The 72,089-nt window shown below is 43.9% G+C and overlaps 1 protein-coding gene across 1 annotated transcript; it reads left to right on the top strand.

The window, feature by feature from the left end:
- The first annotated feature begins 29,105 nt into the window (after window positions 1-29,105).
- Window positions 29,106-64,042, top strand: LOC120929545 (proteinase-activated receptor 1-like). Its single transcript, XM_040341124.1, has 2 exons — window positions 29,106-29,285; window positions 62,455-64,042. The coding sequence occupies exons 1-2, from the start codon at window positions 29,201-29,203 to the stop codon at window positions 63,657-63,659; spliced, it is 1,290 nt and encodes a 429-aa protein (XP_040197058.1). The 5' UTR covers window positions 29,106-29,200; the 3' UTR covers window positions 63,660-64,042.
- Window positions 64,043-72,089: the final 8,047 nt, after the last annotated feature.

Raw genomic sequence — 72,089 nt, 5'->3', positions numbered from 1 at the left:
GCCAAGTGGCCCACATGTGATCAGAGGGTACGGAAGCTGAGGGCAGGTTGATATTTCCCCCTGTCAGAAGCGTGACCACGATGTCTTTTGCATTCCAGGTCAATACACGGTGGTGAATGAGGAATGTTGGGAAGGTATTTCACTCTGTGTTCTGGATGGGGAGATCATTGCGGGGGAGGAAACACCTAAGTATTATTAAGGACATAGGCAAGTTTTGTTTCTTTGTCCTAGAGGATACCGATGGGGCGTTAGTCATGGAACTAGGGTGTTTCTTGAATCTACCAGGGGGTAGAGGGGCATGGTCACTGAAATCAAGTCACAAGGATGGAGTTTTTGTGGGTTTTGTCATTGTTTCAATGGTATATGTGCTGTTGGACTCAATACCGAATGCCGGGGTACTGGTGCTGGTATCACATGTCTAATGATGCACTGTTGTCGGCACTAGGTTGAATTGTACTCAGCTGTGTACACTACCTCGGGGAGTCTATTGTACCTATTCTCTTGTCCTTGGGATGGATATAGACGGAACCCCGGGTTATACCCCGAGTTGCCCTGAAGAAAGGTTTTATAGCAAACCTGACATCCCTTTTACACTTACTGAAACTTCCGTTGGGATTTGGGGAGGAGTTAAAAGTTAGGTAGTTAAACTTTGGGCAACAGGATTTAAATGGTGCCAACAGTTTGTGCAAGGCGTAAATAGGGAGGCCCGTCTCAAGGGGTTTATAATCTCAGGGGAGGGGGTGGAACAAAAATATTAACTGCTGGGAATTATTGGACATGGAGCTGGCTGAGAGAACATTTTAGGTGGAGGTGGGGTAGGCTTCCCAGATAAAATTGTTTTTTGGACACCTAGGTGTGGAAAGGGTAGCGGCCTGGCTGGACATATGGGTGTGGGGAGAATATTCCCCCATTAGAGCAAAGAGAGACCTAATAGATACTGCCTTAGGAGCTGGAGGTGTTGTCCTGAGTAGCCTAAACACAATGGATTTAGAGGTACTCAGAAACAAGCTAGGAAGGTTGGCACAGCAGGTTGGGGAAGGGGTTGAGGTGCAACTAGATGTGAATCATATCCTTGAAAATCTACAACATGCTCATATTGATGCTACTGCCTCATTGTCTGAGATAATGAAACAGAAGTTCACCGGACTGATAGCGCGATTATCCAAGGTACAGGAAGACATCCAACTTGCTTTATCTTGCACCCAGGTACAATCAGAACTGTCCCAGGACCTCAGAGTAATGATTGATTCAGCAGGACAATTTCCACTAAATTTGAGAAAACAAGCAGGTAGGGTAGTATCCAAATTTGCTATGAGTCATATGGATTGGTGGATGACTCAATTCCATGGCTGTCAAAACCTGACTTGCATAGTCTCATCCCTGATTCCGGTCGCCGGTATTGAACATCGTGCTTATACCACAGTTAATTTGGGTACTATCCTATCGGGCACTACCGTGGCACACCCCTGAGTCCATCATGATTCGATGATTTCTGAGTCTGAACAACCTCAAATGATTGATACTGATGGGTGCTGGAGAAAGGAAGGGGTGGTGTTATGTCAAGGGAAACAGGAGAGGATCATGAGACAACAATGCTGGCACAAGGAAGGGTCGTGTCTCCTGGATGCCGAGGAATTGTCCCAACCTTATGTAAAATTCTTGGGGCAAGGGTATTGGTGCTGGTATCAATTGTTCAATGATGCTCTATATTCTGCCAGGGGTTGAACTGTACTCAGCGGGGTACATTACTTCAGGGAGTCTACTGTACATCTTCCCCGGTCCTGGGAATAGATATAGCTGAGACAAAAGGACGTACCCCTGTTACCTCAGAGAAAAGGCTTGATGTCAAAACCCGACACCCCCATACATCTTCAGAAATTATATATGTGTGTGTATGTATATGTATATATATATATATATATATATATATATATATATATATATATATATATATATATATATATATGTATCCAATTTTACATTTTTATTTTTTTTAGTAATTTTTTATTTCTATTTTTTTATTATTCATTTTTTATCCATTACGATTTTTTTTACTTTTAATTTTTATACATTTTTAAAATTTTTGTAAAAGTTATTTTTATTCATTTGGTTTTTTTCTCTCTGTTTTATTTCAATTTTTTATAATTTTTTTTAATCAATTTTCTCATTTAAAAAAAATATTTTTCATTTTTCTTATTCAGTTTTTATTTTTATTTTTGTCAGTTAATTTTTTTTTTTCATTTTTCTCCCTGAAGTGTTATGGTTATAAATTTTTTTTAGAGTTTTTTTCATTATTATTTTTTTTCTCTCTCATTTCCTTCAGGTGAGAACATTTCCAAAAGGTTTGAACTTTGTCCACCTGAAGGGGGGAGTAGTGCATAGACCTGAAAAAAAAAAATACAAATAATGCATTGTTTTATTGCCCTTTTGTTAAAGAACTATATATTATTTTTTATTATTCTTGGGTTTGGGGAAAAGCCTCTAAAACATTTTTTGAGGAATAAGTACAGTCGGGTTTGACTAAATTCTAAAAGTTTTTTTGGCAACCATGGTTTAGTCTCTCTTTTTTTAATATTTTTTTTATGTTTTCAACCCGACTTGTAAATTGTTAAGTGACCATGATCATGTTCACCTGTTGATCACTAATAGGGGAGAGGAGTCTATTTTTATTTTTTGTTCTTTTTTTTAAGAGAGGACCCTAGAACTATATTTTTTCTTGTTGATCTAGGAATAAGCCTCTTCAATTTGTAATAATAAAGTGCGGTCAGGTTTACCTAAATTCTACAAATTTAAATCATCATCTCTCTCTCTCTCTCTCTCTCTCTCTCTCGATATTATCTAGGTGTACCTGACTGGCAAAAATACCGCCAATGACTAGTATGAGAGAGGAGTTGTTTTTTTAACGGAACAATAAATTATTTATTTATTTTTTTCTCTCTGTCAGCTAAAGTTGGCAGGGCAACTAGGTATTATTTTTTTTTTAATACCGATTCAAGGCTCTTTAACAATCTAAAGTGGAATGTAAACTGGAGAGCTTGGTTGGAGCAGCATTGAATCTGTAGTTTTTATTTTTTTTATGTTTTTTTTCTATTCTCCTTATTCTGTTTTTCATTACTCACCTCTCTTCCTTTCCTCCTTTAATATTATGTGCTCTGAGTTTTTATTTTGGCTTCTATCATACATCTTCTCAGGATAATGTAACTAGGACATCAGTCATATCATTTTGTTTTTTAAGACGCGTGAGCATTCCTGCCCGCCAGTGCCATATTGTACACCCAGTGAAACCAAAGTATCCCTAGACATCCAGTTTTTATGTCTTGAAGTGATTCTACCTCCCCTAGTCTACCTATGGCTTTATAGTTATAAAAGCCACCCCACTGCTCCTATCTGACATTCCTCCAAAAACTGTACACTGACGTTCTCCTTTTGTATTCATACATGACTGTCCGGAGGCCCACCCAACACCACCTGAAGAAGCAACAACAACCAAGTCATTCTTTTTGAGACAAACATGCCACGAAGAAGACTCTCCTGAAATTTCCTTCATCATGCTGAAAAAGTGACAATCATAACACCATATTTCCAAGATACAGGACTAAATATGTAAGGATCCCGCCATCAATGTTGGAGTTCAACTTCTCCAATGCAGAGGGGCGATGAAACATTGCAGTACTCATGGTTCGGATCTGAAGTCTCAAAGGCACCAGGACTGTCTCAAGTCTACCTTGATGAGTTACGGCAAGTTCAAGAAAGGAAGAGGCCGCAGTGGTGGTGGGGGAAGGGTCAGGGCTTCTGGGCTGTTGTGAGTGGGTACCGGATCATTGAAGGAGGACATAAGTTCAATCATGAACTTCAGGGGGAACTGTAATGGATATGTTGAACATCTTCATATTCATATCCTGAATTCAACCACCATGCCCCTGATGAATGTGTGTAAATGTGTAAATTTGTAATATATGTGGTCGGAGATAACTGCATATGATTTTATAGTTACAATATATTTTCTGATAGGAAATGGCCCCCTGTATATTAAAAGAGGTTCCTGTCTGAAAGTGTCCAATCATACCGTGTGTGTGTGTATAGAGCTCGGCTAGACAGGAAATATCCATTTAGCCAGGTGTCTTGTGATATGCTAAGTGTGGGAGTTAAGTGAGTTAGAGATCACAAAGGAAGTTTGTTGGTGTTAATTATACAAACTCCAAGACATTTCCCTTGTCAAAGGGAATGTGACACATTGGGTTACTGGGTGGGGGGTCCTTATCTATATGTCATACTCAAAAGACACATGAGCAACCAATCATATCAAAGTTTTTGGAGGGAGAAAGTGTAGACTGAGGGGTATAAAAACTAGTCAAGTTAGATTGACTGGTTATCAGTGTATGATGTCCTGATCAAGAAGACTGAATTATGATTACTGACCTGAGCTAGACATGGTGAATATCTCTCTCTCTCTCTCTCTCTCTCTCTCTCTCTCTCTCTCTCTCTCCTTCCCCCTATCTTAAGATTGGGCCTAAGATTAATCTCACTTCACCTTTGCTTTCCTCATAGATTCATTTAACTACAACTTGTCATTACTTACTGCTGTGTCCATTGTAACCATATCTGAGTTAGGCCTTAGTTATCCTTGTAACATGGCAACACTATACCTGTAACATCACCTAGTGATATTTGGTAATTTTGAATCATTAATTTTCTTCATCTCTGTCTTTTTCCCTTCCTTACTGCTTTTCTTAACATATTGTTGAATCCTCTATAGCTGTATTCTTATTTTTACCATGTATGTTGTATCAGTATTCAGCAGTATGCTCTCTGCTTTAGCAAGTGATATAATTTATGTTATGGTTGTAAATATTGGATTAATACAAGTTTCTTCTCTGTATCAATAAATGTAATCCTTTTTTTCTTTTTCGCACCCCTATCGTTTGCTTTAATTTTTATATAGACAAAAGGGTTTTTATAGCTTTTTTTAATTATTTACGTGCGTTATAAATATTTCTATGACAGTCCCCATAATCTTCTTTTGCCCGGGGGCCCCATGAGTTGTCAGTCCACCCCTGGTACCTGACGGGCAGACATATACAACAAAATCTTGTGAAATATCTTCCCAGACTAGTGGAGGATATTACCTGCAAAGGGGGACCAACTCTGCATTAACTACTTGCCGACCAGCCTCTGTCATTCTACGGCGGCAGGTCGGCTCTCCTGGGCGAGAGCCCGTAGTATAACGTCGGCTCTTTGAGCGGCCACTAGGGGCGCGTGCGCGCCGCCGGAGGCGCGCGCGCGCCCCCCCCGCTCGCTCCCGACTCCCGTGCATGTGCCCGGCGGACTCGATCGCCGCCGGGCACCCGCGATTGCACGTTACAGAGCGGGGACCGAGAGCTGTGTGTGTAAACACACAGCTCTCGGTCCTGTCAGCGGGGGAAATGCTGATCTTCTGTTCATACAATGTATGAACAGAGGATCAGTGTTTCCCCTAGTGAGGCCACCCCCCCCCCACAGTAAGAACACATCCAGGGACATACTTAACCCCTTCCCCACCCCCTAGTGTTAACCCCTTCACTGCCAGTGCCATTTTTATAGTAATCCAATGCATTTTTATAGCACTGATCGCTATAAAAATGCCAATGGTCCCAAAAATGTGTCAAAAGTGTCCGAAGTGTCCGCCATAATGTCGCAGTAACGAAAAAAAATCGCTGATCGCCGCCATTACTAGTAAAAAAAATATATTAATAAAAATGCCATAAAAATACCCCCTATTTTGTAAACGCTATAACTTTTGTGCAAACCAATCAATAAACGCTTATTGCGATTTTTTTTTAACGAAAAATATGTAGAAGAATACGTATCGCCCTAAACTGAGGAAATTTTTTTTTTTTTTATATATTTTTGGGGGATATTTATTATAGCAAAAAGTAAAAAATATTATTTTTTTTTAAAATTGTCGCTCTATTTTTGTTTATAGCGCAAAAAATAAAAACCGCAGAGGTGATCAAATACCACCAAAAGAAAGCTCTATTTGTGGGGAAAAAACAACGCCAATTTTGTTTGGGAGCCATGTCGCACGACCACGCAATTGTCAGTTAAAGCGGCGCAGTCCCGAATCGCAAAAAGTGCTCTGGTCTTTGGGCAGCAATATGGTCCGGGGGTTAAGTGGTTAATGGCCTGTAATTAATGTTTTAAATTGAGTTGCAGTTCAGTGAGTAAAATAAGTACAGTTGAACCTCACATTATGAGCATAATCCGTTCTAGGAGTATGCTCGTAATCCACAGTACTCGCATATCAAAGCGAGTTTTCCCATTGAAGTCAATGGAGAGGAAAATAATATGTTCCGCATTGACTTCAATGGGATGCAATACCAAATGCGGCCAGAGGTGGGGGGCGCCAGAGAGCACGAAAAACGGGCGAAAAGGCCCGAGGACACTTCGGCTCATTTCATGTGCCCCCGTACCTCAGGCCAAATGAGGTACTGCAGGCCAATGTTCGGCTTTTCTCGGCTCATGCGCGCCCATACCTCAGGCCAAATAAGGTACTGCAGGCCTATTTTAGCTCTGCTCAGCTTCTGCGTCCCCTACCTCAGGCCAAATGTGGTACTTGCCTTCCTATTTAGCTTGAATTCTGCTCGTCTTGCGAGTCTACACTCGCAAACCGAGTGAGAATAATAAAAAAAAAAAGTTGCTCGCAAATCAAAACGCTCTTAAACCAAATTACTCTTACACTGTATTTGATCTCCTACCAACCAACAATATATATTTTTTTTACCACAGACCTCCTACAGTATGTAATCATGTGGTACACAGATTAGTCCTGTCAGTTTAAGAAGATGCCCCTAACAACAACTCGTTATGTGTTATATTAAATACACTTGTCCACAGAATCTCTTTTTTCTATTCAAACCCACCCTCGTGGGTAAGACCAAAGAGCTGTCAAAGGACGTCAGGGACAAGATTGTAGAACTGCACAAGGCTGGAATGAGCTATAAGACCATCAGCAAGAAGCTTGGTGAGAAGGAGACAACTGTCGCAGCGTGTGAGGGATCAGCCCAGAACTACATAGGAGGAGCTTGTGAATGATCTCAAGGCATTTGGGACCACAATCACCAAATAAACCACTGGAAACACAATACACCACCATGGATTGAAATCCTGCAGCACCCGCAATGTCCCCCTCCTCCAGAAGGCACGTATACAGGCCCATCTGAAGTTTGCCAAGGAACAACTAAATTATTCAGAGAAGGATTGGAAGAAAGTGCTGTGGTGAGATGAGACCAAAATTAACCACCTCAATACCGCACTCCATCATATGACGTCCTGGTATTGAGGGGGGATATCTGAATGATGGGTACAGCTACAGGCATCATTCAGATATCCTTCTTTTCAGCCGGCGATTCCGCGCACCATAAGAATGGTCATAGCTGCAGTTCCACTGCTTGATTGTTCTTAAAGGCGACGGGAGGGGACAACCCCCTCCCGCCGCCATCCGGTGCTTCTCTGGGCTCTCCCGTGCCATCGGGGGCCCCGGAGAACGAATCGGCCGGCGCCGGATGATGACGATAGAGATTTCCATCTCTATGACCGTCGGAGGCCCGGGCGCGATGTTGTGACGTCACGCCCAGGTACCCGGAAGTAAACAAAGCCGCAATCGCGACTGTCGGCATTAGATCAGTGAATCTTTTTCACGATCTCATGCTTTCAAGCCTGGAGGAGAGATGTGGGGTCTTATTGACCCCGCATCTCTCCATAAAGAGGACCTGTCACAATAGATTCCTATTACAAGGGATTCTTACATTCCTTGTAATAGGAATAAAAGTGATAAAAAAAAAATGTAAAAAAAGGTGTAAAAAAAATACTAAAATAAAAAAATAATTAAAAATTAAAAACGCCCCTGTCCCCGGTAGCTCGCGCTTAGAAGCGAACACGCACACATAAGTCCCGCCCACATATGTAAACGCCTTTCAAACCACACATGTTAGGTATCGCCGTGTTCGCTAGAGCGTGTGCAACAATTCTACCACTAGACCTCCTCTGTAATTCTAAACTGGTAACCTGTAAAAAAAATTAAAGTGTCACCTATGGAGATTTTTAAGTACCAAAGTTTGACGCCATTCCATGAGTGTGTGCAATTTTAAAGCGTGACAAGTTTGGTATCTATTTACTCAGCGTAACATCATCTTTCACATTATACAAAAAATTGGGCTAACTCTACTGTTTTGTTATTTTTTAATTCATGAAACCGTTTTTTTCCCCCAAAAAAGGGCATTTGAAAAGTTATTGCACAAATACTGTGTGAGATAAAAGTTGCAATGACCGCCAGTTTATTCCCTACGGTGTCTGCTAAAAAAATATATATATATTGTTTGGGGGTTCTGAGTAATTTTCTAGCAAAAGAATGATGATTGAATGAAGGAGAGAAGTGCCAGAATAGGCAGTTAAGCTCTTTGGCATTAAGATTCCTACAGTCAAGCACGGAGGTGGAAACATTATGCTTTGGGGCTGTTTCTCTGCCAAAGGTACAGGCTGACTTTTCCTCATTGATGGGGCCAATGGACGGAGCCATGTATTGTAAAATCTTGAATGAGAACCTTCTTCGCTCAGCCAGAACACTGAAGATGGGTCTTCCAGCATGACAATGACCCAAAATATACCGCCGAGGCAACAAAGGAGTGGCTAAATGAGCCGCATAGATGGCCATGTGTTGTAAAATCTTAGATGAGAACCTTCTTCCCTCAGGCAGAACACTGAAGATGGGTTGTGGATTGGTCTTCCAACATGACCCAAAACATACTGCCAAAGCAACAAAGGCTTCTGGCTTCCCGCCCAGGCCAATCAGGACAGGAGGCAGAAGACCCAGAACCTGGAAAGCAGACTGGGTCAACACAGAAGTTGCAACTGGTAAACACTAGTGTTGCTCAAGAATATTCGTATTGCGAATATTCGTTACGAATATTGAATATTCGAGTATTCGCAAATAACTCGAATATCGCGGTCAAAATTCGCTATTACGAATATTCGTATTTTTTCAAATTTATTTTTAAAACAGATCACATCCTAGTGATCTCCATCGACGTCTAAAAGCATTGCTGGTATGATTAGATACCCTGGGCCGAGTAGCTGAGGCGATCCTTTTATGTTGACGAATAATCGCTTTCGCGAATATTCGTATTACGAATATTCGCGAATACTTTCTCCGCCCTTCTTTTGCATCAGAGCCAATCAGAGTTCTCCTACCACAGTTGTCAGAGGTTAGCAACCTCCATAGCAACCAATAGGAACCTGCCTGCACGACCAGTATATAAGATCACTCCCAGCAATATTTCAGTGCAGATTCACAAGGTGGCTAGAGAGAGTGGAGTGTTTCTGTGCGTTTTTCCAGTGTATTGCGATCTTACAGCTTAGAGCATTGTGCTTCCTATAGTGCTTTCAGTTCTGAGTTTCCTGCTTCTATAACCAACTGCTTTTTTCAAAGCAAAAGACCCAACAGCTTTTCTAAAAGCTCAGATTTGTGTTGTTTTGTCCAGGTTAGTGTAGCTTAGTGTTAGATAGATTTCTGTGTAGTTAGTGTAAGTGTACATTTCTTTAAGGTAGCTTAGTTTAGTGTGTGTTTAGTCTCTGGCAAAGATCCAGGAAATGATCTCCGTTCTCGCGTGTTCTTAGCGCGCATATTCGAATATTCGATTTTAACGAATATTTCACGAATATTCGTCTATATATTCGTGATATATCGCGAAATCGAATATGGCGTATTCCGCTCAACACTAGTAAACACCATTTCACTCATGAGAGGATTTCTTCTTGAGTCTTCATTTATAGTTTAACTCTGAACTGGTAAGCAGTAAAAAATTTCCAGACATCCCTATAGACAATCTTGAGTACAGTGGTTTGCTACCATTTTGAGGAAGCTTTTCTGAGGGCTTGACCTATTTGGTATCGATTTACTCAACACGGTCTTATCTTTTATTTTTTACAGAACATTTGATGATTACACTATGTTTATGTGCACTAAAATTTACTTTAGAAAAAGATTTATTAAACAATTGAACAAATACCACGAGATATACAAATTTGCAACTAACCACTTTTTATTTTACAGTCCCTCTGCTTTCAGAAAATCTATATTCTTTAAAGGGGTTCCTGGTGTGCAGAAAGCCTCTTGAGGGGGGAGGGGGTGAGCAGGAGTGTCAGGGCGCCCACTAACACACAGCTCCTTTCTCTATCTGACACCAAAGACATGCTGGTAGGTAAATTGGATCTCGTCCAAATTGGCCCAGTATATATGTATATATGTGTGTATGACTGTGTGTCCCTAGCGTGTCATGATCCTACGGGGTAAAAATGACCGCACCAGCCAAGCAGATACTGGCTGGAAAAAGCGCCCAAAAGGCGATTCAGTTCGCATGCGTTGCCCTATACAAGTCATTCATTCATTCATTCATCTGCACAGTAGAGAGTGTCCTGACTTGCCTGCTCGCCCCCTCCCCCCTCAAGAGGCTTTCTCCACACCAGGAAGAAAGCCTCACATTACAGTGGTGAGTTACAGACAGAAGAACAGGAAGTGAGGATTTATTTGAAGAAATAAGGACATTTAAAAGCAAAATGGAAGGATGAGGTAAGTGAAGGAGGACTGCACTAAGGTAGAGGAAGCTATTTAGTGGGGAAAAAAATCATTTACAACCCCTTTAAGATCTAATTTATGTAAACACTTCAGAAAAAGCTCAAAGTACACTGTGCTCATTGAAAATACATTATTCTTTGCCTCTATTTGACTTTGTTCCTAGCTGTTGTCCTGACTGTTCACTGATGTTATCAAACCTTTTTTTTTCCTCTTAAAAAGTCAGTGCTGATCATTAACATTCCAATTGTACAACTCAGCTTTGTCATCACACCATCACGTCACCTCTACCAGTAGAGTCATGCAATGTGCTGAAAAAGCATTTATAGGGGTGGAGGGAATCTATGGGGAAAATATATCTAGAGAAGGTCAGAGGCTGTAAGCAGACAGGATAGTCTTTTCTATGTGTCTTGTTATGGCTGCAGTTATTTTATTGCTATTCAACTGTACCTAAATGTCATTGGAAATGAATAATATATTTATATTGTCTATTTCTCATTCTTTGTGTCATGGCTACAGGAGCAAGAGAGGTCAGATGATGCACATGGTTATCTTTTTCTGCTGACATCCTCAGAGATTGACTAGCACATGGCAAAAAAACCTTGAGAAACCAAATTCCCCAATCCAGAGACAGGAACCCACTAAAAACAACACACTGCCACCACCTATGAAATACGGGTATGTGAGAAACCTTGCTTTGGACATATTTAGGGCTTGTTGACGCTTGCGCTCTAAAAAATGGTCCATGGTGTATCACTTTTCAGAGGGCATTTGACAGGCAATATGCTGCTTCCTCATTGCCTGTTTTGTGCTGCAACTGTGAGCATTGCAGGCGGTTGCAGCATGGTTGTGATGGTACTGCCTGTTGAATGCAACAGGAGTATAATTTTTGCTGTGGCCACAAAGAAAAACATCACAGCATGTGTATAACCCCCTCTGGTCATGGGCGTCCGCTGAATTTTTTTCGGGGGGCGCTTTGGCAGCAGCTATACACAGTCGCATTTAACCCTTTCTTCAAACGCTAGCGGGGGTTAAAAGCGCCCTGCTAGCGGCCAAATAGTGCACCTAAAACGATGGTAAAACGCCGATTTTTAGCGGTGCTTTACCGATAACGCGGCCAGCTGGCAGTGTGAAATAGCTCTTGAGATAATTCAGCTTCACTCCATGCCCATATAAATATAGCCTAGATAATGTACATACCCCCCTTCGGCACATGTGGACCCTCCTTCAGCACAGATGGACCTCCCCATTCTGCACAGACCCCTCCATTTAGCACAGATGGATCCCCCTTCAGCACAGACCCCTCCATTCAGCACAAATGGACCCCCCCTTCAGCACAGACCCTCCCATTCCGCACAGAGCCCTCCATTCAGCACAGACCCCCTTCAGCACAGATGGACCCCCTTTAAGCACAGACCCCCCTTCAGCACAGGTGGACCCCCATTCAGCACAAACCCACCCTTCAGCACAGACGGACCCCCCTCCCCCATCCCATTCAGTACCTCAGATCAGCACAGCACAGCAGGTTCCCTCCCCCTGTGTACACAAACAATGGAGGGGGAGGCGGCTTTACTCTGCTCTCTGTGCCTGTGTGACATCCGGCCTGGGACTGCTCAGACAGCCCGCGGCCACGAGAGAAGGGGATGGTTGGTCACTCCGCACCAAACCACCCCCGCCCCCACTTGCAACGCCACGGCCAGCAGCTCGCCTCTCTCTCCCTGTTCTAACCTGCCTGTCACCGCTGCGCTGTTACTGCTTCAGTTGCAGAGGGGTGTTTTTACTCTTCAACACCTTCTTGATTCAAGGGGGGGCAATTGCCCCCCCCCTGCCCTATGGAGCGGAAGCCCATGCCTCTGGTTACTGTGTTGGGAAAGGGGGGTTTGTGGCAATAAAACCGCGGTGAAACCACCTTAACTCTGCATTCCAGCATGTTGGCAGGCTTTCGCAGACCATACACTACTCTAACTAGCAGTCACAGGTTAGCTAAACCAAGTAATGTAATTTATAGAGTTAGTGCAACAGCCTCGTCTGATTTGTGTGTTCTGTACAGCTTTAAAAAACAGCTTAATCATTTTTGTATATAATATTCCTAGGAGGGCATTGCATAGAAAAGGTTACAAAAAGTTACAAAATAAGTCATACATACTTATGTACACAGTATTAGAAATGAAAGACATGAACAGACTTTAACCATTTGCCATCCAGCGACGTACCTGTATATTGCTGGATTGGAAATGTGATATAATTTTTTTCAGGCGAAGATTCCGAAGCTGGTAAAAGTAATCCAAATGGCTAAAGAGCCGCTGGATTACTTTTACCGGTGGGTTACCCCATTCCTGGATTTTTTATATTTTTTTGCAGATTTGTCAGATTTGATTGAGATCAACAAATTTTTTTAAATTCACAAAGATAACCCAAATAAATATAGAATGCAACACACTTACCAACCAGCCTGCAAAAAAACTAAAGAACAAATTGACCCTCACAATTCATGTTAAAAGCAGAGGGTTTTGTTTGCTGTGGAAAAAGGAATAAATAGCCTGGCCTACCTGGCCCGAATGGTTAGCAGGTAAAATCGGCGTCAGCCCGATTCATCCAAGCCATGCCTCGAACATGTTTCGGCCCATCCCTGGGACTTAATCATGGGGTGTGGATAAACATGCTGAGGACATGGGTTGGATGAATTGAGCAGCTTTTAGCTGTTAACCATTCAGGCAGGGTAAGGTGTGTGAGGGCTGGGCTAGTTCTTCCTATATCTACCGTGTGCTTTGGGTCTAGATGAACCTTTCCCCAGCCTGCACCCTCACTAGTCAGCCACATCTAATTAATCGCACCTTGTTAGCCTCAGTGGGGGCCACCAAGCATTTATCATGGGTCACAATGGGGTTTTTGTTTGCACACATTTGCAAATATATGTTTAAGCTTCAGTGCCCACAGCACCTCTGTGATTGTGGTCCTAACTATATTTTTCAGAATCTCCCAAGTTGGAGCATATATAGCAGTGAATATAATAAGGGCAAGTTTGCCTGGAGGGAGCCCCCCTTTCTTAAAGTCACAGGGATGCATGGGACGTCCAACAATAGCACAATGGTAGCTGAAGGCATTACCCCCCACACCCAATTCAACTAATTGTACAAAAAAGTGGCAACCACCCCAACCTATAACTAGCCTTTGCAGTAAGGTGCACATGGAAGGGTAGTACATATCCCAAACAAAGATTTCCCAGTACACTTACCAGCTAGCCTGCAGACCCTACTAATTCACATTAAAATCAGAGGGTTTTGTTTGCACACATTTCCAAATTTATGCTTAAGTTGTAAGTTTGCAGTGAGAAGAATGCCCCATTACATTGGAGGTTAGTGGGGAAAATTCTTCATTACATTAGCAATCAGTCTCCATTACATTAGTGATCAGTGGGAAGACTTCTCCATTACATTGGTGGCTAGTGGGAAGAATTCTCCATTAAATTGGTGGCTAATGGAAAGAATTCTCCATTACATTGGTGGTCAGTGGGAAGAATTCTCCATTACATTGGTGGTAAGTGGGAAGAATTCTCCATTACATTGTTGGTCAGTGGGAAGAATTCTCCATTACATTGGTGGTCAGTGGGAAGAATTCTCCATTACATTGGTGATCAATGGGAAGAATTCTCCATTACATTGGTGGTCAATGGGAAGAATTCTCCATTACATTGGTGGTCAGTGGGAAGAATTCTCCATTACATTGGTGGTCAGTGGGAAGAATTCTCCATTACATTGGTGGTCAGTGGGAAGAATTCTCCATTACATTGGTGATCAGTGGGAAGAATTCTCCATTACATTGGTGGTCAGTGCGAAGTATTCTCCATTGCATTGGTGGTCAGTGCGAAGAATTCTCCATTGCATTGGTGGCTAGTGGGAAGAATTCTCCATTACATTGGTGGCTAGTGGGAAGAATTCTCCATTACATTGGTGGCTAGTGGGAAGAATTCTTCATTACATTGGTGGCTAGTTGGAAGAATTCTCCATCACATTGGTGGTCAGTGGGCTTCCTTGTATTAGTGGTTAGCTGTAAGAATGCTCCCCTTACAGACCGCTAAGTGGATCATTGACATCAGTGAGTACTTACTTGGATAGGAAAGGGGAGGCTCTGCTAGTCATTTAGTGATGTGGTGCTGGAACTATGCAATCCATATAGAAAATCAATCTGCCGCTGTTAGAGGAAACCAACCCAGGTCAAAGGGCTGAGACGGGCTTCAAGTTACTGACACTTTTAAATAAATGTTATTCATATCATACTGTATAGTAAAGTATATTTGTAGGAATCTTTATTTTTCTGACTTCTTTACAAAACAAAGTCTAAATTCTGCAGGATACTGGTGTAGTTTCATCTTCCTGTATTTCACGAATGTACTATAATGTAATACAACACTAACGCAAATTTGTGCAGCACAGCAGTGTGAACCTGGGGTACGGCCTGTTACAGGCATGGTCATTGTGACACTCAATGGCTGATCAATCTTGGGGTAAGATTTTGTTATTATACAGTAAGTGGATTTTACCGGTTATTATATCCTCTTCCTGATATATTACCGGTGGTGAAGTGACTGTGTGCTCAATTGAACAAATATAAACAGGTACTGAATAGGAATCATGCATTTTACAAACATTAGTGCTGGTCATCCAAAGCTAACGGATAAGGATAGCCTAAATGATATAAAAAAAATTAGAATAAAACCTGATAGAACTGTAATGGTTTGAAACCCAACCACGATACGATCTTCATGGATTTTACATGTTCTCCCTGTATCTGCAAGGGTTTCCTCTGGTTACTCCGGTTTCCTTCCACACTGCAAAGACATTCTGGGAGGGGTAATTGGCTCCTATCTAAAGTGGCCCTTGTATGTGTATATGTGAGATAAGTGCCTTAAATTGTATGTTCTTTGAGGTCATGGATGTACTGATGTGAATGTACAATATGTGAAGTGCTGCAAAGATTATATAAATATCTGCAATAAATAAAAACATTATATTACAAATGGATGTCAAAGTGTGAGTATAGGTATAAGCGGTAAAGGTGTGTAACAGTGGTGGCCCGCAGAGCCCTCTGATGTGGCCCGCGACCTTATGCTCTGGGATTTGGGTTGGCAAGCCCAGATCGCAGGTTGCCATCCCAGAGCATCAGAGTGGATAGAGCCGGCTCTGGAGTAAGCAAGCGGCTGCAGAGGGAGAAGAATCTGCATATCCCGATGCTTCCTCTGTAGTGCAGGTTCCTGTCCCAGGCAAAGTGCATTTGTTATCACTTCACCTGGGACAGGAACCTTTCTAAAAGCCTTAGCAATGCCAGCGGAAGCTGAAAGACAAAAAGGTCAGTTTAATAAACATCACATCGTTTTTCAATAGGCATATTAGCACCTAGGTTATTATCCTACTTTCACACTGATCCACGGGTATAGCGCAGTCCTGCGGGTTAGCTGTACTGAGCCATAGACTTCTATTATAGTATATCCTCAATGCAGGAGTTTTGGTACACTTTCAGAAAGTACACCACACCTGCAAGATTTAATAGAAGTCTATGGCAAATTGCAGCCAACCTACAGGAAAGCCACAAGTGCGCTGCACCCACGTCCCTTTTACACAAGTGTACCAATCGGGTTCACCTGTTAGTTTTACAGGCAGGCCCTCCATTCCCCTCCATGGAGCAGTGGGAGTAAACAGACATGCCCATTTAGACATGCCTTCATCTGACCCACTCCACAAAGACAGGTGGGGTGCAGTCAGATGTAAACATATAGGTGATCCGATTACATCTAGCCGCCCATTGAGGAGAGCGGGCTGTGTCTGTGTTCAGACTGCACAATACAGACATATCAACAGACAAATTCCCTCCTGGGCAAGCGGACTCTTGGTGGCGTGTGCCCTGCGTGGAAGGGGCCTTAATCACAGTGCATCACAGTGTGAAAGCAGCAGCTCAGGACAGTAAAGGCTTATTTACATTTGTGGTTTGAGGGGGGCAGGGGGAGGTAAAACGCCAGAGACTGATTTATTCAATACTAATAAGGACAAGTTATTAAAAAGTATCAAGTATTTATAATTATAATTTATTTAGTACAATATTTCTAGATACAACGTTAGAACATTGATTTTATATTGTTACACATATTACTGACTTTATAACCTTGTTTTCACTGTTGTGCACTTTATGATTGTGTTTGCATATTAGCAGCGCGGGACCATTTTTTCTGAATGTTTGTGTTATGAAATAACTTACCATCATTTTTCCAATATCTGTGTTTCTCAACTCTACTCTACACCAGCCTGTATCACCATAAGTCACTCATGGGCTTATGACTAGAGTAGCAAACATAGATGGGGTAGCATCAAATATAGTGCTATATATGTCATTATTATTATTATGATTGTGAAGAACCGCCTTGCACCCACTCTGGGTGCCTCCATTAAGATACAGCTTCCTCCACTCTGGAACCAAATATTATAGCTGAGAATTTCACCCAAGAACTAGACGACACTAGCTTAGGTGCAAACTGGAACACACTTTATTGTAAACTCATACAGCATATATACCACACAAAATCAAATAAGAGCTTGATCACATTATCCTAAACAATACAAACAGTAAATAGTACTATCTTCAGTACATCTAATAAACAGCTAACATAAACATATAAACATCTCACAATGATTTGGTAATAAGGTAAAATTGACACAATTCTAGTCACGTCTCCAAGAGGATTAGCAGACAGACAGAAACAATAGGTGACTCACACCTAGGCACACAATGGGGAAATTAGACCATGAGAGAAAGACACCTTAGTAAACAAAGTATAGCAAAATACATCAGCATAAGGTTGTTTTGAGCTGATTATGTTAACATCTGCTCTGAATCTGGTGTGGGGGGATTGGGTTTGAAGCAGTCAAGGCCGGTTTGGGCATACAGGCCCCAAATCTCAATTTGGGTGTTCCAGTTCCCAGGGTCTGTGTGTTTCAGGGAGGCATGGACCCAAATTTGAATCTAAACCACTCCAAAGGCCCCCCAGGCACACCCCTCCCAAAGAATAGAGTCCCCTCAAAAGCCAGGGCCCATAGTCAGTAGCCAAGAGGCTACCCTGCAGTCCCCTCCAAAAGCCACAAATATTAAAACACCAAAACAGAAATAAAATTCACAAAGGAGCTGTTTTAGCTAAGAACAACGACGTAATCAGCAGTTCTGAGCAGTAGTAGCACTATACAGTTTAGTTTTTGGAATGTTTGCTTTGAAAACCATACAGTAGAAGTCAGAACTGTACTGGGGAGACACACAGATAGATCTGTAGATGATGGCATCATCCATCAATATCAGCTTCAGAGTTACGGGCTCTCCTGCGATCTGAGTGTGTTTGACAGATGGTGATGAGGCATTATGTTGCCTCCTCACCACCTGATTTAAACCCATGATTGATGTGCAATGCTCAGGATTGCAACACAGTAGTACAGCAATTAGAGGTTTAAATCAGGTGTGAGGAGGTGACACGTGATCTCCACATCTTTATGGTTGCCTACCCCTGATCTAGACACTGCTGTTAACCACTTCCCGCCAGCCATATAACAGAACGATTTCTGGGAAGTGGTTTCATTATCCTGACTGGGCGTCATATGACATCCAGCAGGATAAGCTGCTCCCACGGGGCGCACAGCTTGGCAATCAGTGGTGTGATTATCAGTGCAGCCTCCCGAGGATACCCACTAGGGCATCCTCGGGAGGGTGCCCTCCAAGGACCACCAGATATGCCCACACATGACCACCATGGATGCTAATCAGTGCCCATTGTAGATGCCAATCAATTCCCATTGTATATGCCAATTAGTGTCAATCAGTAATGCCTGCCAGTGCCTCCTCATCAATGATGCCTATCAGTACCATCTATCCGTGTCCATCAGTGCCACCCATCAGTGTTCATTAGTGCCACCCATCAGTGTCCATCAGTGCCACCTATCATTGCACATCAGTGCTGCCTTTTAGTGCCCATCAGTGTCGCCTTTCAGTGCCACCTATGAGTGGCCATCAGTGCTGCATATCAGTGCCACCCATCAGTGCTACCTCATCAGTGCCCAGTCAGTGCAGCATCATAAATGCTCATCAGTGAAGGAGAAAACATACTTATTAACAACTTTATTAAACGGAAAGAAAAACTTTTTTATTTTTTTTCAAAATTTTCTGACTTATTTATTTGTTTAGGATAAAATAAAAACCCCAGTGGTGATCAAATACCACCAAAAGAAAGCTCTATTTGTGGGAACAAAATGATAAACATTTTGTTTGGGTACGGCTTTGCATGACCACGCAATTGTCATTTAACCACTTCCCGACGGCCGTACGACTATTGACGGCCGCAGGGTGGTTCTAGTTCTCTGAGGCGCCGTCAATTGACGTCCGCCCCTTTCCGCGTTCCCCGCGCACGCTCCCGAGCGCGCAGCGGGGAACTGCTGTGCTGGCCGTGTCCCTTGGACACAGCCAATCACAGATCGCCGTGAACGGCCAATCGGAGTGGCCGTTTGCTAGGCGATCTGTGCGGCCAATGAGAGATGATCTCATATGTTTACATATGAGATCATTTCTCATTGCCGGCTCTCACAGACAGCGGTGCTGTCAGGGAGAGAGGAGACCGATCTGTGTCTCTTGTACACCCCCCCAGTCACCCCCCTTCCCCCACAGTTAGAACACTATATAGGACACACATTTAACCCCTTCCTCACCCCCTAGTGTTAACCCCTTCCCTGCCAGTCACATTTATACAGTAATTAGTGCAATTTTATAGCACTGATTGCAGTATAAATGTGAATGGTGCCAAAAATGTGTCAAAAGTGTCCGATGTGTCCGCCATAATGTCGCAGTCGCAATAAAAATCGCAGATAAAAATCGCAGATCGCCGCCATTACTAGTAAAAAAAAATAATAATAATAATTCTGTCCCTTATTTTGTAGGCGCTATAACTTTTGCGCAAACCAGTCGCTTATTGCGATTTTTTAATTATTTTTTTTTTTTACTAAAAATATGTAGAATACGTATCGGCCTAGACTGAGGATAAAAAAAAAAAAAAAAAAAAATTGAGCAGTAAAAATTTTTTTTTTTTCAAAATTGTCGTTTTCTTTTTGTTTATAGCGCAAAAAATAAAAACCGCAGAGGTGATCAAATACCACCAAAAGAAAGCTCTATTTGTGGGAAAAAAAGGACGCCAATTTTGTTTGGGAGCCACGTCGCACGACAGCGTAATTGTCAGTTAAAGCGACGCAGTGCCGAATCGCAAAAAGACCTCTGGGCAGGAAGGGGGTTTAAGTGCCCAGTAAGGAAGTGGTTAAAAAAGCGACAGCGCTGAAAGCTTAAAATTGGCTTGGGCGGGAAGGGGGGAAAGTGCCTGGTATTGAAGTGGTTAAGCTGGGTACCAATAGTCGGCCAGTTCTGCAGGAACCCCTGTTTGGTTCATGTTTACCGCTGTCTGTTCAACAGAAGCCCGTTTCACAACTGGCTTCTGTTGAACGTTCATGCTGGAAAACCATCATTCAATCAGGGCTTGCAGCTAAAGGCTGCAAGCGCCAATCAGTGTGTATTCTGACAGGGGGAGTCCCATGTCAGAATGCAAAGTCACAATGCATTAATGTCAATGTAAACGCAGCTAAACGTCCGTTTTTATACGCCAGTTTCTAGCTGTCAAGTTAAATCGTTCAGGAGAGGTTGAACAACGTCCCGTGTACATGAAACCTTAACCTCCCTGGCGGTATGATTCTTTCAGAAAAAAGGTGCTGAAAGCGGTACCATTATTTGCAAGGAAATTTGGCGTTATATACTGTAGGACTGTAATTTTTAGGAATAACTCACTTAAAGCGGATGTGCCACTAAAAAAATATATTAAAAGCCAGCAGCTACAAATACTGCAGCTGCGGACTTTTAATATAAGGACACTTACCTGTCCTGGAGTCCAGCGCCGTCCGCAGCAGATGACAAGCGATCGCTCGTCACCCTGCTGCTCCCCCCTCCATCCACGGTGAGGGAACCAGGAAGTGAAGCGCTCCGGCTTCACTGCCCGGTTCCCTACGGCGCATGCGCGAGTCGCGCTGCGCCCGCCGATTGGCTCCCGTGGTGTGCTGGGAGCCGAGTGTTCCCAGCATACAACGGGGGACGGACGGGATGCCAGGAAAAAACCCGTCCTTTGACCGTATCATTGATGTTTTCCGCCTAGAACTGGAGCATGCGCACTGGGCTTTTTGAAGCCCGGCGCATGCGCAGTACATTAGAATCGGGGGCACGCTTAATTTGAATGCAAGCCACCCCCTTGGAGATCCGCCAGGCTACGCTGGGGCATTTACACTCCGCCGTCCCAACCTACGGAGCAAGTGTTTGGGGAATACAGCACTTGCTCCTGTAGGTTGGGACAGCGGAGTGTAAGTGCCGCCGATCTCCGTTCCCTGCGACGTTACGACGCACGGGAGCGGAGAACGGCGCCAAATTCAAAAAAGTAAATAAACACAATACATACAGTATACTGTAATCTTATAGATTACAGTACTGTATGTAAAAAAAACACACCCCCCTTGTCCCTAGTGGTCTGCCCAGTGTCCTGCATGTACTTTTATATAATAAAAACGTTTCTTTCTGCCTGGAAACTGTAGATTGTCCAAAGCAACCAAAAGTGTCCCTTTATGTCAAAAATGGTTTTAGATCAGCTAGAAAACAGCGATAATAAATTATAATCACTTGCAGAATTGTGCGATAGCGATTTGTGGGGAAATTCGTCATAAAATAATAATAATAATGACGGCGACAATTCTGCAACTGAGCAAATTTCAGTGATTTTGAGTTGATTACATTATTGAATAATTTTTATTAGAATTATATTATTATTTGTTATAATTATTTATAATTATTTATTATATTATAATTTATAATTTTGTTTTTAAAAAAAATTCATACCCGGGATGCCTACTAGACTCTTGTTTGGTCAGATTTAAGTGAGTTATTCCTAAGAATTGCAGGCCTACAATATAAAACGCCAAATTTCCTTGCAAATAATGGTACCGCTTTCAGCATGTTTTTTCTGAAAGAATCATACCGCCAGGGAGGTTAAGGGGACCCCGTGTCTAAGTTTTGCTTAAAGTGGAGTTCCACCCATTTTTTTATGTTTGTCTGTGCTGCATGCCCTAATCTCATAGTGTTCAGAATGGACAATTTTTATTTATTTTGTTGCTTGTAAATTAAGGTGACCAGATTTTTAAAATGAAATCCGGGGACATATATATTTTTTTTTTACTAGTAATGGCGTCAATCAGCAGCTCTCTGCCCGTCGCCGCCGCCTGTCAAGTCTCACTCTCCGGGCCCCGGCTACTACTGGGTGGGGAGTGGAGGAAGATCACTCCTCTGGGGAAGGAAAGGAGATAAAACAGGCAGGCGGCTGGCCGGGACTTGAGCCAAGGCAGAAGAACATGTGAGCGGAGCGGAAGAGGCATGTACCCGAAACTGAAGAAATATTCCCTTCCGACCAGCACATGATCATCAGAAAGGGGCACAGATAATGGAAAAAATACACCCCCCAAGCTAGTAAGAGTGGCAGAGCGGGGGGGTGTAATTCACATTTTTTTTTTCAATTCTGCACTGACTGTCTTTGAAATTGCCCCAGCCCCTGTTCAAATCCAATCTGGGGACAAAACCGGGGACAGACTTGGTCTGGGGACAGTGTCCTCAATCCAGGGACTGTCCCCTGAAACCGGGGATGTCTGGTCACCCTATTGTAAATACCTTTATTTTGTAGTCCTTCATTACTTCCTCCTCCTTATAAGCCTAGGCTATTAAGTCTCAAGGCTATTCGCAAGGGTTTCTGGGATAGGCATCATGTATCCCAGTAGTCCTTGCAAATAGCCTATTTGCATAGAGAAGGGGTGGCAACTTCCTCTGACACTCCCGTTGCTATGGAAACCTGACTGAAACCTATTACATCGCTTGTGCAGCACTGAGCATGTGCGAGATCTGCAAGGCTGAAATCCAAGAAGTCATACAGTCTGGCTTCATGATGCCCACACTTAAGATGGCCACGGTCTATTTCTAGATTATAAACTAACTAAATGCTCTAACAACCTAACAAAACTGACCTTAGTTTACAGACAAACTTTACTAGACTACATTAAGCTTGTGTATTACAGGGGTATTTATATTTAAAAAGTGAAATTGTGGGTGGAACTCCCCTTTAAGGCCTCACAAAGCCTAGAGCAGCCTTTGGACACCATCATTTCATTTCCACCAAAGCTGACATCAAAATGTTTTAATCCTGCAATGCAATAAGGGAATGACCTCTTCTCTGTTATTGCATGTTTGTAGATACGTGGTTTAACAAGGTTTCAAAGAAGTTGGCTTTCAAAAGTGTGCAGTCATCCATTCATATTTGATGTATCCTCAGTAATGAGCTGGACCGTAATGAGCTGGACCACCACGTGTACTTGTTGGGGCAATTTGATTGGGGACTGACCTATAGCAGTGCTGTGCTTTGCCACCAATGCTGAATTGAAGGCCTTAAAAAGCGTTAGTAGCTACCCCCGCAGGAGCCGCTGGTTATAGGGATGGCGTGTTACCTCTAGGGGTAGATAGTTGACAACAGCAATAAGGGAATGTCCAATCAGCAGGTGTCTTTCTTGTGCTTTTATTCTTGCCCAACACGGCAACAGTAAACTTGAAGTAGATAGGTAAAAGATGGGTGAGGAGGAGAATTTGCAGATTCCGGCCTATACAATACAGAAGCAGTCCTGCTTCTAATAGCACTTTACTTTCGTCGCCACTCCAGCCGGAATGGGTATAGTGTACCGGGACAGGCCTCTCACACCGACCTGGCAGCCAGAGTATCACTCGGAACCTTTGGATAAGAACAAGTCTCTGCCACAGACCTGGTGCAAATGAATATCAGGGAGGAACCTCTGCCACGGGCCCTTTCCCAGGATTTAGATCATGAAGTAAATCTTCCTTAGTGAATTTAGTGCCTGAATCTCCCTCAGGTAGTTCTCAGCTGGTCACCGACTGACAGGTTGCTAACATCCAACCTCTCAGTGTCCGATCACCTCGATCCCTGATGGAATGTTGAGGCCCTATTGGATCGCCTGCCTCTCTGGCTCTCCTCAGGCTGACTCCCCACCGAACTCGCTTGGGATCTCTTCTAGGAATTTGGGGACCCAGTCAATCACTTCAGTTGCCCCAGGCCAAAATGGTCCAGGAACCAAGAACACTGCGTAGCACGTGCACCCTGGCCTGGTAGGCCATATCGCCGGGGCCCGTGATGTGTGGTCACCCTGAAGGTGGGTGCCACACCCGGAACAAAAACCCTGCCTAATGGCGTCTGCTCAAGAAGTACTCTAATGGCGTCTGCTCTCCCCCAGCATGCCCAGCAAGGGGAAACCCCTCCTGATTGGCTGCTGGCAAGAGGCGCTCCAGACTGAACTCCACTGCTGCCACCTGCCGCCCCGGGGTGGAAAGGCACTTCAGGAACACAGAATGAACCAACAGTACAGCCCAGCTAGAACAGAGGCCAAATTTGTACAAATCACTTGGATGAGAGATAATTAACTCTCTAATCCCCCCTCTAAATTTAAAACAGCACCTGGACTGAAAGTACACAGGTGCTACACCTGCTTTGTAATTTTTTTACCCACAGGTAAGACTATAATAAGGATTACCTGTAGGTATAATGAATGTCTCCTAAACCTGCATCGTTCAGGAGATATTCACCTTGCATGCACCCGGTGACATCACTGGCGCATGCACTCTAAAGGTCTGGCGTACCTTGCCAGAACTTCAGAGATTCTAGCCGGAAACCAAGGGGACGTCAGGGACAGAGAGGGTCGCAGTACAACGCAGACAGAGAGGGATGCTGGGGACAGAGATTGGCACAGTATGACAAGGACAGAGAGGGTCGCCAGGGACAAATTTACAGCACGACGAGGACACTGGAGCGGTGCGCTATGAGGACAGTAAAAAAAGTCCTGCTAGCCGCATCTTTAGAGCGGTGTGTATACCACTCCTCCACCGCTCCTGCCCATTGAAATCAATAGGGCACCGCGGCTATATCGCAAAGCGCCTCTGCGGTAGTTTTTAACCCGCTAGAGGCTGAATAGCGCCGCAAATCTGACGATAAAGCGCCGCTAAAAATAGCGGCGCTTTACCGCCAAGGCACCTCCTGCCCCAGTGTGAAAGGGGCCTTAAGAACGACTTCTGTCAAACAAAGATGGCAACAGTTAAAAATTTGGCTGAACAAGCTGAATTTCAATGCTTCTGTGGCCCCCTTTAGTCCCGGAGACTACAAAAAGCACAAGATCCACAAAAGAATCATCGATACAACAAAAAGTACAACTGATGAAAATGTGAGAAGAATAAAAAAGTCAATCTTTAGCCCGAGTCTTGTGGTACTGTTGTTGAGACTTGATTAACCACTTCAAAACTGAACACTTTCTCCCCCTTCCTGCCAGGGCCAATTTTCAACTTTCAGCACTTTCGCACTTTGGATGACAATTGCACGGTCATGCAATGCTGTACACGAACACAATTTTCACCACTTTTTTTTATAGAGACAGATAGAGCTTTTTTTTGGTGGTATTTAATCATCCCTGTTTTTTTTATTTATTTGCTAAACAAATGAAAAGCTACCAAATTTTTTTTAAAAACGTTTTTGTTTCTGTTATAAAATCTTGTAAAGAAGTACATTTTCACCCTCACTGATGTCTGGAGGAAACCAGGCACCGCTCATCACCTGGCCAATACCATCCCTACAGTGAAGCATGGTGGTGGCAGCATCATGATGTGGGGATGTTTTTTCAGCGGCAGGAACTGGGAGACTAGTCAGGATCGAGGGAAAGATGAATGCAGCAATGTACAGAGACATCCTTGATGAAAACCTGCTCCCGAGCTCTCTGGACCTCAGACTGGGGTGAAGGTTCAGGACAACGACCCTAAGCACACAGCCAATATAACATAGAAGTGGCTACGTGACAACTCTATGAATGTCCTTGAGTGGTCCAGCCAGAGCCCAGACTTGAACCCAATTGAACATCTCTGGAGAGATCTGAAAATGGCTGTGCACCGACTCTCCCCATCCAACCTGATAGAGCTTGAGAGGTCCTGCAAAGAAGAATGGGAGCAACTGCCCAAAAATAGGTGTGCCAAGCTTGTAGCATCATACTCAAAAATACTTGCAGCTGTAATTGGTGCCAAAGGTGCTTGAACCAAGTATTGAGCAAAGGCTGCAAATACTTATGTACATGGGATTTCTTTAATTTTTAATAAATTTGCAAAAATTTCAATTATCATTATTGGATATTGTTTTTAGAAATTTGAGGAAAATAATGAATTTAATCCATTTTGGAACAAGGGCCCTTTCACACGGGGCTGTCAGTGTGCGGGCTCCGCTTTGCTCAGCGGGGAACGCTCTGTCGATCCTCGCTGAGCAGGCAGATGACAGGTCTGTCTCCGCACACTGTGCAGGGACGGACCTGTCAGAGCGCCGCTCTCCCCTATGGGGGATCGGATGACGACGGACCGTAGAGTCCGTCTTCATCTGATCCGATCCGCCAGACGGATGGAAAAGTAGGGTTTTCCTCCGTCACACTTTGGCGGATCGGAGAGGGTCAGATGTCAGTTGGCATGTCACCGCTGATAACCGTGGCTCCATAGAGGATCACAGAGCGCCCGTTCAGGTCCACCTAAAAAACTGACAGGCGGACCTCAACGGTCCGCCCGTGTGAAAGGGGCCTAAGGCTGGAACATAAAATGTGGAAAAAGTGAAGCGCTGTAAATACTTAATAGCAAAATAATGATAATGATGTTATAGACGAAACGTACGTCGAGGCGGTACCTGGGCACGCACAGCATAAACTTCCGGTCCCGCTGGTTCTCTGACGCCAGAGGTGGAACGCACGCCAGCTTCCCCAGCTGGGACCCATCTTTATTCCGACCTAAGCCGTACAGCCTGTTATTTTATATATTTTAATAAATGGTATCATGCTATGGCGGTCTCTTCTTCTTTTTGCCACGCTTAAATGATGCCCCAAGTCAAGCTGCACTCAAGGAATTAAGGGAACACATTTGCCACAGTTTGTCCTTTTGTGACACAAAGCTCCATTTGACCTCTTTTCTAACGAAAAAGGTCAACGACATCTGGTAAGGTGCCATCCGATTCCTTATATGCACAATTGCGGTGTACTTTAACTGGTGAAGGTGGAAACCCTCCCTTTCCTTGCACAACGTGAATTGAAGGAAATCTGAGCACTATCAATATTATTTATGCACCTTTTATGGACACTTTATTAATTCATATTATGTTATATTGCAACGGACTTATTTGTGTTTGATTTATGCATGTTATGTTCTGATGCACAATTGGCAACCATTCACTCAATTGGGTGGTGAATAGCCACTGCACTGTTGGCACATATATATTTATTTCACTATCATTATTTAATATCATATGTTACATACATTTGTAGTTAGTTTAGCGCCCCCTGCTTTGCTATTTTTGTTATCGTCTTCAGTTTACTGAATTTTGGGGAGCAAAATTTATTCACTGTTTTTTAAGTATTTGGCGCGAGATCCTTACCTTCTTCGCTGTAAATACTTACCTACATAGACAGCACAGCGGCTCAGGGGTCATCTCTTCTACCTTGTAGCACTGAGATGATTGGATCACATCCCAGACAGGCAGTGCCGGCCCAAGACATTGTGCTGCCTAGGACCAAGAATGAAATGCTGCCCCCCCAGAAAAAAAATCACGCCAACCAAAAGGCCCCCACATTCATTATTTTATATCATGATAACTAAAGGGGACCCGTCATGGCTCTATACATGTATAAAGGAGTATAAAGAGGACCTGTCATTACTCTTTACATGTAAAGGATTATCAAGAGGACCTGTCATGGCTCTATACATGTATATAGAGGACCTGTCATTACTCTTTACATGTAAAGGAATATCAAGAGGACCTGTCATGGCTCTATAAATGTATATAGGACTATAAAGAGTACTTGACATGGCTCTATACATGTATAAAGGAGTATAACGAGGGCCTGTCATGGCTCTATAGATGTATAAAGAGAACCTGTCATGGCTCTATACATGTATAAAGAGGACCTGTCATGGCTCTATACATGTATATAGAGGACCTGTCGAGACTCTTTACATGTATAAAGGATTAAAGGATTTAAACAAGGGCCTGTCATGGCTCTATAGATGTATAAAGAGGGCCTGTCATGGCTCTATACATGCATATAGGCGTATAAAAAGGACCTGCCATGGCTCTATACATGTATCCAGGAGTATAAAGGGACCTGTGAATTGCCAGCGGCCACAATGTCTTTTGCGCAAACTAATCAATGTATGCTAATTGTGTTGTTTTTTTTGGTACCAAAAATATGTAGAAGAATACATATTGGCCTAAACTGAAGAAAATAGTTTATTTTTCAAAATTTTAGGGGTATTTATTATAGCAAAAAGTTAAAAAAATATATATATTTATAGCATAAAAAATAAAAACAGCAGAGGTGATCAAATATCACCAAAAGAAAGCTCTATTTGTGGGAAAAAAAGGACATCAATTTTATTTGGGTAGCGGAACGGGCTGGCGGGCATCAGTATGCTGCCCCCCTAAAAGTGCTGCCTGGTACCCATGGTACCACCCGGTCCCATCATAGGGCCGGCCCTGCAGACAGGACATTATCCATACCTCCCAACTTTTTGAGAGGGGAATGAGGGACACCTGTCAACAAAAGTATGCAGGCATAAGACACACCCCTTGGCACGCCCCCTTAAAGGAGAATTGTACAAAAAAACAAGATTGGTTAAACCCAAGTGCTTTTTTTAATCACTAATATTCCTATATTGGCTTATGGAATTTCTAAATGCAGAAATTTAGAAATCAGATGAAAGGTTTAGGGCTGGAAAACACTTTTTGAGAGATAAAAAGTGCATTTTATATACAACTATATAGATCAGACCAAAATGAGGGACACATGAGGAGAATGAGGGACAGAGGGACATTGCTCCAAATCAGGGACAGTCCCTCCAAATCAGGGACAGTTGGGAGCTATGCATTATCTATGTAGAGTTTGCCCATTCTCCTTGGTTGTATGTGTCCTTCCTCCCACCACAGCAGTGCTGGTATGATAATGGCCTCCTCCTGTCTATAGTTCTCCTAATAAATATGTGAGATTGGAGGGCAGGGGCTGATGTGAGGTTGTCAGCACTATAGAAGTGCTGCTAATAAATGCACCTCATGTATATGGAGTCATGTAAAGACAATGAGAATATAAACTTTCCATGCTGAGTTCTGCTCTGTCTCTATACTTATTGAAAGTGATAGGAAAGGAAACTAAAGTCACCTCCTCCCCCTCCCTCCATCCTTCTGAATCCTGAGATAAAGGACAGTCCCTCCCTGCACCGCCCCCTCCATGCTGTGACCCCCCTGTGTCTGGGGCCTGGGGGAGGGTCAGTGTGGTCAGGACACGCCCCCTACACACACAAGGAGCTGCTGAGTGTATAGAGAGGGATCAGAGCGATCTTCTGCTGGGATCTATAGCCGGACTTCATACACAGACAATCATGGAATATACAAGGAGGTCAGTCCTCTGCTGGCTGGGACTTGTGATCGTGCTCTGTGCCGTGCAATGTACACCGCACAGGAGAGGTAAGTGACACCCAGAGAAGATTTCTTATAACAATCAATGTTCCTTTCCTCCCTCTACTCTTCCTCTGATCCCCCAGGGGGGGTGATGTTGCTGATTTGTTTGGGGTGTCATCCTCATCCTTGGTTTAGGAGAAAGTGATGTGCAAAGTCTGACTTGACCCTCAGTGGACCTATCAGGGCGCAGATCAGAGGTCCACGTATACTGATTGATTCAAATATTCAGCAGATTTCGGATGAAATTCAAGTGATAGGTGGGAAACCACATGTCTCGAAAAACTTCTATAGAGAAATTAAAAGAGCCAGGCAAAAATACTTGGTTGGACTGTGACTGCAGCCAATCAGCTCCAGCCACTGTTTGGGTATATAGTAGCCAAAAATACAATAGCCAGCAGCATCCATTCACGCTGTTTAGATGGGGGACCTGTAATCTGTCTATATCTATCTATCTAGATTTTCCTCTACGTATACAGCAGCCTTTCTCAACCTTTTCAACTCAAAGAAAACCTTGAAATTAACTTTCCAGAATCAGGGAACCCCTGATAATAATTTCTATATCTACAACTCGTGATACATTAGTGTGATGTTAGTGGGTGTTAAAAGCGTTAAGTGTTAAAAGCGCCCCGCTAGTGGCCAAATAGCGCTGCAAAATTGACGGTAAATCGCTGCTAAAAATAGCGTGTGATCTTATATACTGTATATGTGTTTGTCCATCTATATATACATTATCTCTCTTGTCACTATTTATCTGTGTTTTATCTATCTATCTATCTATCTTTCTATCGATTCATCTGTGTGTATATTATCATTATCTATCTCTTTTCCTTTTTTCCTTTCCTCCTTTTCCTTTCCTCCTTTTGTCTGTTCCTTCTTTTCCTTTCCTCCTTTACCTACGTTCCTCAGCTTCCTTTCCTTCTTTTCTTTTCCTCCTTTTGCTCTGTTTCTCCTTTTCCTTTCCTCCTTTTCCTCTGTTCCTCCTTCTCCTTTTCCTCTGTTCCTCCTTTTCCTCTGTTCCTCCTTTTCCTCTGTTCCTCCATTCCTCCTTTTCCTCTGTTCCTCCTTCTCCTCTGTTCCTCCTTCTCCTCTGTTCCTCCTTCTCCTCTGTTCCTCCTTCTCCTCTGTTCCTCCTTTTCCTCTGTTCCTACTTCTCCTCTGTTCCTCCTTTTCCTCTGTTCCTTCTTTTCCTCTGTTCCTCCTTCTCCTCCGTTCCTCCTTTTCCTCTGTTCCTCCTTCTCCTCCGTTCCTCCTTTTCCTCCTTTTCCTTCTTTTCCTCAGTTCCTTTTTTCCTTTCCTCCTTTTCCTCTGTTCCTCCTTTTCCTCTGTTCCTCCTTTTCCTCTGTTCCTCCTTCTCCTCCGTTCCTCCTTCTCCTCCTTTTCCTCTGTTCCTCCTTTCCTCCTTTTCCTCTGTTCCTCCTTTTCCTCAGTTCCTTTTTTCCTTTCCTCCTTTTCCTCAGTTCCTTTTTTCATTTCCTCCTTTTCCTCAGTTCCTTTTTTCATTTCCTCCTTTTCCTCAGTTCCTTTTTTCATTTCCTCCTTTTCCTTTCCTCCTTTTCTTCTGTTCCTCCCTTCCCTCTGTTCATCCTTCTCCTCCGTTCCTCCTTTTCCTCTGTTCCTCCTTTTCCTCTGTTTCAACTTTCCTCCTTTTCCTCTGTTCCTCCTTTTCCTCCTTTCCTCCTTTTCCTCAGTTCCTTTTTTAATTTCCTTCTTTTCCTTTTCCCCTTTTGCTTTCCTCTGTTCTTCCTTTTTTTTTCTCCTTTCCCTTTTCCTTTCTTTACTCCTTATCCTCTTTTTCCTTTCCTTCCTTCCATTATCCATCTATACACTAGGTCACACTACACGCCGTCCAGTGCGTTTTTTTTTCTGCATCATAAAGTAGGGGTATATGGTTTCCATTGGCATAGTTCACACCAGTGCAATGAATTCCAGTTCAAGAAAAAACTTTACTGGAATGTGATAAATGCATCAAAAACACCCTGGAATGCACTGGAACACATCAAAAACGCACCACACCACAGTTCATTGAAAAATAAAAAATAAACAAGGGAAAAAAGCACCTGGAATGCATTCAGAAATGCACCGGAAGGGGCCAAAAGCGCAATAAAAACACACATGCAGAAATGCATCCGAAACGGATGTGGAGTGCGTTTTTGTGGTGTGAACCAGCCCTGAGTATAAATTCTCTATCATCTCTGCCTGTGGCTGATTAAATTCGATCTTTCTGGTTTCTGATGGAAGAAGAAGCGCAGTGTCTGTGTATTTGGACACGGCTCAACTAGAACGTTTTTGTTCATTTGAACACCCAACCAGCTCATGGTTCCTGATGTGTGGAGAAGGGGGAACATGCCACGGGGCACACATAACATGGTAGTGTCTGGTGCTTGCTGTCCTCCACAAAACACGATGGTCAGTTTTTTGTTGTTGTTTTCTTTATAGCCAGAACTATCCCGTGTTGGTTTGTACGAGTCTAATACAGTATAAGTCATTTATTTGTGTTGGTTGTTTTGTAGTGTGTGTGTGTGTATTGACAAGCTTTATTATTCCTTTTAGAAAATGGTTTATCCAAAAGATTAGTGCAAACACAATAGGATTGGCTGCGTTCTCAGGACCTTTTGTTCCTGGTTTCTCGGAAATCCAGATTTCTTTTATTCCCATCTAGCAGTGTGGGACCGCCCCATGCCAGGGCATTCAATGCTCTGCCACTGCAATGCCCATGTGACCATGAACACAAGTAGATAAATGACAGCCAGAGACTTTTCATGGCTTTGAGATGACTGAGGATGTCTGGGACAACCGAATGAGCTGGTCTGCTATATTAGATATCGAGTTGTAGCAAAGATCAGCTTTATAAGCTAAAAGTAAAATTGTTTATAGATGATTGTAGGTATTGGACCAAAATACTTTTGTTTCTAAAGTATAACCATTTTTTACATTTTCATTTTGCATAGGGTGTGATTATAACCCCAGCCATTTTTTTTTTGTCCTTGTCCCATTAGGGAGATTTGTCTTAATTTCCCGTCCTGGAGACAGTACAGGAAGTGAGAGGATGTCTCCACAGAATGTGGACAATCCCTCTTAGTGCCCATTCACACCTAGGTGTATATACGCCTGTAGCGCGACGCCGCAGCAGCCCCTGATACGCTGGAGCGGTGAGTTTACATTGTCGACTATGGAGATGGTTCACATCTCCACGCCGTACGCCTGCCGCCTGAAAACAAGTCCCGGACCTTTTTTTCAAGCGGCTTTCGGCGTTCGGCCATAGCTGACAATGTTGTCACCCCTCCTGTGTATGTTACCGCTGCATTTTTTTCCCGCGTTTTGTCGCGGCAAATCGCGGGCCAAAACGCCGCAATTTGTCGCGGCAAAATACGCCGCGGTAACATACGTCTAGGTGTGAATGCAGCCTTAAACTGGCCATACACATTTTAATCGCAATAACGTGAACCTAGTCTCAATCCTATATTATAATAATAATAATAATAATAGAGGCCTGAAGGAATTCTGCATGAACACAAACAGCCCTACATGAGAGTATTGTTCGGTACAGCGTCCAACCACTAGCTGTCATAAGACCCGTACGCACAATAAGAAAATCGGACAAAAACGTCTGCAAGATGAAGGGCCCTATCACACGGGGCTGTCCGTGTACGGCTCCACTTTGCTCAGCAGGGATCGCTCCGTCGATCCCCACTGAGCAGGCAGATGGCAGGTCTGTCTCTGCACACTATGCAGGGACGGACCTGTCAGAGTGCCGCTCTCCTCTATGAGGGGATCTATGGGGGGATCGGATGAAGACGGACAGTAGAGTCCGTTTTCATCCGATCCGATAGCCATGGGTGCTCAACCTGTGGCTCTCCAGCTGTTGCAAAACTACAATTCCCATAATGCCTCAGCCTTTGGGAGACATGCTTGTACCTGTCAGCGGCTTGCAATGCCTCATGGGAATTGTAGTTCCGCAACAGCTGGAGAGCCACAGGTTGAGCACCCATGCGATAGACGGATGGAAAATAGGGTTTCCATCCGTCACACCTTATCGAATGTCATCGGACATGTCACCACTGACATCCTTCACTCCATAGACCTGTATGGAGCGTCAGTGTGAAAGGGTACTTACCCTGTACTGCCATTCACTGCTATGAGCTTCATTAACTTGTGTTATGGCAGAATAAATGGTTCTGTACAATTAGGTTATACACGAACAGACCTGTCAGAGCGCCGCTCTCCCCTATGGGGGATCGGATGACGACGGACCGTAGAGTCCGTCGTCATCTGATCCGATCCGCCAGACGGATGGAAAAGTAGGGTTTTCTTGCTTTGCGTGTAATGAGTCTATCTCATATAGGGCTGCAACTAACCATTATTTTCATAATCGATTAGTTGGCCGGTTATTGTTTCGATTAATCGCCTTAAAAAATATATATATATATATTGCATTTTTACATTTTTTTTGGGCCAACTTGTTGTTGGGCAGATTACAAAACACAAATTGACGCAAAAACACATTACATGCATTTCTGCATTGAAGTATATTGAACAAAAAATAAAAAATAAATAGCATCGTTTTGCATTAAAAAGTTCTTGCCCTTTCCAAATACGCAGCAGCTGAAAAAAAATCATGGATGTGAACGTGTCCCATAGGAAAACATGTAAATGAACTACAAAAAGCACCAAAAAACAGGTGTGACCCCAGGCCTGAGATGTTTAGTAACATAATGGGGTTAAAAAAACAAAAATAAGTACAAAAAGAGCAAATAATCGCTACTGTAAGGGGTTAATTTTTTTTACTGTGGGACAGTGAAAGTAATATTTACAGTAGCAATTTGCTTTTTTGTACTATAAAAGGCTAATTTTAGTTTTTTTTAACCCCATTATGTTACTGGCCGAATAATCGATTATGAAAATTGTAATCGATTAATTTCATAATCGATTAGTTGTTTCGGCCCTAACCTCATATATTAGTTTCACATTTTAAGTTGCATTAGTGAAATTAAATAAACTTTTGCACGACATTCTAATTTTTCAAGTTTCACCTGTAATCAAAAAGAAAATACTGCACATTATTGGAAACAAGAAGATGATGGAAATGAAAATAAAAATCATACACAAGAAAGAACTTTCATATTCGGGATCAGGAGTCTCCAAACTTTCTAAGTAAATGGCCAGTTTACTGTCCTTCAGACTTTAGGGGGGCCAGACTCTGCCCATGGGCAGTACAAAATGCTCCAGCATCAGTGGGTGTAAACAATACCGCATCATTGGTGTCAGTGGGAGAAATTGTGCCCCATCATTGGTGTCATTGGGAGGAATTGTGCCCAATCATTGGTGTCATTGGGAGGAATTGTGCCCCATCATTGGGAGGAATTGTGCCCCATCATTGGTATCATTGGGAGGAACTGTGCCTCATCTTTGGTGTCTTTGGGAGGAATTGTACCCTTCATTGCTGTCAGTGAATAAAATATTGCCCCCAGGGGCCAGATAAAAGCCAGCAAAGGGGCGCATCTGGCCCTGGGCCGCAGTTTGGAGACCATTGTTCTGGATCATTAAAGAGCTAAAATCATCAATACTAGCATATTTTTTTTCTGTGATAATATTCATGTTACGCTAGTTACTTAGCTACGTTTGCCTCTGGAATTTGAGAATACGTTTGAGAATTTTCGTACAAGTTAAGTTAATAGCATTCAAATTTCTTAGTTACCTTCATGGGAAATCGGACGATAGTTCATCTGATTTTTCTCATTGGGGTTGATTTACTAAAGACAAATAGACTATGCACCCTGCAAGTGCAGTTGCTCCAGAGCTTAGTAAAAGAGGTAAAGCTTCAGTTTGTGAAGAATGCCCAATCACGTGCAAGGAAAAACAAAATGCCCATTTACTAAGCTCTGGAGCAACTGCACTTTGCAAAATGCAGTCTATTTGCCTTTAGTAAATCAACCCCATGGTGTGTGCTAGGCCTTAGGCCTCATACACACGACCGAGGAACTCGTCGTAAATGAAACATCGTTTTCCTCAACGAGTTCCTTGTCAGGCTTGTCGAGAATCTTGACAAGCTTTCTTTGCGTACACACTGTCAAGACCAAATCTCGTTGTTCTCAAACGCGGCGACGTACAACACGTACTACGGCACTATAAAGGGTAAGTTTGATTCCACTGACGCCACCCTTGGGGCTGCTTTTACTAATCTCATGTTACTGCGTGTTAAGTAAAAGTTCGGTGAGAGACGATTCGCGCTTTTCAGTCTGTTACATCGTGACGAATGTGCTATCTCCATTACAAACGCTACTTTTACCGAAGGTGCGCTCCCATCTCATACTTTATTCTGAGCATGCGCGGCTTTCTAAGCATACACACTAACGTGTTTCTCGTCGTAAACCGGCCCGACGAGGAAATTGAGACTCCCGACGAGGAAAAAGAGAACTTGTTCTCTTTTTTCTCATCGAGTTCCACGACAGTTTTCTCGACGAAAAACATACACACGACAAAAAAGCTCTGCCACCAAGTTTCTTGATGGATTCTGTCGAGGAAAATGGTCGTGTGTACGAGGCCTTAGACTTTACCATGCCTCCTATGCGCGGTGTGCATGTAGCTTTAGTTAGCATTATCACTGTATAAGAGGAAGTGTATAAGAGTAAATACCATGCTGGTTTCATTTAACCACTTCCATACCAGGCACTTACGCACCTTCCTGCACAAGCCAATTTTCCGCTTTCAGTGCTGTCGCACTTTGAATGACAATTGCGCGGTCATTCTACACTGTACCTAAACAATTTTTTTAATAATTTTGTTCCCACAAATAGAGCTTTCTTTTGGTGGTATTTGATCACCTCTGCGGTTTTTATTTTTTGCGGAAAAAAAATTCTGTTCATTTTTTTGTAAAGAAGTACGTTTTCTTCTTCAATTACGGGCACCGATGTGGTGGCACTGATGGGCACAGATGAGGTTGGCACTGATGGGCACCGATGAGGCGGCACTGATGGGTGGCACTGATAGGCACTGGTATGCGGCACTGATGGGCACTCATTGGCGGCACTGATGGGCACTCATGGGTGGCACTTATAGGTGATGGGTACTTATGGGTGGCACAGATGGGCACTGATAGGTGGGCACTGGGCATGGATGGGCACTGAGTGGTGGCACTGATGGACACTGAGGGGTGGCACTGATGGACACTGAGGGGTGGCACTGATGGCATTGCTGGGCATCACTTATTTATTTTCAAATTTTTGACAGTGCCCATGTTGCCAGTCAGTGCATCTATTATGCTTTTTTTTACATAGCCATGGGGGATGTACCTGGCCATCCACATGTTGCCCCCTTCCCTGGTGGTCCTGGCGGCTTCCCTGGTGGTCCAGTGTTGGCATCCGAGGGGGGGCTGCGCTGATAAACAATCAGCGCGAACCCCCCCTGTCAGGAGACCTGCCGTCTGTCAGACGCGAGTGAGGAAGACCTGATCAACGGCTCTTCCTGTTTACATCGTAATCACACATTGTGGACACGGCTGATCACGTGGTAAAGAGCCTGGACACAGACTGACACCCCACATCACCGATCGCCGCGCTGTATGCCCTCACGGGCGCGCCGACATGTTATCCTTCTGGACGTCAATAGACATCCAGTCAGGATTACACAACCACTTCCCGGACGTCAATTTACTATTGACCGAGCGGGAGGTGGTTAAGTAAAAAGAAGAGTATATTTAAAAAAGGCAAGAATAAACTTTTTTTCCCAGTACAGGAAGATGCACTCCAACATATTTGGTTTTAGATGCGTTGTCATTTTTTAGTAAAGCTGATTGCTGTAGGCAACAATGAAAGTAAGGGTCGGTGTAGAGGGACACCCAGGTTCTCCTCAGTGGGACATGCAGTCACAGTATTGCGGCTCCACCTGTGTCCATGGACCATAGAGGCCATTATTGAGTCTTTCTGTGTGGTCACCACAATTTTGGCCTTTCCTTATTGACCTTTGACCATTGTCAGCGTGATTCCATTAGATATTTCCCCAGTGTATAGGCCACATGTGCTGTGAGTCATTTGTTGGTTATACTGCCTGCTAAGGGTGTCTCTTATTGCTTTCCTATCCGATATCAGAACAATGTCTCCACTAATCAGCTCTGGGTCAGAGTTCAGAGGCGTCAAAACATTCTGGAGGGATGACGTCATGGGACAGCTTTCTCCTGGGACTGTCTGCTGCTGTCCTGGAATTCCTCCAGCACATTCCACCCCTGTCCTCCCACGCCTGTGACTTCATGCATGGACTTCAAACAGCTCCTTGGAGCCAAAACTGGAGCTCCTCATTTTACACGTCTAGATTGTAAAAGTTCCCAGAACACACCAGAAGGATAATTTTAGCCAAAAGCACAGATGTGCAAACTGAAGTTGGGGCTATAGGGTGAAGTGTTACCTCAGCTCCCTTTTCGTGTGTAAAAATCCAAGGTGCCAATGATTGGATGCCTGTGAGCTGAAATCTTACAAGTTTAGTCACCTAAAGGATTGGCGCACAGATGAAAACATACAAAACTGACGCTAGTAACACTAGTTTATTATTAGGCCTCATTCACATGGGCATACTACAGCATACGCTCGTGTGAGGGCCTTGTTTATACACATAGGAATGCACAGGTGTTTCATGCAACCAGTGGTCCGGAAGTGGTTAAAGCGGAGTTCCGGCCTCAAATGATGTTTTTTTTTTTTTTTTTAAAGTCAGCAGCTACAAATACTGAAGCTTGCAGTGATTTGGCATGCGTTTGAGCTCACGAGCCACGTAGCACGTTCTTAATGGCTATGTTGTCTTCTGGGACACACACAGGTCCCAGAAGACAGCAGGGGGAAAGAAGGAAGGCCCGAGGCAGAAGAGGAAATGAAGTACCTTGTTGTGGTGAGGTTGGGATGGAAGTACACCTTTGTACTTCGAAAAAGATATGATTTTTCTTTAAAATATATAACCAAAAACGAGGGGGGGGGGGTAGAGTGGTCTTTAGTTTAAGACCAAGTTGTATAGTTGGGTGGAACTCCGCTTTAATGAAGAATCACAGTTTTGGATATTTCTACATACTGTAGTTACATTGGTCCAGCTTGGCCCAATGTAGCTAATGCATGGTATATGTCATGTTCAAAGTCCAGCCTGCGGGCCAATTGCAGCCCGCGTTACAGTTTTGAATGGTTATTTGGACATATATATCTTTTGTGGCCCCCCGACGATCTCGCAGTGCCGGGTGCCACAAAAGATGTATATGCTGGCTGCCCCTGGAGGAGCCAGGGAGAACACAGGACGAGTGCTGTGCATACAGGAGGAGAATTTCCTGTTTACGGGCAGCCTCTATAATAGGAGGTCCCATCTCCAGCGCTGCCATTGCACGACTGTTCTGTCCATCAAAGGAGGCATGACTTTCTATTAAAGAGGCTGCTGTGTAAACAGGAGATTCTCCTGTAGGTAAACTTTGGTGCTTGTCCTGCCCCCTCCAAGCCTCCAGATGGATGGGCATCAATCTGGCTGCACTAATGGCAATGGTGGGTGCTGCATTCCTGGCAATGGTGGGTGCTGCATTTCTGGCAATAGTGGGTGCTGAATTCCTGGCAATTAGGGGTGCTGCATTCCTGGCAATGGTGGGTGCTGCATTCCTGGCAATGGTGGGTGCTGCATTCCTGGCAATTGGGGGTGCTGCATTCCTGGCAATGGTGGGTGCTGCATTCCTGGCAATTGGGGGTGTTGCATTCCTAGAAATGGTGGGTGCTGCATTCCTGGCAATGGTGGGTGCTTCATTCCATGCAATTGGGGGTGCTGTATTCATGGCAATGGTAGGTCTGCAGATGGGCACTTGTGAGGCTGCACTGATGGGCACTGATCCTTATTTTGCTTCACAGTTCTTTATTTAAAATTAAAAAAATGTTTCCTGAAACTTCCCTCTTAAAGAGAAGGTGCGTTTTATACGCCAATAAATACGGTGTATCCAAATAATACGCCTGAGCTCATCTCTTTACTCACACACAGCCACAAAGGCAAGATAATTATTGTTGGGTGGGGGGTGCTTTGACTGGGGGAATGTAAAGATCCGTGGATTAGCACATTCACTTCTCAAAGAACGGCTATCTACCTTGTTTACATAGGCAGACCGCCGTTCTGCCTTTCTCCTGAATGATCAGCGGGTCCAGGCGGTCATCGCGTCTGCTGGACCTGCCGATTGGCTTCTGCTGTGTCTAATCATAGCTGGAGAGTGGGTTGCCGGCGGCGTGTGCGCGCCCCAGACCTGGAAGTGCCAGATCATGTACTAGCTTTATTTATGTATACATATTTTCCTTATATACTGAATGACTTTCTTAAAAGTAATGAATGCAATAATTTAGGGCTCTGATGAAAGTTTTTTTTTTGCACTTTTGGTAGTTAAAGTGAACCTATCATCATGTGCACACCAATCAGCCATAACATTATGACCACCCACTATAACCTGTTGAGGTATGGACTCTAGGGGTGTTGAATGTAATCGCAGCATCGATGCATCACGATTCTCCTGTCTGCGATTTGGCACCGATGCTGCGACCCAAAATAATCAATGTTTGTATTACGTCAACCGCGCTGTGCCCTGCCACTCAGAATGGAGCCGAAATTAGCCGTGGGCGTTACCCGCGAGAGCAGGCAAAAGGCGCCGTGCCCTGCCTTTGCAAACAGAGCCGAAGTGAGCTGTGGGCACTAGCCGTTCCCTCTTTTCCTGCCTCCCGCTGATGTCATCTCCAGCCGCCCGGCGTTGCCGTGTGTTGAGCTGGCTGCTACAGGAGAGGAGTCATGTGGAGCAAGTGTCTCCAGGTCTCCAGAGAGTGCTCCTCCTCGGGTCACCGTCACACAGGCTGCTGCAGAAGACCTGAACCTGCATCCATGCTTGTCCTCCTCACAACAGGCTGCTGCGGGCAGCGGCACACTCTGTCATCATCAACATCAGGTACTTGTCAGACACTGACAGTTTATACCTGATGCACCATTATGTTCAAATTTGCCAAATTATGACAAATTGACCTTATTGTCTTAGTGATTGATTCACATCACAACTTCATTGATACCTTCTTTTTTATTTTTTTTATTTATGATTTTGCTCATCACTGCCCCACACATGCAGCCAGGGCCGTTTGAAGGAATTTGGGGGCCCCAAGTAAAATGAACATGGCACCCCCCCCCCCCCCATGCATGCACGCAAAGCCTACAAGAACCACAGCATAGCGATACAGTGTAAGTTCACCCACACTGTGCCATGCCATCAAATGCAGCCACTGTGCCATCAATTGCCGCCACTCACTGTGCCCATTAATTGTCACCACTGTGCCATGCCATCAAACGCAGTCACTGTGCCATCAATTGTCACCACTGTGCCCATCAATTGTCACCACTGTGTCCATCAATTGTCACCACTGTGCCATGCCATCAAACGCAGTCACTGTGCCATCAATTGTCACCACTGTGCCCATCAATTGTCACCACTGTGCCCATCAATTGTCACCACTGTGCCATGCCAAACACAGCCACTGTGCCATCAAACGCAGCCATTATGCCATGCCATCAATTGTCGCCACTGTGCCCATCAATTGTCGCCACTGTGCCCATCAATTGTCACCACTGTGCCCATCAATTGTCACCACTGTGCCATGCCAAAAACATCCACTGTCTAATCAAACGCAGCCACTGTGCCATGCCATCAATTGTTACCACCATAATTGGGGGGACAGTAGAGACAGTGGAGAGACAGGAGGGACATTGGGGAGACAGGAGGGACATTGGGGATAATTGGGGGAACAGGAGGAACACTGGGGTACAGGAGGAATATTGGGGGGCCAGAAGGGACATTGGGGATAAGTGGGGGGACAGGAGGAACCTTGGGCGGACTTTTAGGGAGACAGGAAGGACATTAAGGATAATTTGGGGGACAGGAGGAACATTGGGGATAATTGGGGGGACAGGAGGAATATTGGGTATAATTGGGGTAACAGGAGGGACAGTGGGGAGACAGGGGGATAATTGGGGGGACAGGAGGAACATTGGGGGGGACAGGAGGGACATTGGGGATAATTGGGGTGACAGAGGGGACAGTGAGGAGACAGGAGGGACACTGGGGATAATTGAGGGGACAGGAGGAACATTGGGGGGACATGAGGGACATTGGGGATAATTGGGGGGACAGGATGAATATTGGGGTAACAAGAGGGACAGTGGGGAGACTGGGGGATAATTGGGGGGACAGGAGGGACATTGGGGGGACAGGAGGGACATTGGGCATAATTGGGGTGACAGTGATGAGACAGGAGGGATATTAGGGATAATTGGGGGGGCAGGAGGGACATTGAGGGGACATGAGGAATATTTGGGATAATTGGGGGACAGGAGGGACAGTGAGGAGACGGGAGGGACATTGGGGATAATTGGGGGACAGGAGGGACAGTGAGGAGACAGGAGGGACATTGGGGATAATTGGGGGGGCAGGAGGGACATTGGGAGGACATTGGAGATTAGTGGGAAAGATGGTGATGCTCTGTGTAGTGTGCACTGTGTGACTGTACTGTGATCGTTTCTGTCACATAACACAGTTTACTTGCTTAGGAAGAGCCCGGCGATGTAATTTCCTCACTCACATTTGCCTGTGGGATAGAGCGCGCGCGGCTGTACCAGTCTCAGACTGGCTGCCACAATGGGGAAAAGTAGATTCAGGCCGCAGCGAAGGAGAAGAAGCCGGCGGCGGCGGCTCACATGGCGAGGCAGAGGCGGGACTCCCAGAGCAATTGCTTCCTTTGCCTGTTCTGTTGCAACGGGCCTGCATGCAGCCATGCATTGCATGTGTGAGGCAGTAATGAGCAAAACCATAAATCATACTTTTTTTTTGTATCAATGAAGTTGTGATGTGAATCAATCACCACAACAATAAGACATACATAAACCATAATGAAATGGCATACATTGTCGTTTGGGGGGACTTTATGGGGACATTGTCCTCAGTCTTTGACCATCTCTTGTATCATGTCCGCAGTCTCTGACCATCTCTTGTATCGTGTCCGCAGTCTCTGTCCATCCCTTGTTTCATGTTCGCAGTATCTGTCCATCCCTTGTTTCATGTCCGCAGTCTCTGACCATCTCTTGTATCATGTCTGCAGTCTCTGATCATCTCTTGTATCATGTCCGCAGTCTCTGACCATCTCTTGTATCATGTCTGCAGTCTCTGACCATCTCTTGTATCATGTCTGCAGTCTCTGACCATCTCTTGTATCATGTCCGCAGTCTTTGACCATCTCTTGTATCATGTCCACAGTCTCTGCCCATCTCTTGTACATGTCTGCAGTCTGACCATCGCCTGAGCTCCTCTTTAAGTTGTCTGCTGTTTTTAAAAAAAACAGATAAAATAAATAAAAAAATGGCACATGGGCAGTAATCATGATGCATTGCGGAATCAAATCGAATTGTTGACAGGATAATCGTAATCGAATCGTGAGACCAGTGAAGTTGCACACCTCTAATGGACTCCACTAGACTTCTGAAAGTATTCTATGGTATCTGGCACCAAGCTGTCAGTAGAACATCCTTTAAGTCCTGTAAAGCCCCGTACACACGATCGGACCTTTGTCCGACCAAAATCACAACGGAATTCCATCAGAGTAAAAGAGAACATGTTCTCTATCTAAACTCCGATGGAATTGTTCGGAATTTCCGATGGGGCATACACACAGTCGGAATTTCCGATGGAAAAGGTCAATTTGACTTTTTCCATCAGAAATTCCGATTGCGTGTACGGGGCTTTAGTTGTGCAGTATGGATCAGACTTGTTTATCCAACACATTCCACAGATGCTCGATTGGGTTGAGATCTGGAGAATTTGGAGGCCAGGTCAACACCTCAAATTCATTATTATATTCCTCAAAACATTCCTGAATTTCTCAGACCAGCCCACCTTCTATTGCTCTGTGGTCCAGTTCTAATGCTCACCTGCCCGTTGTAGGTGTTTTTGGTCGTGGACGCAGGTTGCCATGGGTACCCTGACCAATCTGTAGCCCCGTTCGCAACAAACCGTGATTCACTTTGTGTTCTGATTAGAGGTCTACCGATACATCGGCCGATTTTTGGCACTTTTTAATTAATCAGCATCGGCCGATTGTTTTAAAAAACAAAAAAGGCCTCGTACACACTACCGAGGAACTCGACGGGCGAAACACATCATTTTCCTCGTCGAGTTCCTTGTTATGCTGTTGAGGAACTCGACAAGGCAAGTTTCTTCATTCCCGTCGAGGAAAAAGAGAACATGCTATCTTTTTGGCTCGACGGGATGCTCGACAGTTTCCTCGTCTAAAAATGTACACACGACCGGTTTCCTCGGCAAAAAAAAAATCCCAGCAAGTTTCTTTAAAAACGAACTAATTCCGAAAACGAATTTAACTTAACGAAATTAATTAAATAACGAATTAAAATGAAACAAAACAAATTTTTCCCTTTTGCACATGCCTATCAAACACTATTAATGATAAGAAAATTGAATGAACGTTAGTAAAATGACTCTTTAGTGGTAAGTGCCCCTGATCAGAGGATTCCAGACACTAGTCTCCCCTCAGATGACAGCCCCATAGAAATGTCCATAGAAGCAATGAAATACGACTAGCGTCACCTTTTGAACTGTCCTTCCCTGTGGTCAAGTATGTGAGGAAAACAGGCTTTTATTGTTAGAGGTCTAATTAGGGACAGACATTTTATGGGACACCATCATTTTAATTACATTTTCTGAGCCCTGAAAATAAAGGCCTGTTTTCCTCAAGCATTTGACCAAATGTTCTGGATTATGGGAGGGAAAGCATACAAACTCCATGCAGATTGTTGGTGAAATTCGAACTCAGACCCCAGGGGGGTGTCAGATCCAGTCCTGCGGCAGTTTCCATAAATCAACCCTTGTGTGTTCAGTTTCATAAATCGCTCCTTTCAGCAGGGAGGATGCACGGTCTCTGGCGCTTCTGGAGCAGGGTACAAGACATGATTTGTCACTTTGCTTGATGTACCAAGGTGTCAAAAGAATATGGAGCATCAGGGAAAATGTCAAATGTTTCTGGGAGAAGATGGCTCCTACTATGCAATGTCTTGGAGCAGGAAGGACCTTTTGGTAATTGCTATCTTTACACAGCGGATCTTTAACCACTTCAATACAGGGCACTTTTACCCCCTTCCTGCCCAAAGCAATTTTCAGCTTTCTGCGATGTCGCACTTTGAATGAGAATTGCGCAGTCATGCAACGCTGTACCCAAACACAATTTTTGTAATTTTTTTGAGACAGATAGAGCTTTCTTTTGGTGGTACTTAATCACCCCTGGGTTTGTATTTTTTGCTGAACAAAATAAAAAAAAGGGCAAAAATAAATAAATAGGGCCAGATTCACAGAAAAAGTACGCCGGAGTATCTGCTGATACTCTGGCGTACTTTCAAATTTGCTGCGTCGTATCTTTATTTGTAATTCACAAACAAAGATACAACAGCATTTGGCTAAGATCCGACAGGCGTACGGCTTCGTACGCCTTCGGATCTTAGGATACAATACCTCGGCGACCGCTGGGTGGAGTTTGCGTCGTTTTCCGCGTTGGGTATGCAAATTAGCTGTTTACGGCGATCCACGAAGGTACGCGCGTTCGTCGCATTCTCTTACGTCGATTTTTCCCGTCGTAAAGTTGCACTTGCTATTTAGGTGGTGTAATATTAGACAGCCCATGTTAAAGTATGGCTGTCGTTCCCGCGTCGAATTTAAAAAAAATTTTTTTGCGTAAGACGTCCGGGAATACGAAAGGACGTAACGCACGTCGCCGTTCAAAAAACACGTCGGGGCGCCGTAATTTCGCGCAAAGCAGGGCGGGAAATTTCCTAACGGAGCATGCGCAGAACGTTCGGCGCGGGAACGCGCCCAATTTAAATGGTACACGCCCCATTTGAATTAGGCGGGCTTGCGCCGGACGGAATTACGTTACGCCGCCGCAAGTTTACAGGCAAGTGCTTTGTAAATCAAGCACTTACGCTTAAAACTTGCGGCGGTGTAACGTAAATGACATACGTTATGCCGCAGCGCAAGTACGTGAATCTGGCCCATAGTTTATAAAATTTGGTAAATAAGTAATTTTGTCTCCTTCACTGATGAGGCTGCACTGACGGACACTGATAGGCTGCCCTGATGAGTAGGCACTGATGAATAGGCACTGATAGACAGCACTGACTGATGGGCACTGACTGGCACCACCAGGGTGGATTTCATTTAAATCAAGTCAATTTAAATCACTAGTAAAAAGGCTTGATTTAAATCAACTCGATTTTATATCATAATTTTTAAAGCGCAACTGTCATCTCTCTTGCAGCGGCTCCTCCTCTGAAGCGCTGTTGACTCACCGACATCTCTTTGTTTTGTCACGCATTGACGAAGAGCCCAGGTGTGAATGCAGAGATTCACCGTTCTGGTTCTGTTCTGGTCACCAATGACCGGTTAGCACCCAGAGTGAATGTGAAAGAGAATGAAAGAGTGTTCACCAGAAAAGGAATAGAGGGGGAAAAAAAATTCAATGGGAATGCTAGTTCTGGTTGCCCTGGTGACTACCAGGGATTTCCCATCACTTGCTGTTGCAGCTATGGGACAGGAAGTGAAGGAAAATCCCCTCAATTGGACACAAAAAAAAGCACCCCAATGCAGATTGCAAACACAGTTAGTTTGCAGGTACGAAATCACATGGTAACACATTACCCTGCACTTTGGTGTGGCACATTTTTGTAAAAGTAGTGCATGCCCTACTGATTTCCATGTTACGGTGCAATTTCAGCCCATTCACATGAATTGCACTACACAGGAACACGGAGGAATCGCACAGGGACGTGGCATGCATTCCTGTGCGATCCTGGTGTGAACTGCTCTTACTGTCACATAATGTCTGGTAGCAGGAAGCCACATCATCCTGATAGCAACATTTACAATGTCAGACTGAACCTTGCACAGGACAAACAAAGGTGTGCTGTGTATGTGGCAAGATTCTAGCATTATTCCTATGTAATCACATTCACTTGAATAGAACTTATCAAACAGTATGTACCGGACTGTGAGGACATGAGCAGAGGGAACAAGTATTTATTCCACAATGAGAAATCTATAACTGGGCAACAGTCAATGTAAATCTTAACTCAGGGATCCTCCACCTACGGCCCTTCAGCTGTTGTGGAACTATACATCCCATTGTAAAACTGACATTCACAGACATGACTGGGCATGTAGTTCCTGAACAACTGGAGGGCCGTAGTTTGAAGACCCATGTCTTAACTGAATGCATGTAGTCTGCTAAATCACTGTGTATAGTAATAAATAAAAAAAAGCTGCTATATTTTTAATTCAGACGCATGTTGTCACCATCTTTCATCCTTTGTTGCATCCGCTCTTGCTATCTCCTGCAGCCATTTTCTTGGGTACCCCAGGGATGAGTGCATGCCATTTCTCAGGGCAGTTTCCTTATCATGGCAACAGTGGACCATGATTGTGTAATGTGTGTTGAAATGACTACATACAGTCTTTACCTGAAGTCCTTGTGACAGGGTGACAACTTGGGATACAAGGACACAGTGTTGTCACCCTTTTACAGGCAGTGATTGTAATGAAAGCTGCAACTTAAAACTATTAAGAATGACTTTTAAAATTATATTATTATGTTAAAACATATAAAAATAGGTTTTTAGTGATTGAGTTTAAATACTTTATTACAGGGTTCACATTTGACAGTGGTGTCCCAAAGCATGGGAACGTAGGCCGTACAAATAACTTACGTAAAGGAAAAATGTTTTTTTCATAATAAGCATTCTTTACCTGCAGACATTCCACCTTTTCACTTCCTCATTGTTCGTTTTTGCTCAGAAGTTGCACTATTTCTTCTCTGTTCTGTTCACTTCCTGCTTAGCTTCCTGCTTCCTGTCTGATTTTACTGACCACCGTGATGGGAGGCTTTACTGCGGTGGTCAGTAACGTGCTCACCCCCTCCTGGGAACTACATCTGTGTGGCAGGACGCTCTCTACGTGTTAGAGACTTCAAGGAGGTGTGAATTACTGTGCGTGCTGCAATTCATACTGGGAAATGTAGTTCTTACATGAACAAACAATGCAAACCAGGAAGTGAATGAAAGAACATAAACTAGAATGCCGGTGCAGTGTCATATTCTGCTCCCTATCGCAGAATGCTGCGGAAGTCACGTGGTGGCCAACTGCGCATGCGCAATGCATTCCAACAGCAAATGCGATGCGTTCCAGGGGATTTACGACACTACCCCCTTCAGTGAACCATCACAATTTGGAACCATACACAGAGCGGCGGGGGGGGGGGGGGCGGGAGAGAAAGAGACATACAGATGTAACGAGAACCATACACAGAGTGGGGGGGGGGGAGAGAAAAGAGACATACAGATGTAATGAGAACCATACTGTATGTGCAGGTCTCTTTATCTCTCCCCCCGCTCCGTGTATTGTTCTCATTATATCTGCATGTCTCTTTTTTTCCCGCCCCCCCCCCCGCTCTTTGTATGGTTCTCATTACATCTGTATGTCTTTCTGTCCGCCCCCCCCCCCCCCCCCCGCTCTGTGTATGCTTCCTCGTCACTTCCGTCACAAATTGTGATGGGTTCACTGAACGGTAGTGTCGTGAATCCCCTGGAACGCATCGCATTTGGCGTTGGAACGCATTGCGCATGCGCAGTTCGACGCCACGTGACTTAGGCTGCATTCTGCGATGGGGAGCAAACGGTGACACTACACCGGAGGTGATATAGATGAAGGAATTGAATAGGTATTTACTCGTTTTTAATAGAATCATTACACTATTCTGTCTGTCTACCTTGCAGACATTCATTTTAGGCAATTTTTTTTTTCCTTTAGTGGCCCTTTAATAAATAAATACACATACAACTTCTTTCTTTTAAATATTTCTTTAAATATATCATAAACATATATTATATATATATATATATATATATATATATATATATATATATATATATATATATATATATTTGGGCAATAAATATGGCCGTGGCACCTTTATTGGTATATATAAATAATTTCATAAATAATTCATAAATAACTGAAGTAAATTTAATACTTGAAATAACTTAAAACAAATCGCTCAGTTATAGAACTCAAGCGAGAACCATAAATCAAAACTTACAGTAAAAGTCCCCCACCAGCCGATTTTGTTGCAAACAAAAGAGGCCTACCCCATCACCACGGCCATTTCAATAATATTTTGAAAACCTAGATTCAGAATGTCCGTACCAACATCAGACAAGTGAACTCCGTCTTGTCTGTATAGGCCGAAAAAGCTCCTTCAAGATCTGTGTGTCGGAAAGAAAAACTCTCTAAACAAGGCATAAACTTTTCAATGGAATGATTCACACGCCTCCTTATCTTCTCCAAGGGTTTATTCTCTGGATAAGATAACCATAAAAGGCGAGGAATCATTTCCGGAAAAAAAAACTTGAGTATTTGGAAAAGAAAGATGAATGCAATGTAAATCTTGTTTGATCATACAGATCAAATCCAAAGTGCTATGTTTGCCTACATCATTACCTCCTAGGTGAATTATTAATAAATCCGTTGGGAGCCATAACTGAACCAACCTGGCGAGGTGCATAAAAAGATTTTTCCATTGAAGCCCACGAATACCTTCCCAAAGAATTCGGAAAGAATCAGGAGAGAAAGATAAGTTGGAAGTGTAACAGCCTTGACATGCTCTTTTGTGGGCCCAATGAACAATCCAAACAAAATACCTGGGACCTAAAATTAAAGACAAAGATTAGGACGAACGTACAGATTAAACCTGTTGGAATCCCATCTACCTAATTGCATAATAACGGAATTAGTTAAACCCAACCTGGCTGCTTCTGTGGCGGCTCCAATTCGGAAAGAATGAGAACATTTTTGGTGAGAAAGGCCTAAATGTGCAAAACAGCTCTGTAATAATGCTGAAAATTGAAGTTTTGTAAGAGGAGCACCATCTGAATAGACCAAAAAATTTCCTGCACACTGAGGCCTTGCAAATATATATTTAGACAAAATCAAATAAGGGCAGATGATGAAATCACCACAAGCATGTAAATTAAGCCAGCGACCTCTTCCGAGAGTATCAGTTTTTGATCTGCTAACAAAAACTTTAACATCCCCATGCGATATTAAAACCTCATTAGATTTTAAACCTGACATACCCTTTTTATTATTGGGAACCAACTTAGATATTCGAAGTGCTGCAAAAAAACATTAACACAAATGCTGAATGCAACAACAATGCTTCGTAATCTGAACTACAAATTGTTGTTAACACACAGATCTGTCTTAAAGTGGAGGTTCACCCAAAAACTAAATTTTTAACATTAGATTGAGGCTCATTTTGGGAAGCAGAATCGGGTGTTTTTTTTTTAAATTAAAGCAGTACTTACCGTTTTAGAGATAGATCTTCTCCGCCGCTTCCGGGTATGGGCTGCGGGAGTGGGTGTTCCTATTTGATTGACAGGCTTCCGACGGTCGCATACAGCGCATCACGATTTTCCGAAAGTAGCCGAACGTTGGTGCGCAGGCGCCATATAGAGCCGCACCGACGTATGCGACCATCGGAAGCCTGTCGGAAGCCTGTCAATCAAATAGGAATGCCCAGTCCCGAAGACCATACCCGGAAGCGGCGGAGAAGATCTATCTCTAAAACGGTAAGTACTGCTTTGATTTAAAAAAAAAACACCCGATTCTGCTTCCCAAAATGAGCCTCAATCTAATGTTAAAAATTGTTTTTCGGGTGTACTCCCGCTTTAACAAGTCTAATGAGATAGGCCTCCATGTGTCCGGTGTAAATGTTCTTTTCCTATAACCTTTAAGGGCTTGGCGAACCGAAAATAAATTATTACAACCTGGCATTTTATGGTGTTTCAAGAAAAAATAAATTCCCGCTAAACTTTTATTAATATAATGAAAATAAACATTTTTTTGCATGAGCGAACAAGTGAAAGATAAAATTGATTGCTCAGAGGGTGAATGACCAGAAAAACCTATTACTTCATTGAACAAAAGGCATTTTTTCCATGCGACAGAATATTCGATCCATGTTCTGGGAGCAATAGAATGCTGAATAGCAGAAAAAACAGGGGTTAAATCAAGTCCCATAGATGGCTCGGGCAATTGCAACCGACTGGGTCCGCTTCAGGGAACAGCTGCCTGAAACGAACCATCTGGAATCGAGACAGTGCGTCTAATAAAACAATGTTCTTAGTGGCTTTGCTAGACACCCAAAATGGAGGCAATGAATCACAACACCAGTGGGTGCGGCATATTGCTGCAAAGCCAAAAGAACCAGCCGCATCAGTATATAATTCCATGTCTACTGAAAAAACAAATTCTTCCTGAAAAAATGTACGACCATTGTAATCTGAAAGGAACTGAGACCAGACTAAAAGATCATCCTTTAAATCAGAAGTGAGACGAATATGTGAATTAGGTGATTTAAAACCAGACATGGCTATAGACAATCTTCTGGAGAAGATCCTGCCGACTGGCATAATGTGGGAAGCAAACGCTAATAAACCTAAAAAGGATTGGAGTTCCTTCAGAAGGACTTTCTTTTTACGCAAAAATAAGTAAATTTGTGATTGTATCCGAACAATTTTTGCAAGAGGAAGCTGATATTGGCATAATGTGGTATCAATACTGATACCCACAAATTCAATAACCGAAGTAGGAAGAATGTTTTTTTCATATGCAATAGGAATACCAAAAACATTTGTGATGGCTAAGAGCAATTTTAACAACAAGGAACATGTTGATGATTCCGGGGGACCAATAAACAAAAAGTCATCCAAATAATGGATTATTCCTTCACAACCGGATTCATGAAACACGACCCATTGCAAAAATGTTGCAAATGTCTCAAAATATTGACAAGACAATGCACACCCCATGGGTAAATATCTGTCATAGAAAAAAGAACCCTCAAAACAAAAACCCAATGAACTAAAAGATTCCGGAGCAATAGGCAATAACCTGAAAGCAGATTGTATATCAGATTTAGCCAATAAAGCGCCCTTACCAAACGTCCTAATTAATTTTATAGCATCGTCAAAACTTGTGTAATTTACAGAAGAGAGGGAATTATCAACCTCATCATTCAGGGAACTGCCCTTAGGGAATGAGAGATGATGGATCAGGCGATATGAATTGGGTTCCTTTTTTGGTACTAAACCTAACAGTGATATACGAAAATCTTTAAAAGGTGAAGAGACTCCCCTTGAAAAGACGATGGCAGGGCGGGACTTGTCCTATGCACCTTGGGTCCCGACGGACAGTAGGGGGCTCTCTGACTGGATCTCCCCCCTGACGGCTCACTCCCTGGCCATGTGGGATAAACTGAATGGCTGCCTAGCACTGGCGCCGAGGACTTCTCCTCTGGCGCCGGTTGGTGGGTACCCGTGGTTCTCCCCTGGAGAACTGAAATCTTCCCTAGGAACATGGGCTGGGGATGGGGTCGTCAGCCTTGCGAGATTTGTGGAGGGTGGGGTCCTGACGTCGCTGACTGTCTTGCGCTCCAGGTATGGTAGCTTCCCCTTTGACTTTTGGAGACATCGCCAGCTGGAGACTTTCATCACTAAATGTCATAAGGTAGCGCAGATCAGGACTAACTTGACAGAGTTTGAGCGTCTCTGGGCGTCTGAGGATCCAGAGCCCCACTTGATCTCGGTATTATACCGGTTGTTGGAGGGTGCCTCGCCTAGCCCCCGTCCCTACTTTGTTAGGGAATGGGAGAGGGATATACAGACCGAATTTACGGATGAGCAACTATACCACCTCTATCGCCTGACTCACAAGAGCTCAGTGGACGCTAAAACCCAAGAAAATAATTATAAGTTGCTGACACGGTGGTATAGGGTGCCGGCTTCTCTGGCAAGGATTTTCCCAAATGTGTCTGATAGATGCTGGAGGGGATGTGGGCAGAGGGGCACGCTCCTCCACATTTGGTGGGAGTGCCTGGTGCTTCGCCCGTTCTGGGACATGGTCACTAAACATGTGTCTGAAGGCCTGGGTGTGGATATTCCGGTCCACCCCAAACACTTCCTGCTCCACGTCCCCTCCATCTCTCTGTCACGATACAAATGCAGTGCCCTCCCCCACCTCCTCAATGCGGCAAAACGGCTCATTCCGATTCACTGGAAGAGCTCGCAGGTTCCAAGTGAGCAAGACTGGCTGGGGAAGGTGAGGGAGATTCTGGAAGCGGAGGGTTGGCTAGCTACGTGTAGGGATACTCACGAAAAATTTGAGACCACCTGGGCAGAGTGGAAGGCCCACGTACATGACGCAGCCTTGTTCTCCTCTAGTCTAGACGAGGCACTATTGGTGCTTGCGGATCCCTCTTTCGGGGATCGCGTCCGGGCAAATCGTCAGTCAGTCAACTGATACCCCACTGTGATGGGGACCCATTGAGTCGACGAGTCAGGTGAGTGCTGGTCCACTGGTCCTCTCTCTTCTATCTCTTCTCACTTTTCTTGTCTCTTTGCTCTCTCTAACTCTGCGCCCTCTGCCCTTCCCCCCCCTTTTTTCCCTTTCTCCCCACTGATTAAGGTTGAATATATATATTATTTTGGTTTGCTAAGTATTGGGACTACTGGTGCTATAGCTAGCCTGTTTGAATAGCCCCGTTGCCTCAGGCTTGTTTTGATAGATATGTAGCTGTGGGAGCTGTCTTATTGCTTGCTTAAGGGCGGGGACATGGGGATTCGCATCCCCCCGTTTGTGGGGGGAGCCCGGCCCAAGTGGACCGAATGTCCTGGGCGGGCGGCGTGCCCTTGTGTCCCCGGACTGGTGTGAGCTATTACTCCCTTAGCGTTAGCCTGAGCCCGGACCTGACGCACCCCCCCATGGAGTCCCTCCCCCTTCCCTTTCCTTCCCCCCCCCTGCCTTCGGTCCCATGTCCCCCCCTCCCACCCCTTCTCTCCCATTATCCCCTACTTTGGTTGTTGTCTTTATTTTTGTATTGGCTTTCTGTTCGTTTGATGATGCTATATTGTACAACTGTCAATACCACTTGAAAATTGAAAATAAATATTTTACAAAAAAAAAAAAAAGGCGAAGAGACAAAAGGACCGGCAATTCTGCCAGCCGCAATTTCTTTAATCAACTTTTGTCTGACCACCTCCCTATGAATTAAAACTGATCTAAGGTTATTGACTATACTGCAACCGGAACCTGAAAAAACTGGTAACCTAAAGCCCAAAGAGAAACCATTAATTAAGACTTCCGCTTTCTCCCTGTCTGGGTATATTAGTAACCAAGGATACATTCTTTCCAACCTCACTGGTGACACTTTTTGCACTGTCCCGTGACTGATTGTAAGAAGAGGTCCTTTTAAAACACCTGAAGACCGGGTGACTCCCAAACAAAAGGAACATTCATGCTTGTAACGGCATGATGTTGCCCATTTGCACTGAGACTCATTGAATGCATAACACACCCCTTTTTTATAGACAGCAGAGACATTTGAATTTAAAGGTGGTTGTTTTGCCCAAACTGGTCTCTGTGGGAGTATAAGATTTAACCACAAACCCACATCCTTCATACCCCATTTGAGATTTGGATAAACAGACATTTTTTGACGGAAATATTCATCATAACTGTACCACCGGAAACCGCCAACATTTTTATATGCTTCCAAAAAATGTTCAACATGTTGGAAAAGACCGCTGCTTTTTTCAGGGAATTTTTCACCCAAAACCGACGCAAAAATGCAAAAAGCGTGGAGCCAATTATAAAAAGATTTAGGGGCCACTCGACGCCTATCCTCCACATCCTCCCCTCTCTCGTCATTTTTAAAAGAAAACTCTTTTGAATTTGGAAGCAAGGTTAATAAATCAACAAATTCACCTTTCCGTATCTTCTCTTAAAGCGGGAGTTCACCCATTTCTAAAAAAAATTTTTTTCTTCCCCTAGATTCCTGCTCGTTTGGTCTAGGGGAATCGGCTATTTGTATTAAAATATGAGCCGTACTTACCCGTTTTCGAGCTGCATCTTCTTCCGTCGCTTCCGGGTATGGGTCTTCGGGAGCGGGCGTTCCTTCTTGATTGACAGTCTTCCGAGAGGCTTCCGACGGTCGCATCCATCGCGTCACTCGTAGCCGAAAGAAGCCGAACGTCGGTGCGGCTCTATACTGCGCCTGCGCACCGACGTTCGGCTTCTTTCGGAAAATCGTGACGCGATGGATGCGACCGTCGGAAGCCTCTCGGAAGACTGTCAATCAAGAAGGAACGCCCATTCCCGAAGCCCATACCCGGAAGCGACGGAAGAAGATGCAGCTCGAAAACGGGTAAGTACTGCACATATTTTAATACAAATAGCCGATTCCCCTAGAGAAAACGAGCAGGAAGCTAAGGGGAAAAAGTGCCCTCTAAGGGTGAACCCCCGCTTTAATCAGGAACTTGAGGTAAAACAACTTGCTCCTGATTGGAAATGTTAGGACTAGCAGAAGGAACATAGCTATCACTAATCCAAACATTTGCAGGAGACTGGACTGCCAATGATGACTGTGAATTGGCCAGTGAATCAGTAAACCTAGAGAAAGATTAAATCAATTTAGTTAATAACATCTGTTGAGCTGACTCACCAGCCTGACCAGACCTAGAATCCTGGTGGTTGCTAGCTTGTGGACTTGTTCCTGGATTGACTGGTCCTGCAGGTACTTCCATCTGCCTCTGAGCCATCATGGTGTCCAGCTGTGGAAGCATGGGCACGTATGACGCTGGTGACGCTGGAACCGGCAGCATAGGAACTTGAAAAGAAACAGAAACATTGCAGCCAGAGGGTGGAGAATGGCGAGCCCTGCCCCGCCCACTCCTTTCCTGGGTGGGTGGTGGTGAGTAACTCTTCCTCCACTTCTGTATACGGCTGCTACAGAGGAGGGTTTGCGTGATGTCATCGTCCTTCACATCACGTGACCGGGCTTCGGGTTCCTCGCGAGAAGTCGCTGGTAACACAGGCCGCTCCGGCGGGTGGCTACGCTGAAGCCTGCGAGATGGAGAGAGCTGAGAAGGCGCTGGTGATAGCAGGTCTGGCTCAGTACTCATGCCAGGAGGTTCCGTATGGGTAGGAGGAACTATGGCTCCAAGCTCAGGGATAGTATCAGTCTCCAGTTTTTTCAGGCATCTCCGTAGCCACTCCTCTCCTCCCTCTGCCTTCTCAAGGACCCTCCTGACGAGTGTCTTCATGCCTGCAGCTGATGCACTCATTACCTGTGGAGCTCGACCACTGCTGTAAAAATTTTCTGACAGGAACTGTGATGCAAGGGGAGCTTATCGTATATAGCCCCATCAGGCACGTGTATTAACCTTGAATACACGTGATTTTCCCGCCCAAGCATCACGTTTTTCCTGCTCGGGTCTTAAAGAGACAGTAACCTAAGCTAATATTATAGCATTCCACACACACATTTTTTTTTTTTTTTGACAGCCACAATCCCATAATGTGGGCCTCTTACTCATGCCCACTTTTTCATTATGAGTTTAGGAGTACATAGCAGCCGCTGTTTGCTTTTGGACACTTTCTCTCTAATTGACACTCTAATGGCCAGCTCCTGAGAACAGAGCAGGCAAAGAGGGGGGGGGGGGGATGAGTCACAGGCTAAATCAATACTACCCACTAATCAGTGTTCTGGTTCAGAAAAATCAAGCAATGCTTTTAACAACCAGAGAGAGTGGCATTCAACTAAGGGCTCATTTGGACAATTACTATATGTTAAAAATAATAAAGTGTAAACATTCTGAGCTGCATGCAGGCTGCCGTTAGAAGTCTATGTACACAGAGCACTGGCACAGACTTAATCAAATTTGGACATTAGGGCAGAACAGGGTGCAGGAATCCAAAGGCAGAGGCTTCCTGCCCGCATGTCAAGATTTGACATGCAATTGTGCTCGTGCCAGGGCTGCATTTGTTAATCCACTTCAATGGACAGCCCACACACAGCTCCAAGGTGGATGCATGCACATTTGCAAGCGGCTATGCACGGAGGACAGTCTTAATCACCCATTTGAATGAGTCCTAAAGGGAGAGTATCATGTAGCTTTAAAGGGGTTGTAAAGTAAATTATTATTTTTTTAATTAACAAACATGTTATACTTACCTCCACTGTGCAGCTCGTTTTGTCCCCAAACCTGGTCGTCTGGGGACCCTCGGCGGCTGTCTCGGCTCCTCCCCGCAAGAACTCAACACCTTCATGTGAGCTCGCTCACATGGTGTTGAGTTTCTGCGGACGCTCTCCCGTGATACAGCCGGCGGCTATTGCCGCTCAGTGTATCACTCGGCCCTGCCTCCGGCGTGCCGCGTCATTGGATGTGATTGACAGCAGCGCGAGCCTATAAGTGCGCTGCTTTCAACCCATCCAGTGTGGCCAATCAACGGCCAGGCTCAGAAACGAGGAGGATGACGGGGGCGAGAGCGGGACTTTTGAGGGCTCAGGATGTTTTTTCACCTTAATGCATAGGATACATTTAAGTGGATGTAAACCCACTCTCCTCCTTCCTAAACTACTGCCATAGTGCTGATCTATAAGGATATACATGCCTCCTGCACGTAAGGCCTTGTACACACGACCGAACATGTCTGCTGAAACTGGTCCGCTGACCAGTTTCAGCAGACATGTTTGGTCGTGTGTACAGCCGACCGGACCGGATTCCCGGCCGAGCGGACTTTTTCCAGCGGACAAATGTTTCTTAGCATGCTAAGAAACATGTCCGCTGGAAGCCTGTCCGTCGGACGTGTTCGGTCGTCTGTACGACTCACCGGACACGTCCGATCGGCCGCCATCCCTCGCATGCGTCAAAGTGATTCGACGCATGCGTGGAAGCATTGAACTTCCAGGGCCGCACACGTCAGCGCGTATCGCGGCCACGTCAGCGCGTATCGTGTACGCGCGGATTTCTGTCTGATGGTGTGTACAACCATCAGACAGAAATCTCAGAGGGGACATGTCCGCTGAAAACGGTCCGGCGGACCGTTTTCAGCGGACTGTCCCCTCGTCTGTACGGGGCCTATCCTTACCTGTCAAATGTCTCCCCTCTGTCTGTTATAAGAACTGAAAAACTGCAGATTCGGTGGGTGGATCTGTTGTCTGGAGCTCGGTGGGTGGGGTCTTGATGTCAGTAGACTCCCCGCCCTCCTCTACACTCCCCTTGTCAACATGCATTTTTTCCTATGTATTCCTTACACTAAATTCTGCTATGATCACTAACATCCAGTCAAAATCCAGAAAAGTAACCACATGACTTCAGAAAAGGAGTGGGGGTGGGAATTCAAAAATAATGCCTGTCTCCAGGCTAGTGCTTGAGATATGTAAATAACCTGTCACTCACAGCAAGGGGGCGGAACGGACTAAGGTTTTTCTCGGTAAGTCTGTTTTATTTCACTGAACAATAAAAGAGGATTGCTCAGAGCTGAATTAACTCTGTGTGGCAAGACTGGGCACAGATGATAGGAAATCTTATACTGTACATTGTGGAAAAATGGATATTACCGCGCTTATCAAAGGAGGGGAAACAGAGAGGGGAAGAAAGGGGGGGGGGGATGAAAGTGATGAGAAGTGGAGGTACAGCTGCGGCACTGGAAGGTGTATCAAACCATAAGCAATTGAAAATGGGGAGGGTAGTGCTGCGCTAATCAGTGGTGAATGGATAAGTGAATAAACAGGTGGGGGAGGGGAATGAAAGTAGGTGTAATTGAAATGAGGAGCAATATAGCCCAAATGGCATCAGCATAAAAATAAATATAAATGATCAGTGAACAATAACAGTAATGGTGCAAATCATATAACTACACAGGTTCCTCTTAATGTGATGAAATACACTATAAGTAATGGTGCAAAAAAATCCCAGGTAACTGTGCTAAGTGACACTCCTATATTGGTGATAAACAGTCCATCAACAGAGTTTGAAAAATATTAGCAAAAAGTATAAGTAAGATTTCAAAAGTCCAAGAAAGCAAAAGTGCAAGTGTAGGTCCGCAATATGGAGTGAGAGGAAAATGGGTATCCAGTGATCCTTTTAGGGTAAGTAAGGATGTCCCCTTACCTTACTGCTGTAAGGTAACAGCATATAGATCCAACCACATTAGATGGTTCACTCGATGGGCTCTGATCCAACAACGGCAGGTCCTCCTTGGAGTTCTCGTCCCAGATTGGTCAGTTTCTCGCCCCAAAGAAATAAAGCATCGATGGTGTGATACCGTTTTAAAAATTTTAATTCTCAAAGAAAATAGACAGGGGTACTCACATAATCCAAAATACAATTGAGCATGTAAAAAAGAGGGGCAATCTGTCGCCAACGTCACCTCCGATACCTCTCAGTGGACTCATGCGCATTCGTCACTATCATGTGACTTCCTCAATGATGTACATTGTGACATCAAATTTCTTTTAATTTTTTTCGGGTTTACATCCACTTTAAGGTGAAAAAACATTTACCTTTACAACCCTTGAGTAACTTGATTTGAGAGCGTTTTGCAACATTTTTAAATATATATATATATATAGATTGCTTCTAATCCTCTTGTGGAGGCTTCCATTTGCGGATAGACATTTTATCACATTGCTATAATCCTTTTATATGGACTATAAACTGAAGGACTTATGAATAAATGGTTGTGGAACGAATCATTTGAGTTTCCACAATTTTTTGGGGGGAAATTTGCTTTGATATACAAGTGCTTTGGATTACAAGCATGTTTCCGGAACTAATTACTGTAGTCCATGTTGTAAGCTTTTTTTTTTGCAAGTTTTACTTTTTATTTTGACATGTAGTACATTTCTATACAGCTTTCACATTTTTAGAAGCTTGGTCTTCCATACTTGTGGTATTGTATTATATATAGAGATTTGTAGAACAGCTGCTAGATGGAGCTCTCAGTGCAATTAAAGCGGGGGTTCACCCGAAAAAAATGTTTTTAACATTAGATTGAGGCTAATTACGGAAAGCACAATCAGGTGTTTTTTTTTTAAATCAATGCAGTACTTACCGTTTTAGAGATAGATGTTCTCCGCCGCTTCCGGGTATGGTCTTCGGGACTGGGCGTTCCTATTTGATTGACAGCCTTCCGACCTCCCTGCTTTAAAATTATTATATTGTGGTGTTTGCCTCCCTATCTGTACAGTGCTTTTCACTCACGTCAAAGCTTCTGGCTTTCATATGTGGCCCAGAACTAATGCCCCACAATGATGAGGGTCAAATAAGAGGGTCTGGTTCATTATAATCCCCTGCTGCACTCTGTGTTCTAATGAGGGAAGTTGTCATGTCTGCATGCCTTTTAGATGTAGTTCATGGCAGACAATTAGATTGTCCAATATAAATAGATGTATTTCATCCGTGTGCTTAGCTGTTTGTCTAGAGTTCAGATCTCATTTTGCGGGGCCCTGCAGGTAATTTTTGTAAATACAATGACGTGTGATTCAGTATGTTGGTCTATTTGAAGAACTGGCAGACACTCATGTATTTACATAGAAAAGTGGTACATTTATGGAAAGAGCAGTTGTAAGCCCCGTAGGATATACAGGAAGTATTATACATCAGTAATGTTTGTCAGTCATGTAAAGGTTCAACAACCCAAACATTCCTTGCATGGTATGTACAGTAATCTGATTGTATCGTGAAAGTGAATTTATTTTCATTACTTCCTTATTCGTTTAACTGCTTCCTATCAGGTTGCACAAGTTCTCTACAGTAGATGTATTGTATGATATCTGAATTTTACAGATACGGCAAAGCTTTCTTAACCACTTGCTTACTGGGCACATATACCTCCTTCCTGCCCAGGCGAAATGTCAGCTTCCGGCACTGCGTCGCTTTCACAGACAATTGCGCGGTCGTGCGACGTGGCTCTCAAACAAAATTGACGTCCTTTTTTCCCCACAAATAGAGCTTTCTTTTGGTGGTATTTGATCGCCTCTGCGGTTTTTATTTTTTGTGCTATAAACAATAAAAGAGTGTAAATTTTGAAAAAAAACACAATGGCCCGGATTCACAAAGCACTTGCGCCGACGTATCTCGAGATACGCCGCGTAAGTGCAAATATGCGCCGTCGTATCTGTGCGCCGTGCCCACAAAACTAACATATGCCTGAAAATAGGCTTCATCTGACCAACGTAACTTGCCTACCCCGGCGTAGAGTGGGCGCATATTTACGCTGGATTTATTTGGCACTCCCATTGATTTTCTATTCACATATGCAAATGAGGGAGATACGCCGATTCACGAACGTACGTCCGTCCGACGCAGTGCGCGTAAAGTCATATGTCCGGCGTAAAGTTATGCCCCATAAAGGAGGTGTAACTCAACAGCATCCATGCAAAGGGCTGCACCAGGGAACACAAGCCAACGTATTTTACGACGTTTACGTAGGACGTGAATATGACTAGGCGTAGGTTACGTAACCTATTTTAAAAAAAATGTAAATTAAAAAAAAAAAATAATAATTCAGTTTAGGCCGATACGTATTCTTCTACATATTTTTGGTAAAAAAAAAACAAAATCGCAATAAGCGACCAGTTTGCGCAAAAGTTATAGCGCCTACAAAATAGGGGACATAATTATGATTTTTTTTTTTACTAGGAATGGCGACGATCTGCGATTTTTATTGGGACTGCGACATTATAGCGGATACTTTTGACACATTTTTGGGACCATTCACATTTATACAGTGAACAGTGCTATAAATATGCATTGATTACTGTATAATTGTGACTGTCAGGGAAGGGGTTAACCACTAGGGGGCGGGGAAGGGGTTAAATATGTAGCCTAGTGAGTGTTCTAACTGTAGGGGGAGGGGGGTGACTGGGGGAGGTGACCGATCTGTGTCCCTATGTACAAGAGACACAGCATCGGTCTCCTCTCCCTGACAGGACGTGGATCTCTGTGTTTTTTTTAATAGTAAAGTTTTATTTTTATTAACAAAATGACAAGTTATAAAGCAATGACAGTCAAAAGGCATAATGTTTACACTCAATCACAGGTTACAATCGCAAGTCAATGAGGGGAACTAAAGCATTAACAGTAAGAGGGGACAAAATAAGATGGATAGGTGAGCAGAACCAAAACCAGTGAGGGAATAAGACCGGAGGATCAGGTTGTCAGGTTAACACAAATAGCGTCCTATAATCATATGAGCCCTCATCCCCCGGGGGGGGGGCTGATCAGGATAGTGACCACACATCGTTGGGGGGGGGGGGGGATCGAGGTAAGAGGGAAAAACACTAGTTCAATGCGGGGAGGGAGAGGAAAGGGGGGAAGAGGACAAGAGGGAGGGGAGGGACCCAGGCCTGTCCCCAGAACCACCCACCTCCCAACACACACCAGGGGGGGATCTAACCGGAGGCATCAACCCAGCTGGACCAAATTTTGTCGGGCAATTTCTGCTTTCATACTTAATCCTGTACAGATTCATCTTTATTAGTCCTGTTTACTCTTATTGTCCTAGTGACCTCTGTCAAGATGGAAAGTGAGGAGAAATCCAAAATATTGAGTTGTCAGTGGAACACTGGTGAACTTTTTAGTGTCATGACAAGTGTTATAGGGCCCTTTCACGCGGTGGACCGATAGTTTCTTGCCTGTCAGTTTTTCCTGCCTATCAGGCAGACCCTATCGGACCATCCATTTGCCCTCTATGGTGCAGCAGGTGTCAATGGACATCCGCCGACTTCTGATCCTGTCTGCTAAAAACAGACATGGGTCAGTTCCCCATTTATCTGGCAAGTCCGTTTACATCCAATCGCATATAGAGTCTGTGTCCGCTCTGCGTGAGCGGACATGCATCAGTCTTCCACCTGCCCAGCCAGGATCAGCGGACAGATTCCCCCCGACTCCAGCGGAGCCCTCCTCGTGTGAAAGGGGCCTAAGACGCTTGGTGAGATTTCATCGCATTCCTGTTGCTTCTCTAGGATAGGAAAGAAAGAGATTTCCCCCAGTGAGACACAAATAGCAAAAAATAAACTGACAGCGGATTTGGGCCTTCCTTCTTCTACCACAACTAAAATTAAAAAAAAGAAACTGACTATACTCACACTGTAGCTAATTATTATTATATATTTTTTAAATGTAATATCCTTCCATGATTGGAATGGATCCCGTTATTTTCAATTCATATTAACGTATCCTTATTTCATTTCAGGTAATAACAGTGTCGATCCAAGAACCTTTTACATTTCTGAACATTCTGTTGATGAATTTGAAGAATTTCCAGACGATGCAATAGATAACATTGACGATTTTCCAGATGAGGCCATAGATGGATCTGGAGAAGAATCAGGAATGGAGCCCACACAGCCTCGCACCCGGAGTATCTTAAAGGAAGTAACAAACATTACAAAGCAGGTTCATCTGTATCTGACTAGCCCACTGTTGACCAGATTTGTACCGTCGGTGTACACCTTGGTATTCATTGTGGCGCTTCCTCTCAATGTCATGGCTGTCATCATATTCTTATTTAAAATGAAGGTCCGAAAGCCAGCCATTGTCTATATGCTGAACCTGGCCATGGCTGACGTCCTCTTCGTCATTGTTCTTCCCTTCAACATTGCTTACCGATTTGCTGGAAATGATTGGCACTTTGGACCCGCCATGTGTCAGTTTGTCACTGCAGCATTTTATTTTAACATGTACTGCTCCATCCTACTCATGACAAGTATCAGTGTGGATCGGTTCCTAGCGGTTGTTTATCCAATGCATTCTCTTTCCTGGCGCACGATGGGTAGAGCCTGGCTAGTCTGTATCTTCATCTGGATTGTATCTATTGCCAGCAGTGCACCTCTTTTACTAAGTGAGCAGACCAAACATGTTGCCTTATTGGGCATCACCACCTGCCATGATGTACAAGACCTGAAGGACCTCAAGGGATTTTACCTTTACTATTTTACCACTTTCATCGTAGTCTTCTTTGTGTTACCATTAATCATTACAACCATCTGTTATATTGGCATCATTCGCAGCTTGAGCAGTAAAAGCATTGAGAACTCGTGCAAGAAGACCCGAGCCTTAGTCTTGGCCATTGTGGTGCTCTGTGCTTTCATCATGTGCTTTGGGCCCAGCAATCTCATCTTCCTAATCCATTATTTGTACTTCAGTCATGGAGCCAACCAGTCTCTGTATTTTGCCTACATCCTCTGTTCCTGCATTAGCAGTATCAACTGCTGTCTGGACCCGATGATTTATTACTATGGCTCCACCCAATGTCAAAAGTACTTGTATAGTTTGGTGTGCTGCAAGAAGTTATCTGAGCCTGTAACCAGCAGTGGTCACTTAATGAGCACAGCAAGCAAAAATGAGACGGGCGTCAGCAGTGCAAAAAATAGCGTCTACCGAAAACTTCTGACATAAATCTTTACTTACACGGTTTTGCTGAACAGCTATAGACTTGCACTTTCCTTTATGCACAGTATAACTTGTTTCGAGTGACTGTGTTGCTTGGGCTGGTCCTTACAGATCAGATGTTTTCAGTTCACATGATCAACACACCTGTGTAGATAAGTTTATTACAAAAGATCAGGATACAAAAAATGTATTTAATGTAAAATGTATTTAAAAACCACCCAGTTGGAGTTTGTTAGGAAAGTGCTTTCAGTGTATATCAGCCTTTCTCAACCAGGGTTCCATGGCACCTTAGGGTTCCTAAAGAGATTGCTACGGGTTCCTTGAGCAATGATCAGTTTTTACCTCTCATGCCCCGTACACACGTTTGGAAATTCCGCCAGCAAAAGTCCGATGTGAGCTTTTGAACGGAAATTCCGACTGTGTGTATGCTCCATAGGACTTTTGGTGTCGGAATCCGATCGTCTGTAGCAGTTCCGACGCGCAAAATTCAGACACATACTCAACGCATTCTCGGAAGCATTGGACTTAAAGCAGGGGTTCACCCTATAAACAAAAAAAAATAAAAAATGTTTTCTTCTAGCATAAAATGAGGCATAGTAGCGCGAGCTACAGTATGCCTGTCTTGATTTTTTTATCCCCGTACTCACAGTGCAATCCTACTTTGAAGATTCCGTCTCCCCACGGGAGACGGAGGATGATTGACGGCCGGCTCTGGCACGTCACGCTTCTCCGGAAATAGCCAAAATAGGCTTGGCTCTTCACGGCGCCTGCGCATAGTCTGTGCGCAGGCGCCGTGAAGAGCCGAGACCTACTCCGGCTGTCTTCGGGGAGCGTGACGTGCCAGAGCCGGCCATCAATCATCCTCAGTCTGCATAGGAACGCCCATTCCCCACGGGGAGACGGAATCTTCAATGTAGGATTGCACTGTGAGCACGGGGATAATAAAAACAAGACAGGCATACTGTAGCTCGCGCTACTATGCCTCATTTTATGCTAAAATGCTGCTATGGAGGGTGAACCACCGCTTTAAATTTCTTGGCTCGTCATAGTGTTGTACGTCACCGCGTTCTTGACTGACGACAGTTCAGAGAACTTTTCTGTGACCGTGTGTATGCAAGCCAAGCTTGAGCGGAATTCGGTAGGAAAAACCACCTAAGGTTTTTCCGACGGAAAATTTGATCGTGTGTATGGGGCATCAGATAAGTAACAACCAACAGCAAATAACTTTTTATCTATCTGTATAGCGGTATGCTTCCCAATGATACCAAATGTAAGGAGCATTGTTCCCTCTCACCATCATGCTAATGTACTGTGAGCTGCAGATATAGTCATTATTAACAGGTTCCAAGGGCCAGATTCACAAAAGAGATACAACGGCGTATCTCCTGATACGCCGTCGTATCTCTGTGATCCGCCCGTCCTAACTATGCGGCTGATTCATAGAATCAGTTACGCATAGCTAGCCCTAAGATCCGACAGGTGTAATTGACTTACACTGTCGGATCTTAGGATGCAATTCTATGCCGGCCGCTAGGTGGCGAGGCCATTGGAGTCGGCGTAGAATACTGTATGCAAATGACTAGTTACGGCGATCCCCGAACGCCCGCGTTACCCGTCGCTCTAACTTTCCGTCGTTTCCGTCGAGATACCCGTCGTAAAATTAGGGCTGAGCCCTAGGTGTCCTAAGCCATGTTAAGTATGGCCGTCGTTCCCGCGTCGAAATTTAAAACATCACGTCGTTTGCGTAAGTCGTCCGTGAATGGCGCTGGACGCCATTTACGCTAACGCCGAAACCAATGACGTCCTTGCGACGTCATTTAGCGCAATGCACGTCAGGTAATTTACCCGACGGAGCATGCGCAGTACGCTCAGCGCGGGAACGCGTCTAATTTAAATGGTGCCCGCCCCATTTGAATTGGGCGGGCTTGCGCCGAGCGCATTTACGTTACACCGCTGCAAGTTTACAGGTAAGTGCTTTGTGAATCAGGCACTTACGCTGCAAACTTGCGGCGGTGTAACGTAAATGGATTACGTTACGCCGCCGCTGCGTAGCGGAAATGTATGTGAATCTGGCCCCCTGAGACCAGAAAATTATTTCAAGGGTTCCTCTTTGTTAAAAGGGTTGAGAAAGGCTGGTGTAGTTATTTTTGAAGCAGAAAAAAATAATTTTACAGTTACTTATTACAATCATTATATGTCATTCCCCTTACCCTAGTTTGTGGGTGACAGGGTGAGATGGTTAACCCAGAATACCTTTGTTAGGCTACAGACGCAGGGCTTCCCAGTGGGATTCCATGGTGTTCCCAGGCCAGATGGAATGTGTAAGGGGACATTGTATTCTGGATTTAGCTTCAGGCCTCTTATGCCGCGTACACACGATCGGACATTCCGACAACAAAACCGTGGATTTTTTTCAGACGGAGTGTTGGCTCAAACTTGTGTTGCATACACACAAATGTTGTCGGGAATTCCGAACGTCAAGAACACGAGCCAAGAAAGTTCAATAGACGGCTCTTCTCGTTTATTCCGAGCATGCATAGATTTTTGTGAATTTTCGTCGGAATTGCATACACACGATTGGGAAATTCCAACAGCAAATGTCCGATGGAGAATACACACGGTCGGAATATCCGAACAAAATCTCACATCGAACATTTGTTGTTGGAAATTCCGATCGTGTGTACGCGGCATTAGGGGACACCTGCGTAAGATATCCAGAAGGGAGCTTCTAGATTTCTGAACATCTAGTCTTTCAAGGGACAACAACCCTAGGAAGGTTCCATATTCCTTTATGTGTATGTGTAAGAATAGTCTCCTAGCTAATGATGATAGAAGAGAATATGGGCACAGATGCACTGCTAAGCTATCAGCCTACTTACCTCACTTTTAAAAGAAATACTTTCCTGAAATAAACCTATTGAATGTGTCTTATTTTCTGTCTAGAAACTGAACTTCTTTAACATGTTCTTTACACAAATAGAGGCTCTGCAAAGATGGTATATAGAGCATTGATACATGTCAAAATGGTGTGGAAGTGATTTTAAGTGCAGTAAAAGTCACACCATATGAATTAATAGGGCACTACCATATCACTTTAATTTAAAAAACATGGACAAAGAAAACTGAGTTCCTGTCCTAGTTTGGTTACCAAGAGCTACCCGTATTTAGTGTATCAAACCGTTAACGAAGATGGCTGGTCTCATCTATATACTGTATGCTATGTATTACGAAATATGCATAGAAACTCTTTTAGTATCAAATAATTTACATTAATCTCATGTTTACAAACCTTTAAATACTATAGTTCCCCCTTAAAGTTTACAGACTATTTAAAGTTATGCTAGTAGGGAAGTATAGTACCAAAAGATAATGGATCAAGCAGAATGGGGAAACCAGAATAGTGTCTGATGGAGCAAAAATAGGACTGAATTGCCATTAGGAGTGATGTTTGCTTATACAGTAAAACCTTGGTTTGAGAGCGTTTTGCAAGACAAGCAACATTTTTTAATACATTTTGACTTGATATACAAGCAATGTCTTGATATACAAGTAGTGTCATGTCACAACTGAGTATAAAAGAGAAGAGAGGCGCCTCTAAGTGTAGCAATATGGTTACATTTAACCACTTAAGCCCCGGACCTTTAGGCAGCTAAATGCCCAGGCCAGGTTTTGCGATTCGGGAATGCGTCGCTTTAACAGACAATTGCGCGGTCGTGCGACGTGGCTCCCAAACAAAATTGGCGTCCTTTTTTCCCCACAAATAGAGCTTTCTTTTGGTGGTATTTGATCACCTCTGCGGTTTTTATTTTTTGCGCTATAAACAAAAATAGAGCGACAATTTTGAAAAAAATGCAATATTTTTTACTTTTTGCTGTAATAAATATCCCCCAAAAACATATGTAACATAAAAAAATTTCCTCAGTTTAGGACGATACGTATTCTTCTACCTATTTTTGGTAAAAAAAATCGCAATAAGCATTTATCGATTGGTTTGTGCAAAATGTATAGCGTTATACAAAACAGGGGATATTTTTATTGCATTTTTATAAAAAAATATTTTTTTACTACTATTGGTGGCGATCATTGATTTTTTTCGTGACTGTGACATTATGGCGGACATTTTGGACAATTTTGACACATTTTTGGGACCATTGTCATTTTCACCGCAAAAAATGCATTTAAATTGCATTCTTTATTGTGAAAATGACAGTTGCAGTTTGGGAGTTAACCACAGGGGGCGCTGAACGTGTTAGGCTTCACCTAGTGTGTGTTTACAACAGTAGGGGGGTGTGGCTGTAGGTCTGATGTCATCGATTGTGTCTCCCCTATAAAGGGGATGACACGATCGATGCACCGCCACAGTGAAGCGCGGGGAAGCCGTGTTTACATACGGCTCTCCCCGTTCTTCAGCTCCGGGGAGCGAACGCGACGGAGCGGCTATAAACGAATAGCCGTGCCGTCGTCCCGGATCGCTACCCGAGGTAAGCCGCACGCAGCGGGGGGGGGGGTCCCGATCGGACCCCCGACCCGCGGAAAGGCAAGGACGTATATATACGCCCATCTGCATGTCCGTGCCATTTTGCGGACGTAAATAGTCGTGCGGCGGGCGTTAAGTGGTTAATGAAGGTACAACATTTAGCAACATATTGCTACACTTAGAGGCGTCTCTCTTCTCTTTTATACTCTGTAGCTCCTGCTGGATTTTACTTCTAATCCCCTTGTGGAGGCTGTCATTTGTGGCTGTTCATTTTATGGTTACACAACTTATCACATTGCTATACTCTTTTTATGTGGACTATAAACTGAATGACTTATTAATAACTTGTTGTGGAACGAATTATTTGAGTTTCCATTATTTGTTATGGGGAAATTCGCTTTGATATACAAGTGCTTTGGATTACAATCATGTTTCCGGAGCGAATTATGCTTGCAATCCAAGGTTTTACTGTATACTGAAGTAGAAATACTTCATGATATTTCCTTTTGATATGTTGGAGAACAGTGGTGGAAGACAACATTTTTTAGGCAAATTGTTCTTCTATACCTGGGATATGCAATTAGCGGACCTCCAGCTGTTGAAAAACTACAAGTCCCATCATGCCTCTGTCTCTGGGTGTCATGCTTGTGGCTGTCAGAGTCTTGCTATGCCTCATGGGACTTATTGCATATCCCTGCTCTATACCATGACCATAAGGGACACAGATAATAGTGGGTGGCTGCGTGTACCTTGGGCCATTTTCTGAATACCATTACATAGAACTTGCTTGATAAGAGATTAATAAATTGTTGTGTTAGAATGTTGCTTAATTAAAAGCAATTTCTTTTTCTAAATATTCAGCTTTATTGCAGTACTTTCTGTAAGATTAGCAGTGACACCAAATTAGTGTTAAAATGGGTAAATGCACTTTGTTAGAAAAAAAGCTTCCAGAGTAAGGAAGGTGACTGGGGCGACAGGGTTGGTGGTGGTGGAATCAGTGGTTGGGAATCTAGCGCATTGTCACGTTGTAAATGCTATCACTGGTAATGTAAGAGCTGGCAAATTGTTCTGTTTTTATGTTGTTGGTATAACTTGCAAAGATTACATTATTAAAGTTATTACAATATATTTAAATATTTAGGCTAGTAAAGGAGTGGATGTAGAATCCAGGAACCATTAAGTCCAATATTAAAGCCATCAGGTACTTTAAACCCTTTACAACAGCCTTATGCATATATGTAGCAACACAGCTGATGGGCCATAATGCGCAGCCACCACATACACTATATTATTAAAAGTATTGTGACACCTTCTTTTTAGACGCACATGAACTTAATTGGCATTCCAGTCTTAGTCCGTAGGGTTCAATACTAAGTTTGCCCACCCTTTGCAGCTATAACAACTTTAACTCTTCTGGGAAGGCTGAGCATTCTTCCCGAAGCGCATTGGTCACACACTGATGTTGGAGAGAAGGTCTGGCTTGCAGTCTCCACTCTAATTCATCCCAAAGGTATTCTATCGGGTTGAGGTCAGGACTCCTCCACCCCAAACTCGCTCATCCATGTCTTTATGGACCTTGTTTGTGCTCTGGTGCTCAGTCATGTTGGGACAGGAAGGGCCAACCCCAAACTGTTCCCACAAAGTTGGGAGCATGAAACTATTCAAAATGTCTTGGTATTCTGACGCCTTAAGACTTCCCTTCACTGGAACTAAGGGGCCAAGTCCAACCCCTGAAAAGCACCATAATTCTCCCTCCACCAGTGACTGACCTCAACCCGATAGAACACCTTTGGGATGAATTAGAGTGGAGACTGCAAGCCAGACCTTCTCTCCAACATCAGTGCCTGACCTCTGGAAGAATGGTCAAACATTTCCATAGACACACTCCTAAACCTTGTGGACAGCCTTCCCAGAAGAGTTGATAGACACACTCCTAAACCTTGTGGACAGCCTTCCCAGAAGAGTTGATAGACACACTCCTAAACCTTGTGGACAGCCTTCCCAGGAGAGTTGAAGCTGTTATAGTTGCATAGGGTGGCCCAAGTCAATATTGAACCCTACGGACTAAGACTGAGGTACCATTAACCCCCGGACCATATTGCTGGTCAAAGACCAGAGCACTTTTTGCGATTCGGCACTGCGTCGCTTTAACTGACAATTGCGTGGTCGTGCGACGTGGCTCCCAAACAAAATTGGCGTCCCTTTTCCCCCACAAATAGAGCTTTCTTTTGGTGGTATTTGATCACCTTTGCGGTTTTTAGTTTTTGCGCTATAAACAAAAATAGAGCGACAATTTTGAAAAAAATGAATATTTTTTACTTTTTGCTATAATAAATATCCCCCAAAAATATATAAAAAACGTTTTTTTCCCTCAATCATAAGTGTTTATTGATTGGTTTGCGCAAAAGTTATAGCGTTTACAAAATAGGGGGTATTTTTATGGCATTTTTATAAATATTTTTTTTTACTAGTAATGGCGGCGATCATCGATTTTTTCCGGTACTGCGACATTATGGCGGACACTTCGGACAAATTTTTGGGACCATTGGCATTTTTCTAGCAATCAGTGCTATAAAAATGCATTGGATTACTATAAAAATGCGACTGGCAGTGAATGGGTTAACACTAGGGGGCGGGGAAGGGGTTAAGTATGTTCCCTGGGTGTGTTCTAACTGTAGGGGGGGTGGCCTCACTAGGGGAAATGACTGATCTTCTGTTTATACATTGTATGAACAGAAGATCAGCATTTCTCTCCCTGACAGGATCGGGAGCTGTGTGTTTACACACAAAGCTCCCAGTCCCCGCTCTGTAACGAGCGATCGCGTGTGCCCGGCGGTGATCGCGCCCGCCGGGCACGGGAGTCGGGGACGCGCCCCTAGTGGCCTGCACGAGAGCCGCCGTTATATTACGTGCTCTCATGCAGGGGAGCCGACCTGCCGCCGTAAAACGACGGCGGCTGGTCGGCAAGTGGTTAAAGTTCATGTGCGTGTAAAGGCAGGTGTCCCAATACTTAAATTAGTGTATGTGTGTCACTGTCATCTTCTGAAGCGCACTCAATTGGTGCCCCATAACTTTAGCCGACCTGTCACCGATATCTCATGGTCAACTACTGGTGATTGGGAACTGGTAGGATAGGCTCCTGATTATGTCATCTCTGTGCAGCCAATCGCCGTATACAAATAAATGGGAGCCCCTCCTACCAGCGTTGTGTCCCAAGCAAGAAGCTCAGGAACCTAAGATTTTTATATTGACAACAGTAGAAAATCTCAGTAATTACAAATAGATATGACATCTTTCAACTAATGTTTAACATAGCTACACGGAAAACTGAGTTTATATAACTGCTCTGACTGTATATGAATCAAAGTTTACCTCATGAACCTCATGTTCTTTCTTCAAAACTTTCCATGAAGGACTTTTTCTCTATAAATATATAGAAAATATATCACGTGTTGTGTACAGTATGAGTGTCTCTTAGTAAAGTTACATGTTTCACTGTCACCTTTTCTAAATATTATTGTGTGAAATGTATTTAGCGAGGCAATGTAATGTGAGCTATGTGACGAGGAATAGTTAACGCAAATTCTTCTATATGTTATGACTATTAATGAAAAATGAAAACCACAAACCACGTATTGTATTGTATCCTTCTGTACTCACTTATCTTCTATATACGTAGTTGTGGCTCGGAGTTTATATCATTATTTCCTGTGTTATAAACAGTATAATGTACAAAATGTATCTATAGCCCACGCGTACTCTGGATGCCCTCTATGGGATGGCATTATGCCAATGTTCTGTGTAGATTTTAGAATCCACTTCAGAGCTGGTCTCTGCAAGATATGAACGCGGAATTGAAGATTATTATTATTATAAACAATTTATACAGCGCCAACAGTTTGCGCAGAGCTTTACAATGTAGAGGGGGGACAGCACAATTACAGTACAGTTCAATACGG

This window comes from Rana temporaria, chromosome 1 (assembly GCF_905171775.1).
Source record: "Rana temporaria chromosome 1, aRanTem1.1, whole genome shotgun sequence".
NCBI classification, from domain to species: domain Eukaryota; kingdom Metazoa; phylum Chordata; class Amphibia; order Anura; family Ranidae; genus Rana; species Rana temporaria.
Note: the sequence above shows the minus strand (reverse complement) of the source record. Positions and strands in the feature narration are given on the sequence as shown.

Coding starts and splice junctions, on each gene's coding strand:
- LOC120929545 (XM_040341124.1), top strand. CDS start 29,201: ATGGAATATACAAGGAGGTCAGTCCTCTGCTGGCTGGGACTTGTGATC. Junction 29,286..62,454: donor ATGTACACCGCACAGGAGAG/GTAAGTGACACC, acceptor ATTTCATTTCAG/GTAATAACAGTGTCGATCCA.